The 72,089-nt window shown below is 35.4% G+C and overlaps 6 protein-coding genes across 6 annotated transcripts; all 6 read left to right on the forward strand.

The window, feature by feature from the left end:
• Positions 1-5,507: 5,507 nt before the first annotated feature.
• Positions 5,508-7,129, forward strand: LOC143587195 (uncharacterized). The gene is made up of 6 exons (XM_077068552.1): positions 5,508-5,633; positions 5,754-5,930; positions 6,254-6,370; positions 6,457-6,620; positions 6,729-6,775; positions 6,885-7,129. The coding sequence occupies exons 1-6, from the start codon at positions 5,508-5,510 to the stop codon at positions 7,127-7,129; spliced, it is 876 nt and encodes a 291-aa protein (XP_076924667.1).
• A 9,469-nt stretch (positions 7,130-16,598) lies between these two features.
• LOC143587196 (uncharacterized) lies at positions 16,599-18,208 on the forward strand. Its single transcript, XM_077068553.1, has 6 exons — positions 16,599-16,724; positions 16,816-16,992; positions 17,373-17,489; positions 17,590-17,769; positions 17,848-17,894; positions 17,977-18,208. Exons 1-6 carry the CDS (start codon positions 16,599-16,601, stop codon positions 18,206-18,208), a joined length of 879 nt encoding a protein of 292 aa, XP_076924668.1.
• A 5,300-nt stretch (positions 18,209-23,508) lies between these two features.
• LOC143587197 (uncharacterized) lies at positions 23,509-24,911 on the forward strand. Its single transcript, XM_077068554.1, has 6 exons — positions 23,509-23,637; positions 23,741-23,917; positions 24,113-24,229; positions 24,328-24,498; positions 24,575-24,621; positions 24,680-24,911. The coding sequence occupies exons 1-6, from the start codon at positions 23,509-23,511 to the stop codon at positions 24,909-24,911; spliced, it is 873 nt and encodes a 290-aa protein (XP_076924669.1).
• An 8,781-nt stretch (positions 24,912-33,692) lies between these two features.
• Positions 33,693-37,225, forward strand: LOC143587205 (serine/threonine-protein kinase Nek2-like). The gene is made up of 14 exons (XM_077068560.1): positions 33,693-33,807; positions 33,898-33,964; positions 34,152-34,217; positions 34,446-34,492; positions 34,568-34,613; positions 34,824-34,904; positions 35,018-35,060; positions 35,138-35,187; positions 35,277-35,358; positions 35,443-35,492; positions 35,745-35,818; positions 35,909-35,960; positions 36,166-36,591; positions 36,690-37,225. Exons 1-14 carry the CDS (start codon positions 33,722-33,724, stop codon positions 37,197-37,199), a joined length of 1,680 nt encoding a protein of 559 aa, XP_076924675.1. The 5' UTR covers positions 33,693-33,721; the 3' UTR covers positions 37,200-37,225.
• A 547-nt stretch (positions 37,226-37,772) lies between these two features.
• On the forward strand, positions 37,773-39,725 carry LOC143587206 (uncharacterized). Its single transcript, XM_077068561.1, has 2 exons — positions 37,773-38,083; positions 38,748-39,725. Exons 1-2 carry the CDS (start codon positions 37,808-37,810, stop codon positions 39,723-39,725), a joined length of 1,254 nt encoding a protein of 417 aa, XP_076924676.1. The 5' UTR covers positions 37,773-37,807.
• A 22,432-nt stretch (positions 39,726-62,157) lies between these two features.
• LOC143587207 (VAN3-binding protein-like) lies at positions 62,158-68,431 on the forward strand. Its single transcript, XM_077068562.1, has 6 exons — positions 62,158-62,508; positions 63,313-63,432; positions 67,028-67,457; positions 67,542-67,760; positions 67,858-67,965; positions 68,042-68,431. Exons 1-6 carry the CDS (start codon positions 62,158-62,160, stop codon positions 68,254-68,256), a joined length of 1,443 nt encoding a protein of 480 aa, XP_076924677.1. The 3' UTR covers positions 68,257-68,431.
• Positions 68,432-72,089: the final 3,658 nt, after the last annotated feature.

The raw sequence follows: 72,089 nt of genomic DNA on the forward strand, positions 1-72,089 counted from the left end.
AAGGTAATATTTTTGCTTACGGATGATAAAAAAAAAGGGAATATTTGTGAGCAATTAATTTTCTTTGGAGTGCAAGTTGTTTCCGAGCAAAAGGGTTTGGCTTTGGAAAGTAGTTCAGGGCTAATCCATTTGTATACGCTTTAACGGGTTGGACAAGTGGGTGCAATCCAAATTTCGATTTTATTCGGGTTAAACGAGTTATGTTTCGACCAAGGGTTTTGATATGTTGGATCAATTCGGGAACCTAAGAAGATCAAGAAGATTGATGTTCGCTCGACTAGATGACAAGAATCGCAGCCAACAAAGTGGATATGCGAGTTCAGATGACCGAGTGAGTGGTCGGAGACGGGGTCACGGAAGTTGTCGAATTCGGGAGAGCCGAAAGAACACAGTCATGGATCAAGAGAAGTTCCGAGGAGATCAAGACAAGGATGGTGAGGGCCAACATGATTGTGAAAGCCAAGAAGGTCAAGGTCGTGGGTCAAATCAAACAGGGCAAAAGAGACATGCATGGAGTTGAAGAACCACCTATTTCGAGTTGGAAATTAGGGGGGTGATTGTTGGAAGTAATTTTTATCTTAATAGGTCCGTCACGTGTAGGTGACCAGGTTGGACCTATTAGACCTATGGAATTAGGGTTTTATTATATATGGTAATGTCTTAGCTAGCAAGTTAGGTTAGTCTATATAAACCAAGTCATGGTTAGACATTATAGAATGTGGAGTGTGAGATACAACCGAGTTAGGGTTTATCTAGAGACACACGACCAGATGTAACCGAGTTAGGGTTCATCTAGATGCAACCAAGTTAGGGTTTGAAAGATTGTAATAAGTTTTTGAGTTATATTTTCTTATTAATATAAACGAGAGTTAGTCGTTTACTTCATGTTTGATTATCGATCTAGGACTTGAAAACACACATGTTCAATGATGTCTATATAGGTGTTGAGAATCACAAGATCTCAACAATACACTTATAAAAGAATATAAATCCCTTTGCCTTGCATTTGACCCGTTTACAAGTTCATCTTGCATACTTCATTTCTTTTACCACACTTCTTGATCACTAAAAATTAAATCACATGTTTATTGTTGGAACCTATTCTGGGTGAAGGGTAAGGTTCCTAACAATCCCGAAAATGGAGATCAAGAGCGAGTGATGGGTAACGTGTGAAGAGTTTATTTGTATTCAATTGTGAATGCCTTACAATGTTAATCTCCCCTTTATTTATAGGATAAGATATTTATACATATTATCTATTGGTTTATCTATTTCGGCTAGGTCCCTTGGTCCGGTCTTCTTTCCTTCGGGCCTTGCTGGTTCGAAGATCTTTACCTCCTGGTTCTTGTCTCCTATCCCGAATCATGTGTGCCTCGGGCTACTCGCTAGATCGGACGTGCCACATGAACTTTTCCCTCTGATGGTTGCGTAAAAGTTAGTTATTATTATATATTAATTAGTTATATTTAGGTAAATAAATGAATGAACGTTGGTACTTCAAGCATTGCTATGTGTTTTAAGGACATTGGAAGTTAAGGAGCTTAAACGAGCTAATTCAGAGCCATCCAAATGAAGATTAAGCAAGCCTCAAGATTATGGAAGCATGGGGAAATATGTATTGAGGGTTAAGAAGGATTCGGGAGAGGATTGGATGAGAAACATGAAGCCGAAGTGAAAACTGAACAACATGGGTTACAAGGAAAGTGTGTTTTAGTAAAACGGGCGTATCTTGGCCTAGAAAATGAGTTACAGAATCCATAATATATGAATTTCATGTTTCTCAATGAGAGGAATTCGAATATGAAGTCAGTTGCATCTTTGCGTATCGCGAAGATGCAGGACATGCAACTTCGCGATACGCGAAGACGCTCAATGTCGGCAAAAGTTAGTGTTTTAACTATATAAACGATTTTTCGACCCTATTTCGGATAACGACTTCCAGAGGCAGAAGAGCTGTGCTAAGACGATCTTCCATCATTCCAAGGCTTCCGGTTCATCTCGGGATTGGATGTTCATCAAGATAAGTGATATAATCGATATGTCGATGCTCGGCTAAGTTTCTTGTTCATTATAGGGTAGGTTTTTGTGTATTTTAACTTCTGACCAGATTCGTATGCTTAATGTTTATGAGCTTGATTGAGTTATTGCCTTAGTCTTGCTTAAATTGTGATTGATTATTTAAACAATTTGTGGTTGGGATTATTAATTAATGCATTATTTGTTTGGTTGTGTTCATCAACATTTAGGGTTTAAGCTCTTGTGTCATTGATTAGTTATCATCAAATATTGTTCTTTTAATTGGTTTTAACAAACATAAGTTGGTGATTAGGTAAACTGAGTTTCATTGTGCCATCAATTCAGTTAGGGTATCGTTTGACATCACAATCCAACTACTAGGTTTAGTAATTACTGTGTAATCAATATAATCCGAATCTGGGATTAAGTTGAATGTCACATTAACCGAACCTAGAATGAATGCTTTTATTAATATTATTTACAAATCGTTTTTAAGTAATTGTTAGTTTTAATCTTTTTCTAAAAACCGCTTGACATCGTCTGTTCGCCTTAGTTTAATAATTAATTAGTAATATTAAATTAGCATTTTTCTTGAGTTCCTGTGGAGACGACCTTACTTACCCGTACTAGTTATAGGTATTTAAGTTTTTAATTAAATTGTTTTTGAGTAGACCACGACAGCCTACGTCACCCTCGCAAATGGTTTCCCTCCAAACCGTCTTCTAGAATCTCTTGTGCTATTGGGCCTGTCTTCATTGGGCTTTGTTTGGATTATTGGGCTAGAGCCTGTCCATAAGCCCATCTCATGAGTAGGCTCTTCATTTATATACCAATTTGGTCTATTGGAACTAATTGTCCAAGTTCTACTTCGATGAATTAATTAATAAATTAATATTTTTATAGATTCGTTACTTGAACTCAACATTTTACACATGTACTATTTCACATTTTTTACCCACCCAACAACCATATTTTCGTTTATTATTTTTTGGAGAAACTATAGTTCATAAGGTTTTCAAACATATAAAGATCATCCTAAAAGACACTCTTTTTTTTATATGATTTTCATAAACAACCCAAAATCAGTGTAAAAGCTATGAAAATTCAGGTTTAGGTTCTTCTCCGTGACGACCCAAACCTTTACATATATACAACCCTTTTTCACGGCTCAAACGCACTTTAAACACGTATAGTATGTTAAAAACATTATGCTTAGCTGTTATGAAATAAAAGATATTTATAATATATTCAACAAATCATTTATTCACATGCTCAATACAAATACAAAAGCCCAACATTACTCAAGAACGCTAATTTTATGATTCGTTTATGACTAAACCCAACAACCAAATTGATGATTTATAATCTCATATATATATATTGGGGCGGTTAACATACGCTAATACCTTATTGTACATTAGGTACGCGATAATCCAAAACGTACAATTCAACACGATTTAATTATTAAATACATTAATACGATACTATACAGCAGTTATCAAAAGGGTAATTCCGTCTAGAACGTACAAGTATACTCCCCCAAATCTAGTCTTTCAATTCCCCAAATCGTTGTTCTTCAAAATTCCCCCAAATCCGGCAATCAAAACCTAAACCTCCGTTTCGAACGGCAATCAAAACCTACTAATCTGCATATCGATATCAAACTAATTGAGTTAATTATCTAACCCTAAAAATGTTCGTTACCTGCAAATAAAACAGACTAGAATGTATTAATAGAACGTTTTGATATAACCGTGTATTAAAACAGAACGTATTAAACCAAAAACGTATTAAAACGTTTTGATATAAATCAATTTTGATAAAACGTTTTGATATTATAATACATTCTGACGTTTAGATAACACGTTTTGATATATATATATATAATACGTTTTGATATTATAATACATTCTGACGTTTAGATAACACGTTTTGATATATATATATATAATACGTTTTAATATATTCAATTGGAGGAATCAATTGTGATATAACGAATTTTGATAAAACGTTTTATAAAATACGTTTAATATATTCAATTGGAGGAATATGTTTTAATATATATATATATATATATATATATATATATATATAATTCGTTTTAATATATATAGTCAATTTTCATAAAAACGTTTAAGGGTAGATGTTTGCTAAAACGTTTTGATATATTAAAACAATGAGCTGTAGATGTTTGACCATGCAATAATTCACTACCTTATTGTCATTTCTGATCAATAATTCATCTCAACTTCTTCCATTAACTCCTTATACTTACACTTCTACTTCTCAAACCCATATCAGAAGCCGATCAGTACATCCAATTGCTAATACGTTATCTTAATACGCTTTAAACCTTTAAACCTTTAAACGTTCAGCTAAAACGTTTTTAGCTTTAAACGTTCAATGTCAAAAATCCATCATCCAGAACTCAAAATTGATCAATTGAAGCTTCAAATTGATGATTAATTGAATCGATTTCAAATATTAACCGATCAATTGGCTTCAATTTCAAATCAACTAAACAAACCTGTGACGAGTTTTGCGTTTTTCCGATGAGTTCGTTGTCGACGACGATGGTCACGAAGAGTGTTAATGGCGCCGGCGAGCGGAGGTGAAGAAGGTGTGTTGATGTCGGCAACTGGTGGTGGACACGGAATGAGGGAGAGGGACGAGCATATGATTGTAATTGTGATATTGGGTTTTGAAAATCTAATTGTTAAAAGTGTCACGTACATAGTGTACGATAAAGGATTAACTTTCTACTTACAACTACTAGAAGATGATGATTATTCATAGCTTAATTAATTAAGAAGATATATATGAAGACTAACTAAAACCAGACTCTGGCTTTTTTAAGGGAACTGGCACACACTTTTTTTTTTTGTGAATAACTAATTATACACTTTGGGGATCGAACCAATGACATCCAATTTAACATCTAAACCACCTTACCATCTCACTAAAGTGAGAATGCCTAAACTAGCACACGTTTATTCATAAAAAATCAAATCAAGTATTATATTAAAGAGGATAACAAAAAACAAAAGAAACGGACATGTGTGTCTCTTGATTGGCTCTCAAATTAAAAGAGAGAAAATGACCAACGTGTCCATTTGATTGATCAAAATAAAAACATTCGATGAGATTTTTTCAGATATTCTGATGAAATTTATTTTTTAGCCTTCAAAAAGAAAAAGGCGGGTTCGTGTGTCAACCGGATGGGTTTTGAATCATCAACATTGTAAAATGGGCATTTTGGTCACATGCAGAATGCAGAACGTTGTTGGAAACTGTAAACTTTGAATGGCTTCTTTGTATTCCCACGTCATTGCAATTTTTTGAACTTGTGTATTTATTTCTTTCTTAGTCACACAAGTACTAAAGCACTTCAATCTCTTGTGTTACGCATTTTCCATAACTATATATGTTCTCTTTCAAATTAATCGTCATTGAATAAAGGGATTATTTCTTTAAGCACTCTAGGGGAGGCAATGGCTGATAAAAGTGCATTCGACGTTGAAAAGCCAAATCATGAGGACGATTCTACAATCAACAATACCATCACCACTGCGTTTGAACTCCTTGATACTTCTATCCAACATGGTTCAAATAACATGGTAAAACAATATATATTCTAGCTACATGATTAATAGCCACCATATTAACATGATATGTTTATGTTAGAATGTCAAAGTTAATATTATTTTATATAATATGAATATGAGTTATTTATGCAGAAAGCCATGGATTCATCATTGAATCTGGTCCTAAGTTTAATGGAAGAAGTGAGACTAAAAGAGAAATCTGTAGAAGAAGCAAAAGAGGAAGCAGCTGTGAGTGGTTTAGATATTCTTGCAAAGGCGGAGGCGCTAAAGCAGGAGCAGCAGCGCGTAAAGGAAACAAATAACATGGTTGTAAATTGTTCTCTTCAATATTTTTTTTATGATTTATTTTTTCATGGTTGTAAATTGGTCTAACTTTGGTTTAAATTGGAGGCCCTGTCCAAGTGGAAGCCGCGTTCTAGGTTTAGTTTACTCTCCTTAGAGCCAGCCGTGTCTTTTGCTCAGCTAATGATTATATGCTTAAATATCTTCTTGGCAAAAGAGTAAATTTTATGACTGCTGATGTTAATGTTATAAATTTGAAATGCTGTTTTATGAGTGCTTGGAAGGTTATATAGCACAGCATTTGTCTTTCTAATATATGTTGGTAGATTTACTTATTTTTAATTATGTAGCATGCTAGAGAAGTGTATGCACAGAAGGCAAGTTTAGCTAAGGATTTAAAAGAACTTCAACTTCGTTTATCAGGTGTGTTGCGTGAAGGAGATGGGTATCTTGGAGATTTTGATGAGGTTTAACTTTGTTAAGATTTATTCGTTAAGATGTGCTTTAAATTGTGCGTTGCGTTCTAATATCTCGCAAATTTATTTTTCGTTAGATGTGTAAGGTTCTGAAGATGAGATTGGCTAAAGCAGTAAATGCAAAGGAGTTAGCTGATAAAGAAAAGCAAGAAAAAGAGGCATTGGCTCTGGAAGCATTTGCCTTTGAAGAAAGCCAAATGTTAAAACTAGTAGAAGAGTCAGAGAGACTGAACATGAAGAAGTGAAGAATTCCAAGGTATTAATATAACAACATAAATTTGTATTAGTTTTATCAATTTTAGTCAGCATTGTTCTCTCTTTTTTTTTTTTTTTTTGTTTCTTGTTACAGTTGCAAGATCGCTTTAAAGAACGAGAATTTGCCACTAACATCTTACAGTAAGTTGTAGGATCCACATGAACTACACTATTATGGAATCTGAAACTTCATGTTTTACACATTATTACTTTTGTTTATGCCGTCGAGATATATTGGATAAATATCCAGATATCAGCTCGCTTAGAGAGAGTATTGATCAACCGGTCTTGCAGATATGTGAATTTAAATCGTTTAGCCAAACACCATCGTGCTTCACTTCTTCAAGTTCATGTTTAACAGGTTTATTAAAACCATTTCATGAGCTACAATTCAAGAGAGTTGAATCAGTTGTGACCCCACAGGAGACCACTGATGAAAATGCTAAGATTGTTCCTCCACAAAATGAGCAATTAGTAAAGACTCCAGTTCGTTAGCTGCATCCTTAACCAAGAAGCGCATGTTAAGACAAATAAATCAAAGAAAAGAATCAAGAATAGAGAGAGAAATTTAAATGAGATTTACTAATCTTTGTTATCATCCTTGTATTGTTTTGCGTTTTGTTTGTGCTATGGAGAGGAGATTTAGAAATGATTGGTGGCTTTTCAATTGGTCTTGCAAGAATTACATTTCTCCGTGTATAAACACATATCCTTAAGCACTAATTAAGATGATAGTTAGGTGAATGCTTAACCTTTTCTTTTAACAAGCATTACTTTGCACGAGTATTGTATGTATTCACATTAACTAATAATTTGGCAACATAAAAACATGTGTTTTTCATAAGGTTTTAATTTTGTGTGGGATATAAGTAGGAGCCTTCTAAGGATATTGTTTCTTAGCCAGACGGAACACACCTCAAGCACACATGCGCACATGGCAATGAGTAAAATGTGTTGTTCAGATAACACACTTTGCACTTTTAAAGTTGTGTTTATGTTTCTAATTATGGTTGACTTGACATAAATAGCTACTTGCCATGGAACTCATGAGCAACTTGTTGCTAATTAGGCGTTGCAACCTATAGGGTGCGAGTTGATATTAACCAGGGCCATCCTTGAGAATGATAAAAAGACTTTAGGCCTCATGTGAAAAATTTTGGGCCACATCATAATATATATTCATCAGTTATATATAAAAAACCATATATTATAAATTAAACAAAACAAAAATAGTGTATCAAAATGATCGAAGTTAATTTAGCGAATTTTGAGGCTCTCTTAGAGTTATGGGAATATAAAAATAAACAAATTATTAGAAATACAAATTGAAGGTAAAACCATTCGATACAAATACTTAACAAATTATCATCACGTATATCTTCCTTAACCTAACATTAAGTCCTAAACTATTTGATTTCCACAAAATCAATCCAATCGATTAATAATATCATGGTCGCAAGTTGTAGAACAGCCAGAAAACCGTCACAACGGAGTTCAATTGCTGCCGAAAAGACTCCGAATTTAGGTTTTAATTGGGTTTGGGCCTGCATATATGAAAAGTCTTAAAAACCTTTGAGCCCCTTTGCATTTTTGGGCCTCGTGCAACTGCACGGTTTGCACAGCCCAAAAACCGGGCCTTAATATTGACTAATGGGGAGTTTCTACTTTCTTGTGTTCTCATGGAGCAGTTGTTGCTCATGTTCCTATTACTGGGATGTTTGGTTCCTATTGACGATTTGTGTTACTACTGAACAATTGTTATTGCTAGGGTGTGCATGGGTCGGTTTCGTGATCAAACTAAACTAAAAATCGAAAATCCCATTTTAGAGTTTTGAAAGCGTTCAGTTTAAATGTTTCTGGTTTTCAGTTTGGGTTTGGTTTTTTTTTTTTTTTTTGTTTTACTTGTTGGGCTTGAAATTTGTGTTAAAAAGTTGGCCCAAATAATGAATTTGGACATAAACCTTTTTGTTAATTAAGAATTAATTGATTATTATATATTTGGATCCAAATCCCTTTTAATTTAATAAAGGAATCATTATCAAAATAGGCATGTTAACCCAATATTTTCACAAATATGCTTTGAAATTTTTTTCTTATCAAAATAGACATGGTCAATCACATCACTCTTGAGTCTTGACCATCGTTAGGCGCCAAAGAGGCAGGCACGATATAGCATGCGAAGCTAAAATGACAAACCTAATTATGACGTGTCATGATTATATAACGGTGCCTAAATGGCGTTGAATGGGCACTAATGTTGTGCATTTCTTTTTAGTAGTGGGAAAAACAACTTGTAAGGAATCTTGGGACGAATGGGAGAATCAAATGGACGATATAGTGGAATAAAAAAAAGAATAAAATGATCATTATCGTTCAATTGTCTTCTTTAGTTAGTCCATGATTATGGGTTATTGAACATTATTTTCCATCATTCGTCATCCCAACGTTACCTTAGCTTTTCCTCCAACATTCAACCCCACCACTCAACCTATGTTATGGGTCACTTTCCGGTCTTCACCATTCTCCAATTTCTATTTTTTTTATTTAATGTAATTTATGTCTATAATATATATAAATGAAACCCTAAAATCCTACGTGTCATGATTTGGTCGCTCCCTCCTTTTATGAAAGCCACCAGATTGTTTGATTTTTAAATGGAGGTCTCTTATTGATTTAACCCAAATTCATGGGTATGAGTTTTACCAAAACCAGATAGCTCTTAAACGGATTATAACATCTCATTAAATTAAAATTTAATCTTACCAATTATTTGATATGAAAATCCTATAAAATAGGGATATACTAAAATTTAATATCCAATTTAAAAAGAAAAAGATATTATTTATAATTAATAAACAATTTTATAGTAAAAAACATAAGCGGGTCATAGGTCACCAAATCCAGTTAGCTTTTAAACAGGTTATAACATATCATTTATTTATGAAACCCTTTCATCATAAAACCCTAAGTATATTATTAACTTTCTTACAATAAAGAAAATTAAAATCCAAAAAATAAATATTAAAAAAAGAAAAATGTAAAACAACCATTTTCTCAAGCCATCAGATTGCTTTATTTGTATATGAAGGCTTCTCACGCATTTGATCCGAATTCACGGTAAAGGTCTCACCAAACACAGATAACTTTTAAACGGGTTATAACATCTTATTATATTAAAAATTAATCTCATCAAATATTTGATATATCAAATATTTGATATGAAAGTCTTATAAAATAGGGATATACTAAAAATTAATATCCTATTTTATTTAAAAAATATATTATTTATAATTAAGAAACAATTTTATAATAAAGAAAAGAAACAAGTAATGGGTATCACCAAACCCAGATAGCTTTTAAACCGGATTATAACATATCATTTATTTGTGAAACCATTTTATCATCAAACCTCAAGTATATTAATTATTAACTTTCTTAAAATAAATAAAATTAATATATATATATATATATATATATATTAAAAACGAATAATGTAAAACAATCCTCGTAATACAGGGGATAAAATCTAGTATATAATATTTAAACATTGATATTAAAACAAACATTAAAATCCAAGAGTGTGGATATGGTACAAAATGAGATTATGCTAAAAAACGTGAGAACTAATCCTGAACGTCCGTTTTTAGTATAGATGGCTAGGATTTATTTGCTGGTCAAATTAGTAAACTAAAGGGTCTTAAATGAAGTCAACGGTATATTGGTACTTTGTGCTATTTAGTTATAAGCAACTCTCTTAAAAATCTCACCAAGCTCGTCCTACCTTAAATGAGTGGTTAGCAACATCAATGCATAATTAAATTCAAAATCATGATAAAATGTTTCAAAAAATAGTTCAACAGGTGGCTCGTAAAATAACATAAAAAAAACTTGTAAATTATAACAAATACTTAATTTATAACCTACATACAATTTATAAAATTGAACAACACAAATTATATTATAACAACACAAAGAAATGTATATTTATAAAATTAGAAATTATAACAACACATTTTATATTATAAAATAGAACAACACAATTTATATTATAGCAGCATAACTAGTATTAAAATAAAACAACATGATTTATATTATAAGAACAATTTATATTAAAATAGAACAACACGGTTTATATTATAACATAATTTATAATATAAAATAGAACAACACGGTTTATATTATAGTAACACAATTTATATTCTAAAATAGAACAACACGGTTTATGTTATAACAACATAATTTATATTTACAAAATATAACAACATAATTTGTATTGTAACAAGACAATTTATACTACAACAACACAATTTATATTTTATAAAATAGACAGTACGATTTATATTATAACAACACGTTTTATATTTTAACAACACAATTTAAAAATGAAGGTTAGACATCGGGTTATACTATACAACACATCGCAATTCAATAAAATAAAATTAAACAAAACCAAAAACATCGACTTGTTTAAAATGGCATAAAGCTCAATCATATAAGAAAATCATAAAAGGTGAAATCTTTAATAATGTTTATTATTGTTATGTTCATATTAAAATTTGCTCTACGAGTTTTACTAGTGCAGATAAGGAGATCATAAATCTCATTAAAAATAAAAATAACTCATTGCATAAATTCAGGAATTACCAAAACTAACAATTATCAAAAATACAAAAATGCTCTTTTTTGATTAATTTGATAGATACCTTATGACAACTTAGTATTGGTTCCTATTATTCTTAGAAAAAAATGGTTTTTTATTTGATCCTACCTCTAAAATCCAAACTTATATATTAAACATCTTAAATATATATAAACGAAACTTTTAAAAGTTCTTTGGTTGCTCCTCAACTCATCTCAAGCTACCAATTGGTTTATTTGTAAATTGAGGCTTCTCATGTATTTGGCCCGAATTCATGGGTATGGGTCATACCATACCCGGATAGCCCTTAAACGGGTTATAGCATCCCATTAAATTAAAAATTAATCTCACCAAATATTTGATATAAAAAAATCTTTAAAATAGGTATATACTAAAATTTAATATCTGATTGCTTTAAAAAAATAGTATTTATAATTAAAAGTAATTTTATAGTAAAAAAAAATAAGCGGGTCATGGGTCTCATCAAACCCAGATAACTTTTAAACAGGATTATAGCATCTCATTAATTTGTGAAACCATTTCATCATCAAACCCTAAGTATATTAATAACTTACATACAATAAATAAAATTAAAACCCAAAAAATATATAAATATTAGAAACGATTAACGTAAAACAACCCTTATCATACGAGGGATAAAAGTTGGTAATATTTATAAATTAAACTATTAAGGTCGTGTTTGTTTCATAGAATTCGTGGGAATTCAAAGGAATTGGAATTAAAATCTCATGATATGACGTGTTCGCTTCGTTGGAATTGAAATCTTAATTCGTAGGAATCCAAAATGGTTTGTTCGGTTGTCAAAGAATTGGAATTGGAATTGGAATTCAATTCCTTTGAATTCCTTTAAACAAAGGGATTATAAATCCTTACAAAATATGGAGATTTCAAGAATTTTCTTGATTTTTTTTTAACAAGGACAACGAATAAAACATTTTAGTTTTTGTTTGTTTTTTATTTATATTTTAAGTTATGAATTTTTTATTAGAAAAAATTACAATTTTTGTCCTTTTGAATTAGCTAAATTATGGAATGGGTCCTTTTCAGAAATGAGTTTCACTTTTTATCCTTTATTCGCATGTTTCGCTCGGTTTTTGTCCTTTACACTAACGGTCATCCAAAAACTCAGTTAAGTCTCACCATGTGTCATACAAGTGAGAGTATTTTGGTCATTTAATCTAACATATCTATTTATGTCTTTAATAAAAATAAAGTAAATTAAAAGAATTATATAATCAGCTCACCCACTACGCTTCCCGACCATCTTCGGTCGCTTATACACTAAAAAGCTTATAAAAATAAAGTATTTTGTAAGGCCCCGAACCCGGTGACCCTACTTTAGCGTCGGATTTACTCATAAACACAGTTCTTCAAATCAGAGTTTATTAAAACTTTTCGCGGAATATAAAACATCAATTATTTGTTACAAAACATTAAATCTTTTCTTTGATACCATAACACAAAACTTTATATTTAAAACATCTTTACTTCTTTCTTCAGATGCCAGCCGTTCAATCCATGCCGTGTGTCATCCTCATGCTAACTCTATAATCAGCTCACCTGCGTGCATACTAAAAGTCAGCTACGCTGAGTGAGTTCTAGTTAATCGAACGCCATACAATACATACACATACACACATATCCGTAGATACATATCCATACTTCACTAGTTACCCTTCTGTTCTACATACATACTTGCTACCATACATACATACATATCTACAATCACTAACCTCAGTCTACCGAGAGTACGTTCATAGTTCACCGTCTATACCTGTACTCAAGGTCGTGAACATGTACAAGGTTCGCAGTCCTTACCTATGTTCACCATTTATGGTACGTACAAGGATCGCGGTCCTTCCCTATACCATAGTACATCCACAACACGTATAAGGTTCGCAGTCCTTCCCTATGTTGCAACCTAATTCATAGCACGTACGAGGTTCGCAGTCCTCCCCTATGCTACAAAATCAGCACGTATAAGGTTCACAGTCCTTTCCTATGCTGAAATACATCCACAACACGTACAAGGTTCGCAGTCCTTCCCTATGTTGCAACCTAATTCATAGCACGTACGAGGTTCGCAGTCCTCCCCTATGCTACAAATACAGCACGTATAAGGTTCACAGTCATTTTCTATGCTGACGCCTATCTACATTACGTACAAGGTTCGCAGTCCTTATCTACGTTTACATATATCATCTACTTCACGTATAAGGCTCGCAGTCCTTAACTACGCCATCACCAGCCGAGTCTATGTCCGACAGAAGCTAGAGGGATTTGCCATCCTAACTTACTACGTCGAACGTAGAACTCACATGCCATTCGTGTACCTATATCCACATACTTACATTATAACATAAGAATACTCTAGGCATTCTTTACCTCATTCATTTAACAACCATACCCCTTGTCGTTACGTGCAATATCCGAAGATCGTTCACGCCCCGACAAGTATTCATTTGAAATATTCATACATCTTCGATATATAATATTCGTACATTTATTTTTAACCTGACAGTACGCGCAATATCCGAAGATCGTTCGCGTACCGACAAACAATCATTCATATCTATCACACATATCACATATGACATACACTTATCACTTAGGATAAATGTATTAACAACACATCGAGTATGCACACAGCCCCGAAAACATAACAAGGAATGGGGCTAGAAACTCACCTGAATTCTGCTTCTTTTTCTGATAGCTGTAAATCCCTTCTCTAACTGAGCTCGGCTGACTGTACAAGTTTCACGTATCAATACTCGTCTGATCTAATCTGGTGGCCTAGTATTAGCTTACTTAACTTATCGCTTTTTAATTTATTTTCTAATCAAACTTAGCTCTAGGCGAAGTTAACCTTAGGCGAACTTAGCTGTAGGCGAAGTTACCAGCTAGGAGAACTTAGCTTTACAGCGAAGTTGCCATCAGGCGAACTTGGCTTCAGGCGAAGTTGTCATCAGGCGAACTTAACTTTACAGCGAAGTTGCCATTAGGCGAACTTAGCTTGCAGGCGAAGTTCATCAGGCGAACTTAGCTTGCAGGCGAAGTTCATCGCGTTGAAGGCGAAGTTGCCCAGATGCAGGCGAAGTTACCCAGACAGCCGCTGTTCGGTTTCTTTTCAGCATTTTGAGCGATTTTAACACCCTTGCTATGGTTCAATATCACCCACTACGCTTCCCGACCATCTTCGGTCGCTTATACACTAAAAAGTTTGGATCTTTAAACCTTAAAGGCCAAGAATCATACCTTTTTGGGCTTGTTTGGATCTCGTTTACTTGCTTATCACCACTAATCGCTCTCTCTCTCTCACTCGGGTCTGCCGGATCTGCCCGGATCTGCCTTCGGTCCGGCGGCGGTATGTGTGGTGTGTGTTAGGGAGTTTGGTGAAAATGAAGATATTTTGGGATTTTGGGGGTATTTATATCCCTGAAATCCCATTATCATTTAACCCATCTCAATTAATCCAAATCCATAACCAACGTCCATTACCCGACACTAGCCCGGCCCATACCAACTCGTATTCTTTTATTTATTTCCTGATAAACCGAGTAAACTTTCCCTCTATTATTAAGTAATATAATTAATATTATTTTGAAATTTCGGGATGTTACATCTATTTATGTCATTTAATAAAAATAAAGTAAATTAAAAGAATTATATATATATATATATATATATATATATATATATATATATATATATATATATTATTTATGTATTGACTCTTGAGTAACCAGATCCACCACCATGACCAGTTATAACATACACCACAACCTCAGCCATCTACCGTCGCCACCTGCCAAAATCAACCACTAAACACCATCACTCAGCCATCAACCATCGCCACCTGCCAAAATCAACCACTAAACACCTCACTGCCTCCACTATTCCACCCTTAATCATCCCGGATCCATCGCCGTCGGCACCATAATCGAAGAACACACCATGGCATCTTTAGCCAAAACCAAAATCAGGAATTAAGCCCCGATCCAATTAAAGTAAATCGACGTCGTGCAGTCTGTGTCAGCTTTCGTGGATTGATTGTTTCTAGTCTCCGTTCCCAAATTGACAAAACCTAGGGTTTCTAATATCTAATATCAAAATTAATTCACGCATCTGAGAATTAGCTTAGCTTAGGGTTTCAATCCATGTCTCTTCCGATCACCATATTCCTCGTAATCTTCAAACAAATCAACATGGCCAACATTAACAATCACGATCACACGCTCACTCCGATGCCATAGCTTAGGGTGGGTTCGATTTAGGTCGGGTGGTTCAATTTCCATGGCTTGGATTTAAGCCCCGGTTAACTGAAAGAGGGTTGAGTGTTGCTCCTCTGTTGGTGGTGATGGCCGACGGCAACAGATGGTGGCCGGCGGTTCTATAAGTTGTGATGGTCTCTAGGGTTGAGTGGAGAAGGAAGATGAGGATGAAGAAAGATATTTTATTGATTTTATATATTGGGTTTTTTTAATAATAAAATTTATAGGTAAATTGACCAAAACATCCTCATGTGCACGACACATGAGGAAACTTAAGAGAGAATGTGGATGACCGTTAGCGTAAAGGACAAAAACCAAACGAAACGTGCGAATAAAGGATAAAAAGTGAAACTCATTTTTGAAAAGGATCCGTTCCGTATTTTAGCTAATTCGACAAAACAAAAAATGTAATTTTTTCTTTTTATTATTATTTTTAAATATTTTTTTGAGTGGCTTTTGATCTTAATAGAAAACCTTTAAAAAAATTAAAAAAATAATAATAAAAAATTCCTAACTCAAAATATATAAAAAAAAACAAAAAATCTAAAAACTAAAATGTTTCCGCCGTTATCCTCGTAAAAAAATGATTCAAATTCATTTGTGGTGATAGATTACAATTCATTACGGACATATTAAGAAAGAAATTGGATTTCAATTTATTCCAAATCCAAATTCTATGCAAATTCCAATTCTAATTCCATTATTGTGAAACGAACACACCCCTTGGTGCCTCCTTTTGCTTAATTTGCTCGTTTTGGTTTATGTCACCCAGCTGGCGGGTTGTATAGTGCCATGACACCCAATCATACGGATAAAGTAACACGTTGGTATGTTAAAGAAAATTTATCTTACTCTTGTTTAAAATTTAAATTACTGAATACTGATTAGACTAGAAGATTGCGTAATGTTTGTTGGAAACTATAAATTTTTGGAACTTCTATATTTCTTTCATTGTTACTCACACCGGCACTAGATCAATCAGTTCAATCGTTTTCTCGTACTAATCGAATATGCTTCTATAACTACGTATGCAATGAAGGATAACCATGATGTCGAGGTTGAAACACCAAATCATGAGGACGATTCTACAGTCAACAATCCCATCACCACTGCATTTGAAATTCTTGATACTTCTATCCAACATGGTTCACATAACATGGTAAAACAATATATATGCATCATTATCCATCTTCGCTATATTATGGATTGTAATATTTTATAAAAACTGAGGAATTCTATAATATTTGCAGAAAGCCATGGATTCATCGTTGAATCTGGTCATCGGTTTAATTGAAGAAGTGAGACTAAAGGAGAAATCGATAGAAGAAGCAAAAAAGGAAGCAGCTAAGAGTGGCTTAGATATTCTTGCAAAGGCGGAGGCGCTTAAGCAGGAGCAGCAGCGCGTAAAGAAAGCAAATGACATGGTTGTAATTTATTTTCTTCAATAGTTTTTTTCATGAGCTAATATAGTAATATGCTTGTTAAGAAATGTTTCATAAGACCAAGTTAGGGTTTATTAGGATTTTTGTTAGTCAAGTTGGGTTAATATTATAAATAAATGAACGAGTTATCGTTGTCGTTGGTTTCATAAGAGCGGGAGACGAAAGACACTAGTTATTGTAATAGGGATTTTTTAGTTATATTTCCTCTATAATATATTGAGAGCTAGGGTTTAATTTTGTGTGTGTTTTCGTTTCGTGTCTTATCACTTCATTCTTGAGTTATTGTGAGTGCTTAGAAGGATATATAACACATCATTTGTCTTTCTTATGTTGGTAGATTTACTTATTTTTTTTTAATTATGTAGCATGCTAGAGAAGTGTCTGCACAAAAGGCGGCTTTAGCTAAGGAATTAAAAGAACTTCAATACCGTTTGTCTGGTGTGTTGGATGTAGGAGATGAATGTCTTGAAGGTTTTGATGAGGTTTAACTTAAATGCTGACTGTTTGTGTTATGATATGCTTTGAAGTGTTGGGTTCTAATATCTAACAAGCCTTTTTTTTAATTTTTAATTTTTATATTAGATGTGTAAGGTATTGAAGGTGAGATTGACTAAAGCAGTAACAGAAAAGGAGTTAGCAGATCAAGAAAAGCTAAAAAAAGAGGCATTGGCTCATGAAGCACTTGCTTTTGAAGAAAGCCAAATGTTAAAACTGGTAGAAGAGTCAAATACACTAAAACAAGAAGCAGCAAACAATTTCAAGGTATTAATATAACAACATAAATGTGTAATGTTATCAATTTTAATCAATAATATTATCTTTCTCTCTATCTTGTTACAGTTGCAGGATCTCTTCAAAGAACGCGAATTTGTCGTTAATGTCTTACGGTAAGTTGCGTTGCATCCGCATGAACTACACTATCACACAATCTGAACTCCATGTTTTTCATAACATTACTTTTTTATGCAGAGTTGTATCGGATAAATATCCAGATATCAGCTCGCTTAGAGAGCGCATTGATCAACATGTGCTGCAGCCAGGTGGATTTATATCGGGTAGCAAAACACCATCATGCTTCACTTCTTCAAGTTCATCTTTAGCACGTTTCTTAACACCGTTTCATAAGCTAGAAAATGAGCCCCTAAAGGAGAGTACTGCTGACGAACATGCTCAGACCAATCCTCCAGAAATGAGCCCTTGATAAAGATTCCAAATTCGGATTCAGAGAAGCAGGAGGGAATCAAGTTTGAGCCATTTAAGTTCGAAAGTGAACCAGTGGCTTCTGGGGAAACTGATGCAGGTTTGGTAGCTGCATCATTAACCCAGAATCATGGTGTTAGAAAAAGAGGATCTTGGAAAAGATTCACAGGGAAAAAAGAATAAATTGGGTGAAATCTAGTGGTAACATTTAGTAATCTTCTCAGTATATACTGTTTTGATTTTTCTTTGTGTTTTGGAGTGGAGATAATAATTGGGTAAATGCTCAACCTTTTCTTTAAACAAACATTAGCTTGCATAAGCATGGTATGTCTTCAGATTAATTAATGGTTTGGCAAGCAAATATGTGTTTGTTTTTGATACGGTTGAATTTTGTAGTGGTGGATATATAAGTGGGATCCTTCTAAATATATTGTTTCCTTGGCAATAAGGAACACACTCTCACGCACACACATACACATGACGTTGAACGAAATGTGGTGTTTTAATAGCGTACTTTACACTTTGAGAGCTGCATTTATGTTTTTGAGGATGACTTGATATCAATAGCTACTAATTGCCACTAAAGATACGGGAACTCACTGACAAGTTGTTGCTAGTTAGTTGTAGGGAGTCCATACACCTTGGTCTCCCATTGAGCGGTTGTTTTTGCTCGGGTTTCTATTGCTGGGAGCAGGAGCCACTTGTTGCTATTGGTTGATTCTTATTGATGATTCGTGTTACTACTTAGCAAGTGTTATTGCTAGGGGTGTGCATGAATAGGTTTTGTAGTTTTTGAAAATCATTTGGTTTTTGGTTTAGTTCTTTTTTTTTTTTTCAGTCTACTTGTTAGGCTTGAAATTATTTTGCGAAAAAAAAAATTGGCCAAAGTAGTAAATTTGGACTTACATTTGTTTGTTAACTAAAGATTAATTGATTATTGTACATTTATACTAAAATATTTAGGTTACTATTTATTAAAGGGATAATCTAAATGGGCATGTTAACCCCCAATTTATTTTCTCAAAATAGGTTTTGAAAATTTCTTGGCATGACGAATCACATCTTAACGCATAAAGAGGCTGGGATATATTTGTTTTTTTTAACGACTTATTTCAACTCGACTCAATTTTGGCCGACCAGAACCTATTTTGACCATATCCAAATTGATAGCCTTTTTTTTAAACAACCCGTTTTGACCTTAACACATTTCACTTAGAACCCATGCTAACCTAAATTTGTTTTGCCTCGTGACCCGAACCCGTCTAACCTGCCCAGTTTGCAAGCCTTTTAGATTTTATAGTTGACTTCATTCGTATTATTTCTTATGTTTTCTTTTAAAAACATCGATTTAAGAGCATGTTTTATGTCCTGAAAAGTTGTCGTCCCCTCACTAAAAAAAACCACAACAACATTGTTGGCGAGTATAACTCATTTTGGTCATAATTAATAACCTCTTAGAGTTGTCTTGGATTTAAGTAAAATTTTAACGGGTCAAAACGAATCAAACTAAAAGAGGAAGAAAAGTTAGAATATGTCATGATGAGACCAAGAGAAAAACTAATGAAAATGGGTTGAAAAATGTTCAACCCAATGCCGGCACGCGTGTGACGCGTAATCGAACACCGGTACACATATAACCCGTAACTGGATGCAGTCATGCAGATATGTGTTTTTAGGGTAAATTACCAAAATGAACACGTTTGACCAATAAAATTTAAATATGGGCATGCCTATTTTAGCCTCTACAAGAACCTAATCACTGAGTTTTTGTCTAATAAACAAGCGACATGTCATAGAAACCGGCTAAGCCTTAACCGACACTTTATGCGCACTGAAATTGATAAATAGTTGATGGGACCCACTTTCAACCAATTAAAATTCGGCATGTGTCACACACGGCTAAACTTAGCCTACAACTCTGTGCTTTTAGTCGGGTTTGGAATATGTGTTTATTCACTTAGCTGGCTCTTTGTTTTCCCTCTTAGCATGCCCCAACTCAGCTCGCAAGCTAAAACTTCACTTAGCCATTTTTCGTTTTTTTTCCTTTTAGCCAGGTAAATTTAGCCGCTAAATTTAAATAGATTACAAACTTTACCTACCAAATTAAATACTTAGCCGTCTTTTTAGCAGTGTAAATTTAGTCCCCAAAATTAATATACCTAAATATTTAGTTGGCTAATTCTTTTTTTTCTCTTAGCCGTACTCAAAATTGTTCTCTCCTATCCGACATGTTTTAGTCGTCAAAACTAAATACTCAATTAAATATTGCTAAGGTAAAAGCATTTAGTTTTAACGGCTAAAACATGCCGACCAGGAGAAAAAAAAATATCTAACTGAGCAGGGTTCGACTGACTCGAGGCGTTCCCGTATCTGAAATTCGAGTGATTCCTTAGGCATGGGTGATAAGTGTTCGAATTGAACCATTGGCCCTTGGAATCCTCGTACGCGTAATTGACTTCCTCCTCGTCGGGATACTCGTCCTCATCAAACCCGGGGCAATCTTCAACCTTATGCCCCAACTCACCACAATCTGAACAAACTGGGAATTTCACCCCGACTTTACCAACCTCTTTCTTTTTCTCTTTTTGATAACCCGCGAGTTCTCGTTCTAACTCTGCAATTCTGTCTGACTCGCTCGAGGCTGATTTAGCCGATCGGGTGACCCCAAGTTTTCGTCTTCGGTCTGCAGCTGCCTCTGACTTGGAATCTTCACACATAAACTCCAAAAAATCCCAGTCATCTTCCTCAGGTTGATTCAACAACTGACTATTACAAGAGGCTTTCAAATGTTTTCTGTCCTCATATGTCAACCTGTCAACAAAACACTTAACCAATTCCCACAACTCGATCTGATGGTGCGGTCACTTCCTAATCATTTCCTTATAACGAGTAAAGGCCTCATGAAACAACTCATCCGGTAACTGTGAAAAGTGTCGAATCTCCATTCGACCCTCGATGGTTTTCGATTGTGAATAATACTCGTTAAGGAAAACCTTCTGCATCTCACCCCAGTTCTCAATACTTTGCATCGGTAACGACTTGAACCAGTGTTTGGCTTTGTCTTTTAATGAAAACTGGAACAACCGCAACCGAACCTCATCCTGATCGTATGTACCGTCACCGATAGACCCGTAAATAGCTGAAAAATCTGACAAGTATGAATACGGGTCTTCAGATCCCAGTCCGTGAAAGTGAGGTACTATGTTAATGTAGGACAGACGGAATTTAAATGTCGGTTGTCCCTGTATGTGAACCTACGGGACAATTGGTGAGGCACCATCTGAAATAGCTGGTCTGAACCGACTGTTAACACCTTGAACCAGAGGCCCATAATTCATTCGTCTGGCCCTCGGTTCCTCAAAATCTCCCCGGTTAACTTGAATCGGCTGTCTTCGTTCTTCCCGATATCTTCCAACACCATCTCTGTCTCGGTTTCTGTTCCTCCACCTGCCACCTCTCACCCTAACAGGTTCCTCAACCTCCTCATATGCGTTTCTCGGCTCAAACCCTTCATTCCTTCTAACCCTCCAATCATCCCCATTACTACCATCATTCCTTCTCGTTCCTCCTCATCTCCCTCTTCTTCGTCTTCAGTATGAATACTAACATGATCAAAATCCCGTATAATCGGCTGTCGGTGACGAGGGGTATTTTTCGGGGTTGATGGCCTGGGTCTGTCAAGGTTTCGGTTTTGGTTTCTGGATTGTCGGGCTGAATTTTGTGGTTGTGGATTGGTGTTTATCGGTGGTAACTGGTAATTGTTTGGTGGATTTTGGTTATTTGGTGGATTCTGTTCGGGTTGGAAAACATTGTTCTCGGGTGATGGGCTTTGGTTTTGATTCTGGTTCTGACCTTCCATTTCTGAATTTCTGATCTAAGCTCGGTTCTGCCGAGCTACTCGTTCAATCTCTAGCTTGTAAATCAGTGACGAATTTCTTCCTGAATAGCGGGTGTGCATAAACCTGTCACCTGCACAAATAACACACCCCGCGTAAAATGGGAAAATAAAACTAAACTAAAATTAAAAATAACAACTAAATTAAACAAAACAAAACAAAGAAATCAATTAATCACAAAAACATTAAGCGCACTAACTCCCCGGCAACGACGCCATTTTGATGCTAGAGTATCGCGATCTAGCATCGGCTTTAGGTTTCTCATCCAAACTCTTCCCGAATCCTTCTAACACTTTCTATGACTTCAATTTATGCTCCGGTCTTCCCGAGATATCATTCCATGCTCGTACAAAGTCTCCAATTTAGCATCTTTAACGATCAATGACCTAAAATACAAAAGCACGTATGAAATACCAAAGTTCTAACAATATACTAAACAGAACTACATAATTAACACACTAATATATAAAAAAAATACCCGAACATCATAAAAGTATTTAATTTTGACGACTAAATTTACACCTGCTAAAAAGACGACTAAGAGATAAAAGGATAAAATCCGGCTAAGTACTTAATTGGGTATGCAAATTTGGTAAAATATTTAATATTAGCGGCTAAACTAACCCAACTAAAAGGGAAAAAAGGGCCAAGTAAAGTTTTAGTCTACAAGCCAAGTTGGAGCCAGTTAAGAGGGAAATCAAAGAGCCGGCTAAATGAATAAACACTTATTTCAAAGTATGCTCTTGTCAAGGATGTCATTTAAAAATGTAGAGTTGTAGGTTAAGTTTCTTCATGTGTGACACGCGTTGAATTTTAATTGGTTGAAAGTGCGTATAAAGTGTCGGCTAAGTCTTAGCCGTCTTTATCAGCTTCTATGACGTGTCACTTGCTTATTAAGAAAAGCTCAATGATTAAGGTTTTGTGACTAAAATATGTATGCTTATATTTGAAAATTATTGATCAAACATGAAAGGAAAAAAAAATTAACCCATCAATGATAACTTTCTTTTAAAATGACTAATATAGACTCGGTCCATCCACTCAACCCATCCCATCCATCTAGCTCTAGCCAGTAGCCACCTCTATATTTCTTTCATTGTTACAACACCTGTAATTAACTCTTTGTTTCTTTTCCCATTGTCATTTTTCAATTTTTGTGAACTAATTTATGACTTCTATATTTCTTTCATTGTTACTCACACCGGTACTGAATGACTTCAATCGTTTTCTCCAAGTTCTTAATCGTTTGCAGCTGGTTCATCTTCGCTTCATCAGTTGCTCAGTTTTGCAGGTACGTATGCAGCTTCCACTAATCTAATCATTTTCTTTAACTATTTTTTTAGCTTTCCTAATTAATCTTATCTTCATTGAATAGATGGATTATTTCTCTAAGCACTCTAAGGCAATGACTGATGCAAATGCATTGAAGGCTGAAACGTCAAATCATGAGGACGATTCTGCATTAATCAACAATACGATCACCACTGCATTTCAACTTCTTGATACTTCTATTCAACATGGTTCAAATAACATGGTACATGATTAATGGTCACCATGCATATTAGCATGATATGTTTCTGTCAGAATATCAAAATTATTAATTGTTATATTTTATATAATATGAGTTATTTATGCAGAAAGCCATGGATTCATCATTGAATCTGGTTATCAGTTTAATGGAAGAAGTGAGACTAAAAGAGAAATCAGCTGAAGAAGCAAAAGAGGAAGCAGCTGTGAGTGGTTTAGATATTCTTGCAAAGGCGGAGGCGCTTAAGCGGGAGCAACAGCGCGTAAAGGAAACAAATGACATGGTTGTAAATTGTTTTTTCTTCATTATTTATCCTGCTTTTTAAGAAATGTTTTCTTGTAGTGACAAAAACAGTAAATGTTTATCAAAAGTGTGTTTATGAGCTTTTAGAAGGATATATATATATATATATATCACAACTTTTGTCTATGTTGGTGTCAGACATGCTAGGGAATTTACTTTTTTTTTTTAAATTATATAGCATGCTACAGAAGTGTACGCACAAAAGGTGGTTTTAGCTAAGGAATTAAAAGAATTTCAGCTTCGTTTGTCCGGTGTGTTGCGTGAAGGAGATGAATATCTTGGAGATTTTGATGAGGTTTAACTCTGTTAACCATTATATTTGTTAAAAAAATGCTTTGAATTTTGGGTTATAGCTAATATGTCTAGAAACTTTTTTTTTATTGGATGTGTAAGGTATTGAAGATGAGATTGATTATAGCAGTAACAGAAAAGGAATTAGCAGATAAAGAAAATCAAGAAAAAGAGAAATTGGCTCTTGAAGTCTTTGCTTTTGAAGAAAGTCAAATGTCAAAACTGGTAGAAGAGTCAGAGAGACTGAAACAAGAAGCAGTGAAGAATTCCAAGGTATTAATATAACAACATAAATCTGTAATGTTATCAATTAATCCAACAATATTATGTTTTTTCTATCTTGTTACAGTTGCAGGATCTTTTTAATGAACGAGAGTTTGTCGTTAATGTCTTACGGTAGGTTGAAGTATCCGTGTGACTCCGTGTTTTTTCATGATATTACTTTTTTATGCAGTGAAGATGTATTGGAAAAATATCTAGATATCAGCTCGCTTAGAGAGCGTATTGATCAACCCGTGCTGCAGCCTGGTGGATTTATATCAGCTAGCCGAACACCATCATGCTTCACGTCTTCAAGTTCATTTTTAACAGGATTTTTAACACCGATTGATGAGCTACAAAAAGAGCCCCTAAAGGAGACTGCTAATGAACATGCTAGATTAATCTTCCACAAAATGAGCTCTTAATAAAGATTCCAAATATGGATTCGGAGAAGAAGGATGGAATTAATAACGAGCCATATGAGTTCAAAGGTGCAGTACATGTTTCTTCTGACCAAACTGATGCGGTTTTGGTAGCTCACTAACTTGCATCATTGATACAGATTCATTTAGTAATCTTCTCAGTAAGGCTATCATGCATCTATATGTTGTTTTGAGTTTTGTTTGTGTTTTGGAAAGGATATTTAGAAATGGTCAGTGACCTTTTATAGGTCTTCCAAGCATTACTTTTACTATATGTAAAATCACTTACCATTAAGCACTGATTATGATGATCATTTGGTAAATGCTCGACCTTCTTTTTAAACAAACATTACTTAATGATTTGGCAAGCAAATAAGCATTTGGTTTTTTCATATGGTTGAATTTTGTAGTGGTATATAATAAGTGGGTGCCTGACTGCCTTCTAGCGATACACTTTCCTTAGCCATAAGGAGCACACCCTCACGGACACGTGCACATGATGATGTGTGAAATATGGTGTTTTGTTAGCGCATTTTACACTTAACTGAAAGCCACATTTATGTTTATGAGGCTGACTTGACATCAATAGCTACTTGCCACAAAAGATGTGGGAACTCACTAAGGGACTGTTTGGTAAATGCTGAGTCATTAAGTGCTGAATCAGTAAGAGGTTTAAATGATTAAGAGACTCTAAATCAATAAGGACTAAACCAGTAAGTGTTGTTTGGTTGTATCTCTGAAGGAAAAATACCCAAAATAACCCCTTTTAGAGAGAGAAAGCCCAAAATAGCCCTTTTTTCCTCAAAATTTTTTAGAATTTGACTTTCCAGACGCATTGGGAAAAGATGATAATATAGAGGGAGCAGGCCAAATAATTAAGAAAAGTTAGGGAGGAGACTTGATTTAGGAAAATAATACAGGGAAAGTCCAAATAATTTTGAAATCTTGAAGTAAAAGTTCAAATTTCTACTAAACTTTTTTTCTCAAAAAACCGTCTTGAGTGACTGTTTTTTATATTTCCTACCTTTTCCGTCCATATTTTTAAATTCTAGAAAAAAGAGATTTTCAAATCTCGTTTTGAGAGACGAGATTCTACCATATAAGGAATGACCACAATCAAAGGACTCAATCACCTTCATAATTAGAATGTGTATTTTAATTCAATACATTCACACTCTTACCTAACTTAGAAGCTTGTATTACTCCAAGATTTACTCCTTCCATATTGTAATTAGTCTTTATAAAGGCATGTAACCATTTGTAATTGATATCAAGAATTATTATATTACACCACCTTTATATGGTAATCAGAGCTACAAAGCTCCTCTGAGCATTTACGATCCAAACCACCTTCCCTTCATTTTTTTTTCTTCTTTCTCTGTTTTCCATCATGAATACCACCATAGTTGAAGTCACCACCCACACACATTTTCCTACCAAGCTCACAACCAATAACTTTCCATCTTGGAGAAAACAAGTCATGGCTACTCTAATCGGGCTTGATCTGGATCAATATGTCGACGGCATTACCAAACCACCACCCCGCATTCTTGAAGGCCAGCCCAATCCGGCCTATCGCTCATGGTACCAACAAGACCAAATTCTTCTCGGAGCTCTCCTCGGAAGTTGCTCCAACACTATTCAACCAATTGTCTCCTCGGCCGAAACATCCCGTCAACTGTTTCAACGCTTGACCGAAAGCTATGTTAGCGTTTCCAAATCCAGAATCATCTCATTGAAATCAAAACTTGCCAGAACCACCAAGGGTACGAAATCAATGGCTGAATTCCTCCATGAGATAAAAGCAATTGCTGATGACTTAGCCTTGGCTCAAGAACCGATTAAAGAAGAGGACCTAATCGTCCACATTCTCACCCAATTAGGTGACGATTACAAGTATGTCTCTGTTGCTCTACAATTTCGTGATAACCAGCTTACATTCTCTGACATGTTCAATAAGCTGGTGGACTACGAGCGATCGCTACAAGAAACACAAACTCCATCCCTAATTGCTACCGTAAATAACACGCAAATACAAGGGGGGCGATTCTCACGGAATGGATATGAGGGCCGAAATCATAATAGGCCCAACCATAACAGGCCCAAATTTCCGAATCAAAACAGTGGGTCTCAAAACAGTTCACGTGCTAACCGTAATTCTCTTTTTTGCCAATTTTGTAATATTCCAAGTCATGACACCAAAGATTGCAGGAAGTTAGCACGCTTTTTATAAGAAAACAACATTGCTATATCCTCAATGCCATCAAATAACCCGGTGGTGAACTTATCGATGGCAAGCTCGTCAGTACCCACCCCACCATGGATGCTTGATAGTGGGGCATCTCATCATGTGACATCCGACCGATCATCCTTGCACACCCTGTCAGAATATGGCGGGCCCGATGAGATTGTGTTAGGAAACGGTAAAAGTCTTCCCATTTCTCATACCAGTCACACATCTCTTCCCACCTCTTCTCGTTCTTTAAACTTACAAAACGTTTTTCTCGTTCCTCACTTACGTAATAATCTTATATCCGTTGCTAAACTTTGTAAATCTAACCATGTTTTGGTTGAATTTTTTCCTTATCATTTTACTGTTAAGGATCTTCGCACGGGGGCGCATCTAATGCGGGGAGTGAACGTTAATGACGTATACTATGTTGCAATCAACTCACTTCGTCGTCTTTCCCAAATCAACTTTACCACTAGATCTAAAGAGCCGATTCTCGCATGGCATCCCAAGCTTGGACACCCGTCAATCAAAGTTTTGAAGTTTTTACTTAAGGATTTAGGACTCGATTATAACAAAATGTCCAATACTTTATTTCATTGTGATGCGTGCTCAATAAATAAAAGTCATAAACAACCTTTTGGTGAAAATTCTTTTAAAGTGTCTAAACCATTAGAACTCGTTTATTCGGATGTTTGGGGGCCCGTTAAAACATCAAACGATGGATATACTTACTATGTCATTTTTGTTGACTTTTACTCAAAATACACATGGTTCTATCCAATGAAAAGAAAGTCCGATGTCTCCATTTTATTTCCATAGTGTAAAAAGTTGGTTGAAAAATTCTTTAACACTCCCCTCGTCTCACTTTTCTCCGACAACGGGGGCGAATATATCGGTCTTATTCCATACCTTCAACAAAATGGAATCTCATTTTACCACTCCCCCACACACCCCGGAGCAAAATGGTGTCGCCGAACGACGCCATAGACATATTGTTGAAACCGGTTTATCGCTCCTACATCACGCTAACTTACCACTCACCTTTTGGACTCATGCGTTTCAGACTGCGGTCCATCTCATAAATCGTCTTCCGACACAAATCTTAACTTCAAATCACCTTTTGACCGGTTATACAAAATGACGCCAAGTTACACAAAACTAAAACCTTTTGGTTGCTTGTGTTTCCCATGGCTACATCCGTACGCCTCATCAAAACTTCACCCGTGATCCGTCAAATGCATCTTCCTCGGATACTCCTCCTCAAAAGCCGCATATAAATGCTACGATCCCGTGTCTCACCGACTCTATCACTCTCGACACGTTGAATTTGTGGAGCATATCTTTCCCCTCAAAGTGGACAATACATCCATTTCTTCCCTACCCACTGCCGATGACTTTGTGTCCACATCTAGTGTGCAACCTATCCCACCTTCCAATACTCATAACCCTTCCACCCATGCACACGTAAAACCTACATCTCTCACAACTCCCATGCAACCCCACCCAATACTCACTCCTCCACCCATACCCCCAATTAATACTAACATGCATCAACACCCAAACCTCACTTCTCCAATCACATCACAATCCATTTCTACAAACTCTTCTGACCCGCCTTCACCGAACAGTTCCACAACTTCTAATCACTCTTCACCATTGTCCCCTAACCCCTCTCCAACCCAACATACTACTACAACCACACCCGAAATAACAACACCTTCCACTACCTCTAACCCAACCGCTCGACCACAACGAACACGAAAACCAAATAAAAAATACTTCAATTAAAATCTTGTCAACACAACCATCCTCCACCCCCTGCCGCCCACTATTGAACCCACAACTCATTCTCAAGCTTCCCAAGATCCTAAGTGGTGACATGCTATGGATCTCGAGTTTAATGCCCTACTCAAAAATCAAACGTGGGAGCTTGTACCCTCCACCTCTCACACACCAATTGGTTGCAAATGGGTCTTTCAATCAAACGTAATCCCAATGGCTCCATTGAAAAATATAAGGCCCGTCTTGTGGAAAAATAGTATCTCCAACAATATGGACAGATTACTTTGATACATTCAGTCTCGTCACAAAACCCATCACCATTCGCACAATTCTTTCGGTAGCTCTTTCCAAAAATTGGTTGCTATGGCAACTCGATGTTAACAACGCATTTCTTCACGGTACCCTTCACGAGGATGTCTTTATGACTCAACCGCCAGGTTATGTCAATTCTCAATTCCCTAATCATGTCTGCAAACTCAAAAAGGCATTATATGGTCTGAAACAAGCTCCTCGAGCTTGGTACATTGAGCTCACTAAATTCCTCCTCAGTTTTGGATTCACCAAGTCCTTAGCTGATGCTTCCTTATTCATTTACCAACAAAAAAATGTGACTTGTTACTTTATGGTCTATGTTGATGATATTGTTCTCACAGGCAATAATACCCAATTTCTTGAAAACTTCATCAATGCCTTAAGTGACAAGTTCTCTGTCAAAGATCTTGGTATGCTTCATCACTTTCTAGGTGTTGAAGTAATACCAACCACAACCGGACTCTTCTTGTCTCAACACCATCACATACAAGACATTCTAAATCAATTTCACATGGACGGCGCAAAGGACGTGGTTACTCCACTTTGTGCCACCGATCCTCTGTCTCCTACCGACCCATCTCCATCGGTAGATGCCACTCCTTACCGCAAACTAGTCGGCTCACTACAATATCTTGCCTTCACTCGTCCAGATATTTCGTTCGCTATTAACAAACTCTCCCAATTCATGCATGCTCCAAGACAAGCCCATTGGCAAGCTCTTAAACGGGTCCTTTGCTACCTCAAAGGAACCATTCATCATGGTCTTTTCCTAAACCGCAACTCTCCTCTCACTCTGTCGGCCTTTTCAGACTCTGACTAGGGTGGCGTTAATGATGCCGGTCGGTCCACTGCTACTTACATACTTTATCTTGGCACCAACATCGTCTCATGGAAATCCACACGACAAAAATCAGTCTCTCGGTCCTCTACGGAAGCCGAGTACAAGGCATTGGCAAATGCTTCGGCATAAATCACGTGGCTCAAGAACTTACTTAAAGAACTTGGCGATCCTATACAACAGGTGCCAACGTTATTTTGTGACAATACAGGTGCCACACATTTATGTGCTAATCCAGTTTACCATTCACGCATGAAACATGTTGCTTTTGACTATCACTTCGTAAGGGAACAACTTTCTGCTGGTCATCTACGTGTTCTTCACATCAGTTCTCAAGATCAACTAGCCGACATGCTCACTAAGCCGTTGTCAAGAGCACCGTTTCTTCGTAACCGCTCCAAGATTGGCGTATCCGATGGATCCTCCATCTTGCGGGGCGTATAAGGAATGACCACAATCAAGGGACTCAATCACCTTCATAATTAGAATGTGTATTTTAATTCAATATATTCAAACTCTTACCTAACTTAGAGGCTGGTATTACTCCGAGATTTACTCCTTCCATATTGTAATTAGTCTTTATAAAGGCATGTAACCATTTGTAATTGATATCAAGAATTATTATATTACACCACCTTTATATACCACCACCACCACCACCCACCGTTCGCCTTCTATCACCAACACTACCGCGACAATCCACCACCACCAACCACCCCCACCACCCCCACCACCCACCCACTGTCCGCCACTACCATCGATCACCACCCACCACCATCCATCACAACCACGCATTGTCCTCCTCCACCATCGTCTACCATTCGATGGGAAAGATGAAGATGAAGAAGGTGAAGATGAACAATATGTTGATGATGATGATGATGAAGACGAAGATGATGGAGAAGACGGTGGTGGTGGAGGACGATGGGTGGTGGTGATGGATGGTGGTGGCGTACGATGGTGGTGGGTGCTGATCGATGGTAGTGGCGGACGGTGGGTGGGTAGTGCGGTGGGTGGTGGGGGTGGATGGTGGTGGTGGCGAACGGTGGGTGGTGGTGGTGGATGGTGGCGGTAGTGGTGGTGGTAAAAGGCGAACGGTGGGTATGAAACATAAAAAAACAGTCTCTTAAGACGGTTTTTTAAGAAAAAAAGTTATAGTAGAAATTTGAACTTTTACTCCAAGATTTCAAAATTATTTGGACTTTCCCTTCATTATTTTTCCAAATATGGTCTCCTCCCTAACTTTGCTTAGTTATTTGGTCTGCTTCCTCTATATTATTATCTTTTCCCAATGCGTCTGGAGAGTCCAAATTCTAAAAAAATTCCGAGAAAAAAAGGGCTATTTTGGGCTTTCTCTCTAGAAAGGACTATTTTGGGAATTTTCCCTACCTCTAAATGACTATACAAAATGACTATTTTACCCCTCTCGGCTTTTAATAACTATACAGAATGATCAAACTTTCAGTATAACCAACCTAAATAAATCTTAAAACAAACTTTTATTATAGCCAACAAAAAAAACATTTTAAAAATAGTTTATCCAAGTATCACATTAATGTCCATTTCTTAACGGGTCAGAGAAAGAAAAGGATGAATAGATATCAAAGAAAGTATAAAAAACAATAATTTGTCATTTATCCAACAACGTATTAATATACTTTACCCAGTTAGTCGCAACATATTGGGTACGAGTTTATAATGAGTTGTAGGGAGTTCCTACTCCTTAGGTTCCCATCTTGCAATTGCTCTTGTTTGGGTTCCTATTGTTGGGTAGCATTGGCCACTTGTTATTGTTAAGTTGTTATTGATGATTCGTGTACTACTGAGTAGTCGCTACCGATAGGGGTTTGTATAGGTTGGTTTTAAAAAATGTCTGGTATTGATTTGTTTAGTTTTTGGTTTGGGTTTGATTTTTTTTTCCCAGTAGCCTTGAAATTTGTGTGAAAAAAATGGTTAAAATTATGATTTTGAACCTTAATCATTTTTTTAATTAGTGATTAATTGATTATTATATATATGGACTAAAATATCCGGGTTACACTATATATTAAAGGAATAATCACCAGTTAACCTCCAACACCACATCGCAGTCATACCCACTAATGTCACTAGCCGTATATCGCGCGAACCTATTTTGTTTTTTTGAAAGATTTATTATCATATTGACCATATCCAAATTGATCTTTTTTTAACATAACACATTTCACTCATAAAACTCATATTAACCTAACCTATTTGCCTAGTGACCCGAACCCGCATAACCCGCCCAATTCACCAGACTTATTAGATTTTCAATTTTACATAGCAGACTTGCCGGATTAGTCCTTCTATTTTAGTTTAGGCATTATTTTTTATGTATTATATTCATTCTTTATGTGTTTTTTATAAATCATCCAATTAAACTTTCAACAAGTACCATCATCGATATATTTCAATACGTTCTACTAAAATATTAATCTATCTAAAAAACATTAAAATATAGAAATTTATTTATTGGGGTAACACCAGAATCCCGTTAGAAACCTGCCGTCACGAAAAGTTGTTCATCCAACATTGTGGGCACGTATCCAACATTTTAAATTCACGTATTCCTACTACTTTTCTTTTCAGTTTTCAATTCATTTGCCGCCCCGTCTCGTCTCCTCCGTCAATGACTTATTAATCAAAACAAACCACTTTCTTCTTCCTTCTTCATTCTTCTCTGTCAAAATATTATTTCTTAATTCACACACTTTCATTACAAATTCCACACTACTCATGACTCTTTCATCTTCCACATATAATTCAGGTATTACTATTATCATCAAACACCTTCTCTGCAATTACTTTTCGTCTCTTCTTCAATGTAAGTTAATTCATCGAATTAATTTTTTGTGAATTTACGTCAACTTTTATGATTACGCTTTAGGTTTTCATCAATTAATGCTCTGTTTTGTTCGTTGCGTATATGAAACTCATTTGATACGTAAAGTATCTTCGGTTAGGTTCTTTTATTTATATTGATTAAAGTGTGTGAGAATAGGAATATGAAGAATGAACGTGTTATAATAATTAATTTAAGCTGTTATATTCGAAATGTTTGGCATGTATAATAGTCGAGCTTCTCCGCGTGATTTTTTTACTTTTTGTGTGTTAAATGTAAGTTAATTGATGGAATATCCTCTTCTATTTTGTCAATTTATGTCAATCGAGCTTTAGGTTTTCATTAATTGATGCTCTGTTTTGTTCGTTACCGATCGCGTATATGAAACTAATTTGATACGTAAAGTATCTGTATCTTCGGTTTCGCACTTTTAGATTTTTTTATTTTATTAATTAAATTGTGAGATTGAGGAATGTGAAGAATGAACTTATTATTAATTTAAGCTGTTATATTCGAAATGTCTGGCGTGCTGTTGAGAAGCAACTGTTAGGAATGATGGATGAAAGATAAGTGTTGTTTACTTACCTCTTTGATTGGATATGTGGTTGGTGCTGATTAAGATTTTGTAACAACAGATGTCATTTTCCGTTAGAAGGTGTGTTCATTTATTGCTAGTAGGATGTCACCAATTTGAATTTGTATTTTGTGTAATGTGCAACATTATATAACATGACTATGGTTTTGTTGTAGTGGTTGTTAGTTGAGAGACGTTTGGATTTCGTCGAATGGATAATTATGAAGTGTTGGAGCAGATCGGGAAAGGATCCTTTGCTTCTGCTCTACTTGTGAAGCATAAACGCGAAAAGAAAAAGTAAGGTTTTTTCTGGGAGTTTTTGACTGTGAATGGAAGATGCTTGGTGTATTAGGTTTATTTGATTGATGGAAATCTTTATTGTTTCAGGTATGTTTTGAAGAAAATCCGGCTGGCCCGACAGTCTGATAGGACCCGCAGATCTGCCCTACAGGAGGTTGTTTTTATTCCCTCTTTTATATTGAATAATCGTACAAACATGAAGAGAATCAATGTCTTGGTTTTATTATTGATTAGAAGGTGTAAAAGTGTATTATTGACCTTTTGTAAAGTAGCATTTTGTGAAGATCTAACATCTCAATTCAAATCAAGTATGGAAACTTATTTGGTTCTTTATTGTGCAGATGGAGCTTATTTCCAAAGTGCAAAATCCTTTTATAGTAGAATACAAAGATTCATGGGTAGAAAAGGTCGGTGTGCACTGTTGGTTCTAGTGATGCCAGTTGCATTATATAGGCTTCATAAATAGTGCAACCTTTTACTACATGTGATTTGATGAAGTTGTTTTGATTATTTCTTAAATATATAAAATGCACTGACCATTTCTGTAAGGATGATGATGGTTTAAAACTATAAATGCATATAACATGAAAAATCTTCTAAAATGAAATCTGAACTTCTGGATATCTTTCTTTCAGGGTTGCTATGTGTGTATTATTATTGCTCATTGTGAAGGAGGAGATATGTAAGCAATATTCTTTATTAATATAATATTTTATTTTATGGTGGTTGTGAGGTTTTCAACTATTTATTCTTGTAGGGCTGAAGCAATCAAAAGAGCCAATGGAGTTCATTTTTCAGAAGAGGTTAATCTAATTTCTGTAACTTTGGCCTCTCTTTTAATTAGGATCAACAATCCCACTTTCTCTCATACATTGATACATACATTACAAACATGATAATTTTAGCATGAAACGAAAAATCAAAGTATCAAACACATGGGATTACTTGCGTGTTAAACATAGTCTATTACAAACTCATATATAAAGTTGATGCCATCTTGTTTAAATGTGCAGAAACTGTGTCAATGGCTTGTTCAACTCCTGACAGCTCTTGATTACTTGCATGCTAATCATATTCTTCATCGAGATGTTAAGGTTGACTTCTTGACCATATTTTTCTGTAAATATTTCCACATAATAATGTCACATCTCTCTGTGCTATCTGAAAATTGGAAAAGTTAGACTTAATAATTCTGTTTTCACTTCAGTGTTCGAATATATTCCTAACAAGAGATCAAGAGATCCGACTTGGTAGTACTCAGTTATCTTGTACATAAAAGGATGAAATCACGCAGATGTTTCAATATTAGTTTTTTTGTTGTTTCCAGGTGATTTTGGTCTTGCTAAAATGTTGACTTCTGATGATCTCGCATCCTCTGTAAGTATATTGCTTCAACAACTGATTTTAATGATATTTTGACTACAATCAAACTTTCTGATCACAAGTGTTTCAAATTTCAATTTTAGGTTGTGGGAACTCCTAGTTACATGTGCCCTGAGCTTCTTGCAGATATACCTTATGGTTCTAAGTCAGATATTTGGTCTTTAGGTATGTTTTGCATCTAATAATTAATCTTTATTTTGTTTTTAGTCGCTTTTCTGGCTAAAATATGCTTACATGCTACTTGTCCAGGATGCTGCATATATGAAATGATGGCTTTCAAGCCTGCCTTTAAAGCTTTTGTAAGTTGATTTTTTGCTCCCTTCATTCCATCAAATTACACTGTTTGACTTGCATAAAAGTTTGACTATTAAGTATTAACCGAATGTGTTAATACCCTTTAGTGATTAACAAAAACGAGAACCTTTGTTAAGATCTATATTGATAAACAATTAAGCATACAATAGTGCTGCAAGAAATGTAAAATCAAGAATATGCTATTTATACATGTGTTTTTAACTAATTGTTTACTTTAAAATTTCATTTCCGAGCAGGATATGCAAGCTTTAATCAACAAAATAAATAAATCTGTAGTCGCTCCACTTCCAACCATGTATTCTGGTGCATTGTAAGTGTTTTAATTTCTTTTGAGCTTTTAACAAGTTTATCTTACATAGGTTTATTTGACCAATATATCTTCCTTTTTTGTACCTTCTAGTCGAGGGCTTGTTAAAAGCATGCTTCGGAAAAACCCAGAAACAAGACCAAGTGTATGCAAACTTGTTCTTTCTGCCCTTTTCCTTTACCTTCTAGTCTTGGGCCTTGGCTTGTAACGTGCTGGTTGTCAATTAGTCAAAATGGACTCTGGTCAAAATGAACTCGGGTCAAAACGAGTTGGATTAATATTGACACCTCTTACCATTATCCAATTTTTGACTTTATTATAATCTGATTTTATTTTTCGCTTAATTCCAGGCTGCAGATTTGCTCAAGCATTCACATCTTCAACCGTACATACATAATCTCCATCTAAACTTCAACAACCCAAAACGCCATGCATATCCAGTCCGGTGGTCTGATTACAACTATGAAAAGGAAGCAACATTTATCGAACCCGAACCGGAAACTGAACCTGAACTTCAAAGGGTTCATTTTCACAGAAACCAGAAGCAATCATTTAGCAGCGATCGTGCTTTAAATCCTAGTATATCTAAACACGATCAAGTTTCTTTGTGGTCAGAGAAAGTGCAGGATCTGTCAAGAACCTTGACTAGAAAGCTATCCACTGACAGTATTGAAGGAGAGAAATCAATGGCTACTAAGACACCGGTTGCTACGAAAACACCAAAATTCACTCCAGTAAAAAAATCAACTCCCAGGAGACAAACTGATTCACCAAAGGTACATTTAAACATGGTTTTGTATGTTCTAAATATGCTGTTCCCAATTTTGCTCTCCATGTTAAAAACACACTAAGGGCATATGCATCTTTTTCTCAGCTTCCAGTATCACAAACTTCTGCTAGCAGAACCTCAAGAGTCAACCGTATGGCTCTTTCTAGTATCGAGTCTCCAGATGTATCAGTCAACGATCCACTTATTGACAAAATGACAGAAATCCCTTTAGCCTCTACAGAAAAACACTTAATACTACCAGTCTCTAAAACTTCATCAATATCACCTCAATGCAGTTCTGATCAGTCAATCAAAATGGACCATCGCACCAGAGTCAAGTTCATTGACCAAACCCACACTGAAACTGCTCAGGTTGCTTCAAACCACCCGCATTTTGATTCACGGGCCCTGCACCGAAGGTTTGACACGTCATCATACCAGCAACGGGCAGAGGCTTTAGAAGGGTTGTTGGAGTTTAGTGCACAGCTAATGCAGCAAAAAAGGATTGAAGAATTAGCAGTTCTGCTGAAACCGTTCGGGCCCGAGAAAGTGTCTCCCAGAGAAACTGCTATCTGGTTGTCAAAAAGTTTCAAGGCAATTACTGGGGACTTTTAGTCTATTTGGACTCTGCAATGTAAAGTGCATAACTGTATATGTGAAATGCTTGCTCATGGAATATGAAAATATAAGTTTTGTTTCAAGTTTTAACATGATTTTGATTAGTGAATCACATGAAATGATTTGGGAATCATCATGTGAAGTTTATAGCTTATAAGTTATAATAACAAAATTAATGTTCACCACAATGTGAAACCAGTGTAAAAACCCAATTGTTCTTGAAACAAAACAAGTTGGAATTAGCTACATAACCGGTCTAATTGAGTCTATTTAAAGTTTTAAACGGCCTCTACTTGAACCAACGTACCGGACCAAGTGGTTGGACTAGATTTCAATATTCATCATTTTAAAATCACATTTATTTTTTTATTTCAGACTTCATATTTTGTTAACATTACAAATCCATTGCAAAACAAAGACTAGTTTCATATTTTATTTTAAATGGGTCACATTTACGTTTCTATTTTTAAAATTAATTATGACGTCATCCGTGTATCTAATCTAAATTGGTTTGACCAGTTGACCGATAAGACACCCGATTCGGTTATCAAAGCATTTAAAAATAACTTACATCACTTGCGCGCCAAAAACAAAACCAGTTGACCATGACTGAAGAAGTTGAAACCCTAGAACTCTACAATCTTCACTACTCTGATCTCATGGCATTGTCTTCTTCAGCTCACCAATTACCAACACCATACGAAAACAATGAACATTTGGAATCAGTTATGAGCACAATCATGAAAAACCTAGGGCCGTCCGGTCCAGGTCTTCTCGCCATTACCGGAGCCCCTAATGCTTCCGATCTCCGGCGGAAACTGCTTTCGATGGCTCGGAAACTCGCTCTTCTTAACAACGAAGATCGAAAACGCGTACTCAAGGTAAAGGATATGTGGATTAAAAGTAAATGTTTGTTTCCGGTAATGCAGCTTAGGTGTTTGATGAAATGCCTGAACCAAATGAAGTAGTTTATGAGTTTTAACTTTATGTTTAATTAATTGAGCTAGTTAATTTTGAATACAACTTGATATGAGTTGAGCTTTTTTGAGCTCGAGCTGATCCTGAGCATCAAATAAAACTCCCTTAGTTATCGAGCCTAAGCTCGAGCCTTGTATGAGAAGCTCGTTTAGGCTCGTCAAGCCTTAATGAGCCTTGTGTATATTAAACATTGACCTGTTTTGGACTTCTATGTATTAATTTTACATTGCACACCCGAGCTCAAGCTGAGCTTTGGCTCATTTTAGGTACTACACGAGCTCGTGCCAACCTTAAGCTTGTTTAAGGTTTTCTCAAAATATATATAATAATTAAAAATGTATATAAAATAATTATTAAATAGTAAACAAGCCGAGCCAGAACTTGAAAAATGACTTGCGTGCCGAGCTCAAGGTTTAGAAAAAAAGGCCAAAAACGAACCGAGCTCGAGCCTAGTCAAGCTCGGGCTCGATTACACCCCTAAGAATGATAATTTGCTGATTGTAAACGGCGTATCAGGATCTGTGCCAATAATAAAATTTGTAACAACGTTTGGTGCCATATTTGCAGGATCATGGGTTAGGGAGTGATGTTCCACTTAAGAACACTGACAGAACAGTCTCCCCATTCATAATGCAATTAAAATACAACCTGAATCCAGATGCTATTAACGTTTGTAACACGAATCATTCCGTGACCGAAGGTTTCAATTCAGATATGGAGATTCCATGTGAATTCAAGAATCTTGGGAACATGTTCAAAGATCTCGGGAATTGCGTGATTGAGTTAGGCCTTCGACTGGCAAGGGTGTGTGACAAGATCATTGGTGGGCATGAACTAGAGCAAAGCCTACTAGAATCATGCTCAGCTAAAGGGCGTCTTATACACTACCATTCGGTTCTAGATAACCTTATTCTGCAAGCTTCTAACAAGACTCGTTCTAAAACCAAGAAAACTGAAACAACTTCTAGTAGTCACTCTGATTTATGGCAGCAGTGGCATTATGATTATGGGGTGTTCACTGTTTTGACAGCTCCAATGTTCATGTTTGCTCCTGAAAATAATAGTTCTTCTCAATCATGTGATGGAATAGAGTGTCCTTCCCCTAGTGGACATACTTATTTGCAAATATTTGATCCCAGTAAGAACAGTGTTGTAATGGTAAAGGCGTCTTCTGAGAGTTTTATTGTTCAGGTAGGGGAATCAGGTGACATATTATCAAAGGGGAAACTTCGTGCAAGTCTTCACTCGGTTTGTAGACCTAAAAGTTTGGAAAATGTGAGCAGGGAAACATTTGTTGTGTTCTTGCAGCCCGCATGGAGCAAAACACTCTATCTCTATGATTTTTCAGTTGAAAGTTCAAGTACAAATGGTGAAGATTCAAAAATATGTGATGAGGAACATCATGGTCAAAAACCAAGTTCAGATATTGGTAAATTAGTCCCACCTCTTTGTGATCGCTTGAAAAATGGGATGACTTTTGCAGAATTCTCAAGAGAAACAACAAAGCAATATTATGGAAGCAGTGGATTGCAGTCAAAGAGATAAAATGCTGACCTTGTATGTTGTTGAAAATGACGATTTGGATGAATGATCCAAGTAGATGTATCTTCTTTATTCATCAAAGAAATAGTATCACTGATTAAAGCTAGAAAAGTGGTTTGATTCGGTTATTTATACTCAACATATGATTTGTTTCATGTGTTATCAAGCAATGGAGTATCTGAAATCAGAAATCTTCTACATAGTTCTTTTCCAGGTTTGTGATCTTTTGGTATACTTCTATAAAATATTTTTTATGAAATTTTAACTTCTTTTGCAAGACTTTTATGATATATTTGTCGTGAAATTTGATACTTGCCATATGATAGGGTGTAAACAAGCTAATTTGATACTTGCCATATGATAGGGTGTAAACGAGCCAAGCTCATTTCATTTAAGAAAGCTCTAGCTCATCTTGTTTTGAGCTTTGTCTAAAACTCGAGCTTGGTTCGTGAGTAATTATTCAAGATCGAGCTCAGTTTGTTTATTATTTATTAAATTTTTAATTCATATGATCATTTACTTATATTTATAATTATAATATCATGTATAGTAAAATAAGTATCATTTAGTTATTTATATCATAATTTATATATAATAATATTTATTACGCAATTATATATGTGCTATATTTATATAAATAATGGGCTCGTTTAGGCTCAGTCAAGCTCGATAAGTGACGTCCGGCTTGAGCTCGTTTATTAAATGAGCTTAAATCTTGGCTCAAGCCCATTTAAGCTTGGCTTGATTCGAGTTTTAGTGAACCAATCTCAAGTGACTCGCGAGCGACTTGGGTCATTTATACCCCCCTACTGATAGCTAGTTTTATCATTGTGACTTTGAAGACTATATAGTTCTTTAAAGATAATATTATAGAAATGCATGTTTTGTGGAGATTTTGAAAGTTAAAAGAGATCATTTGTAATTTTATATATTGTTGTTCATGTGAGGGTCTAAGCAAAAGACCCCTGTATCAAAAAAATACTTGGGGACTGGAATAGAGGATTTAAAACGTGTGCCGGCGGATTCTATAATGGATTAGAATGATTTTGTCCCACCCAATATGTTCATTTTTAGCTTTATAAATATTTATTGTGTTACATATTAACTAAAAAACCTATACTTTTAAAAAAATTACCAGCAAATTTGTTTGGATATATAGAACTATGCTGTTAAATGTAACTAATCTCATTGAATAAATCATTTTAGAGTAATTACTCATTACAGTGTTTTTGTCACATTATATAATTCTAGTATGGCATAAATAAAGCACTCCCAAACACCCAATTAATTGCAGTTGCTTTCAATCTAAGGCTGAGGGGTGTGGGGGGCGCGAGAGGGGGCGCGAGTGGGGGCGCCAGCCAATAATATTGTGACGTGTGGCAGAGAGAGAAACTTGATAAGATGGGTGTTGGTTGTGGTGCTCGCGCCCCGGGACATGGTGTGGAGGGGCGCGAGAGGGGGCGCGAGCGGTTTTTTTTTTATTTTTTTATAAATGTATTAAAAAAACGTATTATTAAAAAAACAAGAAATTATTTAAAAAAACACACATTTTTTTGAAAATTCATAATAAAAAAAAACATACTAAAAATTAAACAAACAATAATATTTAATAATAAAACTAATCTAATACAAGATCATCTGGTCGCCTCGCCCACAAATGTTCAACCAACTCATGTCGAAGATCCCCGTGTATCTCACGGCTCTTGATATTTGCTATGTTATGAAGTTTTTGTTGATCACTGATTGTGGACGGTTGTGGCGGAATGTCACCTTGGTAGTTTTGGCATATAGCTTTGCCCTCGTCTTCTAACGTCATGTTGTGTAGGATAAGACACGTGTAGACGACGTCCATTATCCTCTCCCGAGTCCAATAACGTATCGGGTTCGCCAGAACATAATATTGTTTTTTTATAGCTCCAAAAGCTCTTTCAATATCTTTTCTAGCAGACTCTTGCTTCTTCGTAAAATACTTCCGTTTGTCGGCGATTGGATCTGTAAAAGCTTGAACTAACACAGCCCATTCGTTGTAAATACCATCGACCAGATAGTACCCGTACTTGAAGAGTTCTTCATTTGCAATAAAAGATTGAGGTGGTTCAACCCCGTCGATAAGGTCGTTGATCAAATGTGACTGATCGATAACATTAAGGTCGTTATTTGACCCAGCAACACCAAAAAAAGCATGCCAAAACCAAAGATCCTGTGACACCGCCGCCTCAAGTATGAGGGTCGGCCCTTCATGATCACCACGGTGGAACTAACCTCGCCAGGCCGTTGGACACATAGCCCATCCAACATGCGTACAATCGATGCTACCTAGCATCCCAGGAAAACCATGTTTTTCTGCGTGCACCTCATATATGCGTTGGATGTCATACGTTGTAGGTTTACGCAGATATCTCCGAGCATAAGTCGATATGACTCCTACGTACAATATATATTACAAAATGTAATAAATATTTAATAAAAAGTAAAATTAATGTTTTTTACCTTGGCATAAAAAATGAAGGGATTCACTTGCAACCCTTTTCGACATCTGTAAATACTCATCCAAAGCATCCGACGAGATGCCGTACGCTAATTGACGGATAGCAGCCGTGCATTTTTGAAGAGGGGTAAAACCGGGAAGACCCCTAGCATCCTCCCTTTGTTGAAAAAAGGGATACCGTGCCTCTAAATCACTCGCTATACGCGTGAACAATTGCCTGCTCATTCGAAAACGAGTTCGAAAATCCGACTCCGCGTATACCGGTTGAGGGCTAAAATAATGCCTCATCAAAGTATCGTTAGCCCCCGATCGATCACGATCATGAGGTGGTGCTCTAACCCTCGGGAGTCGGGGTTGATGGGCTTGATTTTGCAAGAGATTGACCACGGTTGCGGTCAAAACTCCCCCTACATGAAGAAGCAAATCATCCTCTTCGGAGGAGTCGGAATCAGACGAGTACGACGACATTATTTTTAAAAAAAAAATTGGTTTTGGGATATTATATATGAGTTTGGAGATTGAAGTTGTGTTTGATATGGTTAAAATGGGTTGATTGAAGTTGGAGATTGAAGTTGTGTTTGAAGTTGTGTTTAAAATGGTATGTGATATTGGTATGTGATATTGGTTTTATAGAGAAAAAAAATTTTTTTTTTAATAAACAAAGAGCCCAACGGCTCTATTTACGCAACCCGAGACCCCTTCACGCCTATTCCCAGCCGCTACCCCTCTTGCGCCTGCCTCTTTTTCCGCGCTCGCGCCCCTCTCGCGCCTCGGTGGTGTGGTGCTCGCGCCCCGGGGCGCGAGCGGATGGGCTCACGCGCCCCCTGTCGCGCTCCACACCCCTCAGCCTAATTGAATGTTATTGATTTGATAGACATATCATCTTATGGTCCTATGGATATGCTTAAAATCATTAACCAATGTGAGTATTAAATTGACTCCATGATAAGACATAAGTGCTTAGCATATTCCTATTAATTGTAAATATCAGCTATAATGTGCTTTGAATAGTGAAACCTAATCTGAAAAGGACCAGAGTTATTGCTGGTGAGCCCCCAATTGAGGTTGAGACTTGATATTTTCACTTTCAACACCAGTGATTGTGAAGGAAGCCTAATGGAAATCCACACATCTTGTAGGCCGTTCAATCAAATATTAAAAATCAAAATGAGTATGATTGGGTGTATTTATTTTCTCCAATTACAAATCAATTTGGGTGGGGCTATGCTGATGACCTGATGGAGAGGTGTATTCAGTATGGGTTTCGGGTTCCTCGGATTAAGTTTTTCGGTCATAATGAAAACCAAACCGTATTTTTGTTTCACCGAATTTTACCAAGGGTAGTTTACAATATCGCAAATTGATCTTGACATCAGCTTGTGTAACTAGTGAAAATTTAATGGGTTATAGAAGTAGGAAAAACCGGGTATGTAGTTTGGTTTGATTTAAATGATTTTTGTTCAGTTAGGTTTTGGTTTAATTGGTTTATAACCGAATATTAAACACCCTAACATGATGTGGCGTTTGATGAGAAAGAAGTTGCAAATAGGAGTGTAAAAGTGTTCATCAGTTCTGTCTCAGTTTGGAATATTTTCCCGTTGAAATTGAACAAAATTCAAAGTTGGCGAAATTTAACTAGAAAAACAGATTTTTCTTCATTTAGGATTTGGGTTGAAACCAGATAACCGGAGTTATCTCGATATGAGTGTTCATAGGTCTGGATTTTGGTTTCATGATTCGGTTTCCTCGGGTTTGTAACAGAGTTAAATGTTTAATAGGCTGCATAACAAGGAACATCCATAGCCCAACATATGTAATTCGGTTTCCTGGGATTTTACCAAATTGGGTTTTACAATACCAAAAACCAACTCTCTAATACATGTTTTAAGAAATTGTTGTAAAAGATGTAATTCAGATGAGTTTTAATTTTTAGAAGGTTTCGGTTCAATATTTTTTTTTTGGAAATCAATGGTCGCAAAATGAAGGATGTGGAAGTTGCATACTCGCATCTTTGGAGGGGTGCATGGGATACAGAACCGATAAACCCGGTGCTATGGTCCGAATGGGTTGTTCTCGTGGGCCCTAGTCACATTCTTTCTTAAATATTATTTTATTTTTTTATGTTTTAATTGTGATAAATGCTTTTGTTTCGGGAAAATACTTTTTTTTTCTTTTTGTATTTTACGTTTTTAGTTAAAATAATAATTCAATATTGGAAAATGTACTTTTGTTGGAAAAAAGTTTAAATTCGATTTTCATGAATTTTTAATTATTTTGTTAAATGTTTTAATATTAATAAGCTGCTAGAACTAGTTAGTTATATATGATAGTTAGAATTTGAATCAGATATATAAGATATTAACAAGCTGGTGGGAGAGAGAGGGGGGGGGGGGGTGTTCCACACCGGTTAGATTTGTCATGTCACCACTTAGCCGCAAACTTCTAGCTCCTACTCACTCACAATATCTCGGCTTCAGCTTCTTCGAGGGTTTGGGTTTCTCTCTTGAGCTCTCCCTCCCTAGCTTCACTGACCACATGGGGCGGTGTTTCCCGTCAGCAACCTTGCCAGCCACATCATCCAAGCCGTCTCATACCCACACCTTTATATTCTAATAATTTCCAGCTGATTAATGAAGGGGGGTGTTTGGGATTCCTTATAACTTTTTATTAAGTTATTAAGTTATAAACGTGTAACTTATGGAACTTTTTCTCTCACAATATAAGCAATCCCAAACACCTTATTAATTTTCAAAAAGTTAATAAGTTATAAGTTGATGAAAATAAGCAATCCCAAACACCCCCGAAATAAACTCTCTTAAAGAAATAGGGGTTTTTGACAAATACGAGTTTAATGAAGAAGCTAGGAAATGACTATCTTAGCCTCGCTTTGTTTTTATTTACTTGTTAAGACATTTATCCTTGTATACTTCTAACTCCGTATATTCCAAAATTTCGATTTACTCAAGTGGCCACCACCAATGACCAACCAGAATGTCTTATCCAGCACCGTCACATGGCTAATATAGCCAGCACACCGTCCATCAATGTCAAAATAATCCACAATCTTAACAATGAGGGGCTCACGGGCATTTTTCTTCTTCACATCCGAACACGCATTCTCTCGTCCCCGCTCACAGATATCCTTTCCTACACGAAGGCCCGTCTGAAGACGGATTTTGTATTGGAAAATCATGATGTTCGACGTTTTCTGTACATGTCGAGGCCCAGTATGCACATGGATGCTTGATTGTTAATGGTTTCATAAAATATGTACGAAAGTTGGCTGGGATAAACTAAACATTGAATATTTTAATTTTTTATTAATTGATAACACACGCAAAAGAAATGAAACAATCAGTTCAAATAACACACGCACACCAAAAAAAGAAAAGAAAGAAAGAAAAACTAGTGCGCAACAGTTAGGATTTGGATCGAGTCTAAACGGCCACGGGATGTAGCCTAGGGTTGTAACTTGTAATGCAAAAATAGTTAGGATCTAAATCGAGTTTAAATGGGATGTAGCCTAGGGTTGTAACTTGTAAATGGATTAACATGTCTAACTTATTTTGGATTTATAAGCGGTATACTAACGCATGTGAGAAATTTATCTACTTACAAACGTAACAAACCTAGTGTAGTTTGTTAAAAACATATTACAATGTGTAAAACACACACATAACTACGTATATATATTTAAAATCAGACTAATTACTAACATATGTAGCTCCAAGAATCAAATAGAAAACAAATGAGAAATAGGATTTGTCTTGAGCTATATTATAAGCTAGCATAGTTTCTTTAAACCAGATTTCACAACTATATGTCTATTACATGAGTAGTTTTGATAACGTTAATTACATAATTATCTTAATAAAAATTTTACATGGTAACCCTCAAGTTTCATTAATTACACAGTTAACTTAATACACATATTTACATATGGTAGCTTTAAGCTTTCATGTAATTACATGATTAACCCCACAGCTTTTTAAGATGATAATCCTTGAGCTCCACTAATTAAACAAACAATCCTGTAAACTTTTAATATGGTAACCCTTAAGTTTCATTAAATTACATACACAACCCCCAAGTTTTTAATATGGTATAAACCAATACCTTAACGAACCAATATTGACCGAGTTCCCTTCTTTAGATTTGAGATATGATTAGATAATGTTAAAACTTTGTTTGGAAGTAAGAAATGATTTACGTTTGTCGTAGCCAAGTTTAAAGCAGCTAATTGCTTGCTAAATGAGCAAGAGAGCACAATCCGATCTTGTTTCATGATAAGGAAACAAAATATGTACAGATTTACTCCATTGTTTGATTATCAAGTGAACTTATTATTCTTTCTCTCTTTCTAAGATGAATTTTATATTATAACTAGGTTTATTGGATTTTAATAATCCCTATTAACTGGTATTGACCGATAATAATCCCTATTCATTTTATCACCATTGGTGGTCCCAAATTTAAGAAAGTTGGCCCCCAATGGTCCGCCGTTAAAAATGACTTAATGACGTTCTACCTTTTTCTGAATTTCAAACTAATGTTTTAGGGCTTTTGATCGGAAAGAGGATACGAGTCGATTGATGTAAATTTTCGTTTGAAACGGTGCTCCAAAACGACGAAACAATGCTTCAATTCGGGTGTTTGAACTTACAATTAACAAAAATCAAGTCGTCAGGATCACCGTTTCGAGCTAAGTTTTACATCAATCGACTCGTATCCTCCTTCCCGTCAAAAGCCCTAAAACATTAGTTTGAAATTAGGAAAAAAGTATAACGCCATTAAGTCATTTTAACGGCGGACAATTGGGCCAACTTTTTTTAAATTTGGGACCACCAGTGATGATAAAATGAATAGAGACTATTATCGGTCAATACCGATTAATAGAAATTATTAAAATCCAATAAACCTTATAACTAAAACCAATATTGTTTAAAACGATTTCTTTTAATTGCGAATAAAATAATTTTAATTCATAAGCAATAAAGTTGATTCATGCCGGTCAAAGAAACCTATGTTTACTTTAAAGGTCTTACAAACATGGTAAGCAACTAAGCACAACTATTGCATCATGATGGGAGATTGGGAAGTGCCCTAAAAACTAGGTGTTATGATTAATTTCAAGTTCCAATAACAACCAAGCTTATCCAAGTTGAAACCAAAGTCAATTGGTTTAATGATAGATTGGTATTAGGGTGATCGAGATTACGTATTCAGATCCCATTATTAAAAAGATGTATGACCTTTTCGTTCTAACGGTAAAAGGAGTTATCCTACCGTCCCGCTCATCTTTTCTCGAGACCTAGATGGACAGGGTGGTGTTCCTCCTCCTTCCCGAATAAAAAGCCAACCTTCATCCCGATTTTCCCTACTGTTGCTTCATTTTCTTCTTTAATTGGCACGGGCATCGGCAATGGCTGGTAATCACCGATTCGGTGAGATTTTCGGTGGGGCCAGTGTTCCCGCGGGTCTCGAGCCCACTTCTTGCTCCCTAAGAAAGTGTCGGGAGCTCTACATCATTATTATCACATATTTTCTAATATTTAACCATATGAAATCAACTAGAATGGTTAACTAATCAATTACCATAATTAGCCGTCAACCGTTTTGAGCGTCAAACTGACACTGTTTCACGAGTCATTGTGTCGTCCCAATTACTAAAACATTGAAATTAACAGTCCACACCTGATACATACATACAAGTTTTTCATTTTATGAAGTATCAATTATTTTTCATGTAAAAAATCAAAACATTTAGATATTCAAGTAATAACACTGTTTAAAAACATAACTACAATTTTAATAATATTAATTATTCAAACATTACTAGACTACATAGAACATGTTTCACCACTGAAAGAAAAACTTAGGCTACCAATTTGACCAAACACTTAATATCACAAACGGAATAAAGGTAATCAAGCATATATATGATATCTATCTTTTTTCCTTTGGATCGCCGGAAGTGATGGCCCACCGCCGATCACTTTTATATATTATTCTTTATTATGATTTATAGAAAGGCGTGAAAGCTGTTTGAATGTTCCTTTTTGTCATCAGATCCAACTTAACTTAACTAAACGACGATCACAATGCACAGGCATAGGCACGCCTTGTAGTTTTGGGTTTTTCATCGTACAAACTACATTTACAATGAGACATGCTTAGCAAATTCGAAGAATGCCCGACCATTGGAATGATTGGTCGGCCAGTGATGTTGCCAACACTCTGCCACGGTGGGAATCTTGTTCTCCGTCCGTCCTAGACCACCCTGATCATCGGTGTTGCATCGTTTTCACGTACGAATTCATGGGACCGGTTTTTGCAGACTCGGAGGATAACTTAATAGTAATATATACTACCAATTGTCATGCATGCTTTAGAAAGTTGTACACGCTGCATTAATCTACTTGTACAATTTATAATCATACGTAAAAATTTTTACTTATTTTGTTATTATTAAAGGAAGTTATTTAATTAGATTACATGCATGGTTTAGCGAAAAAAGTGAAAAACGTTTGGTTACGTTAGTGCCACTGGGCTCTCGTTAATTTTTTCTGTAAAAAATGATTAATGTTTTAACTAACAACACAATTATTCTTTTTTATATAAAATTGTGTGGTAGTTTAATTAGTTGGAAAAGGCCATGGCCCAACACAAATAGCCCTCCTGTCCGTTATCCCTTGGCGCCCGACGGTTGGCCTAAGAGTGTAACGCCACTATGAAATGGTTTCACCGGCGTTTAAGCAATGAAGTGGGGCGCGAACTCACTACACCTAGTCTTATATGCATGTTGTAATGAGATGGATGATGATTGACGTGTATTATTTATATTATATTATATTAATTAATTTCCAATCATGGAAGTACAAATAACTAATTAAAAAGATGTTTTACATAGAAAAGCTTAGTGGTGTGCATCGGAGTGTCAGATACAAAGTTTTGATTTTGGAAAAATTCTTAAAATAGTCCTTTTTAGTGAGAGAATTCCAAAATAGCCATTTTTTCTTCAAAATCTTTTATAATTTGAACTGGCAAGACGCATTGAGAAAAGATAAAAATAAAGACGAGATTTCAAAAGAAAATCAGGTAAAAGACGAGATTTGGGGAAATAATGTCGGTAAAGTCCAAATTATTTGTAATTTTGGAGCAAAAGTTCAAATTTTTTAGAAACTTTTTTACTCAAAAACCGTCTTGAAACACTGTTTTTTATGTATCCTATCTTTTCCGTCCAAAATTTCAAATTCTTGGAAAATTATATTTTTGACAATTATACCCCTTAAACCACCTTGAACCACCACCATCACCGACGCCATCGGCCCCACCTCATCACCACCACCGTCACTACCACCATAGCCGCCTCCACCACCACCTTGAACCATCACCACCTCCATCACAATTATTATTATTATTATTATTATTTTTATTATTATTACCACAGCTTTCATCCACCATGTCGCCGGCTAAACACTTCACGGCTCCGGCGAAGAAGCCGACGGTTGCACAGACATGTAATCAGCTGAGCTTGTAATCAGCCGACGGTGAGACGGCCACGTCATTGTCGTGGTTCTCAAGCGTCATCTCTGGCGGCCGTCACCGGAGGAAACAAACTGACGTCATCGGTCGAGGAATGTCGCCGGTAAGGAACGCTGACGTCATCTTCGTGGATGAAACTGAGTCAACAGAGTCATGGAAGAACACGCCGCGGAGGACGCCGGCGGTCCGGCGTGGCGGCAGTGGCGGACACGTGAGGAATAATAATAATATGTTCGGTTTAACGTTTTGTTTGAGTCCGTTGGTTCGTCCAAGCCCTAACAAGCTCAGATGATTACATGTCTGTGCAAACGTCGGCTTCTTCGCCGGAGCCGTGAAGTGTTTAGCCGGCGACATGGTGGATGAAAGCTGTGGTAATAATAATAATAATAATAATAATAATAATAATAATAATAATAATAATAATAATAATTGTGATGGAGGTGTTGATGGTTCAAGGTGGTGGTGGAGGCGGCTATGGTGGTAGTGACGGTGGTGGTGATGAGGTGGGGCCGATGGCATCGGTGATGGTGGTGGTTCAAGGTGGTGATGGTGGTTAAGGGGTATAATTGTCAAAAATATAATTTTCCAAGAATTTGAAATTTTGGACGGAAAAGATAGGAGTCGAACATGTGCACGTATCACCGCGTCTTTCATGTTGTTGACTCAAATCATGATAATAACTTACAATAAAACGGAGATACAACGAGATGTTAAAAACACTTGTCCACGTATCACCGTGGCTTTTATGTTTTCAACACCAAGAATAAGGAGGCGACCGGAACGCTCGCATACGACAACTTAAAGTGTCGGCTCATATAACTCGAGTTGCTTGACCTAGAAACCAACACTAAACCCAATCATCCCAGGTAAGTAAATCACCTTCGATTCTTGGAATCTTTTTGTCAAATGATCGAATCAAGTGTTTCGTTCCCTACGGTCGTCACAAAACAAATTATAGAACCTAGCTTTAAGGAGATTGTAAACAACGAGATCCAAGTTAAGCTTGTGATCCATAAAACACAATATAAAAACTAATGTTTTGTTTTAAGGTAAAAATACCTTAGAATACTATTGAAAGTGTGTGTATGTGTACATTTATGATGAGATAGATTTTTAAACAAGTTTATAAATAATTAATAAATGCAATAAACAATCAAGTAGGGTAAACACGTATAAGCACACGTATAGGGACCCTAGAGCATAAACTATACTAGGCTGTTACGTCTAACCACCTATCCTATAGTCGATGGCTCTGATACCAATCTGTCACACCCCGACCAATGAAGGCGGAAACGTCGAGGCGCGACATGATTGCTCATTGCACAATGACACTATAAAGTTAGAATATTTAAACAACTCATTTAAATCCATATCATCATAAATAACACAACAATTGTTCATACAAAATGCCAAATATATAGATAAACAAATAACTTGTTCTTTTATTTTCTAATATCCTAAAGCCAAGATAATAAGTTTCGTCAAGTAATCCAATCAAGCTAACATCAAACCTGTAACATTGCATAAAATAGAGTTTGTCAACACGAAGGTTGGTGAGCAATTTTCATAGTTTTGGACAATAAGTATATAGTATGAAATCCACAACTAGTATATGAAAATAATAAATAATAGCAACAATTTAGATAAATGAAACCGTCAATAAGAATACATTGACGACAATAATGAAATCGTCAATAAGAATACATTGACGACACCTTTCTATATGGGGATACCATATATACTCGGAATTAACGTATGATCATACTTTGATGAGGCTACCCGCCTTAGCATTCAAGAATTGCACATTATCATGTAAAGCATATAACACCAAATCGAGCATTTATTTAAGTAAACATATACAATACGTGTTGTGGTTTAAGACTCAAGTATAAATCATTTGAATTTGAATAAGTATGCAATGCCACCCCCAAAACGAAAGATGGAAAACGGGGGATGAAAAAGTACTCACATTAACAAGTAACTTGAAAGATAGTGTCGTGAATAATCGGAGAGATCGGTTTAACGAGCAAGACCTATATTAAACGGGTCTTGTGTTAGTAGGTAGTTTTGGAAGGGTTTAAAATAAAATACATGACAAATAAAGTAAATAAATAAAGTTTAGGATTTAAAATGTAAATATTTGAGAAATTAAAAAAAAAACGAGTTTTGTAAAATAAGTTTACTCGAAACCGGGTCTCGGTATTCTATTCATTGGTTTTTTTTCTTTTTTTTTTACTCAACCTATGTTAAGTAATAATGTGGGTTAAAATGCGATATTGCAAAACCTTTGGTTATAAGAATACCAAAACGAGGTTTAAACGAGTGTTCGGGTTTGTCGGTTCGAGACTTGATAATTGACCAAGCTCACAGTTAACTTCCCAAAATAATAAATGTTATGAGATAACTCAATAAAATCAAAATAGACTTAACCAAGTATGTAGTTCTATTGTGAAGAACCTTAACGTTCGTTAAGCGAGTATACGACCTTATCGGTTCGAACTTGTTATAAGATCAAGTTGGTTACCGACATGCCAAGTATGTTTAGAAATTAACTAAAATTGATTTAAAATATAATCTTGAAGAAAAATATGAGTTTTGGTGGCTAAAAACACACTTGTGTGTCTTAAGCGAGTGAACTCGGTTTAGTTCGGTTTTTGGTTCGGTCCTTGACTCGGAATAAGACCGAGGATGGTTACCACATACCCAATTACCATGGAACTTGTAAAATAACTTATAAATAATAATACTCAAGTTTTACATTCAAAAAGTTAACAATAAAGCTTTTAAACAAAAGTTCGGTTTTTTTGGTTCGGTCCTTGACTCGGAATAAGACCGAGGATGGTTACCACATACCCAATTACCATGGAACTTGTAAAATAACTTATAAATAATCATACTCAAGTTTTACATTCAAAAAGTTAACAATAATGCTTTTAAACAAAAGTTCGGTTTTTGGTTCGGTTCTCAACTCGGGATGAAACCGAGGCTAGTCACCACATACCCAATACCATGGAACTTGACAAATATGAAAAATAAACTAAAATATGTAGAATTTAAGCAAGTATAACAAGTTATATGGTTAGATTTGTTAAATATATAAACAAGGACTACAAAGTCCTCCATGTAACCTTGCCTTACTAGTCCGACATTTCAACCGGCCGAGACCGGAGAAATGAAAGACCGAAGGTAAACAAGGAGTGTATATTATATATATGTTGTAACATCAAGCTTTAAGTATTGAGAAGTTAGTTAAAATGAAAGATTAGCTTATAAAGAACAACCTTAGAATTCAATAATTTGAGAGAGAAATGAAGAAATGAGCAAACACAAATGAAGATGGGTGTGTATATATAGGGTAAGTTGAATGGGTCTTTCATAAAGGGTGTTTCATGAAAATGGGTTGGTTATAGACCCAATAAAGCACAAACTACAAATGGGTCCTTCAAGTCTCTATTTTGGTAGTTTTAGTCCCTGGAGTTCGTTTTGAGCGTTTTCGGGGAATTTTAAGAACCGAAAAGGGTGTTTTTTTTATCCAACAACTATAAAACAAATATTTAACATACAATTCATCATTTTGATAATATCGAAAAGGTTCGGGATACAAAACGGGTCGGGTTTACATTAAGAATACAAGTATAAAATAACCCGAAATTGACAAATGTCACACATATCATCAAACACGCCTCTGGTAGTCTACGGGACTGATCAGAGAAATGATATTATGTATATGATTAATTGTACATGTACTTAGGGTAATTGTAACCCAATTGAGTTGGGTGACTAATGAGTATTGTCACAAAGGTATTGTTATTGTTTACACACTGGTATTATTGAGTCAGCGTCATTCACCGGCTGTGTGCTGACGTATTTTCCCCCCACATTTCAAGGAACTGTAAAGAATAGAACTGACAGGCAAGACTGATAGAAGATTGGAGACATAATCATTAGAGGTGATCTGATGATTCAGATATTTTATTTAAAATACTGTAAAGAATAATATTCGAAAAGGACAGGTATTTAAGATTATCAAACAAGTATATAACTTCTGAGTTTTCAATATAATGTTTTTTTCTTAAAAGACTTCCGCTAATATTTTATTATACAATATTCAATGGGTATTCTGACCTGACATTTTATAAATAAATATTATATTTTAAAAGACTTCCGCTAATAACCCACAACTCTGATATATTTTCAAAACCAGATACCAACTAACGGGTGTCGCACCCAGGACCTAAGTCGGGATGTGACAACAAATATGAAACCTTTCAATTAAAACCGAATTTAATTGTTAGACTGTTGACTAATCACCACTGAAATTCAACAATAAGCTATAAGAAGGTGAAATAAGGAATATCAAACAACCCTAAAGTGGGAAGTATGTGAAATTTTAATGTGTATAGAGACGAGAAAAAAAGAAGAAAATGACGACAAAAATATATAATTGTTTTAAGAATTTGTCTTAATTTGATTTAGGAGTAAAAATTAATTATTAATTATTCCTCAGGTGTGTTATATGAAAAAACGAAAAAGAAAAATCATACATTTTGGGGGGTTGATACCTAGTTTTTAAATCTAAAACTTCAAACATACTGAGTTCTTTAAATTTTGTTCTCAAAAAACATAAAAAAGAGTATACACATGCATGTCCTTAGTATAAGAAATAGTATTGCACCACATTCAATACACATTACCAAACTAGTATTCATTAGACATTTAAACCGTATTGTTGAATGTAACACTATAGGTTCTAACAATTTGATTGAAGTAGTTGATTCATTACATTACATCGAATAATTAGCAGCCTGTCAAATAAACATGATTGCACTCGCCTTAGTATCATATTAAAATGTCTAATAAAGTAGCCATTATAGGTTGAAGTCTATCATTGTTGTTCTTAGAGTAGTATCTAGTGGTCTAAATGTTTGATAAAGTCGTTATTGGTTAAAGTCTTATTAGCGTTGTTCTCAAATCAGAATAGATCAGCTGGTTAGATCAAGAAATGTATACACCACAAATCTGGTTGAGTATACCACTTTCATTTGGATAAGTTGTTTATGGGTGCCAACTAATTGAATCAACGAACATGATAGGTAGTTGACCAGATTTACACTTTATTTCCCAAAATCTCATCTACTGTTTGTCTCTCATCCTCATCTTTGTAATTATACTAAACAAACGAAATTTCTCTCATGTTCAATTAATAATGCTATTTTTATATATTTATCATTACAGTTTCTCTTTACACTGCTCACAAACAAATATTAAGAAAATAAATATGGACAAACAAATTTTCCTCAAATTTACAAAAAAAATCAACTTTTCTATTTCTTTTACTCACAACCACTCTTAACCATATCTTATCATCTACAAAACCTTTCACAAAAATTCAGGAGATGGGTTGGAAATACTCTTAGTCCAAATATTTTGCTACCATTGCAAACCCATATAAAAATATGTTAACCTACAGCCAATGGAAAAATACGATACCTAGTTCGCTACTGATTCGATTAAAACATTGTATAATAAAAGAAACCAAGGGTATATTAATTATTTAGTTGTTGTCTTAATTTTTTTCTCTGACCGCTTAGTTGTTTGGAAATTTGAATGAAATATTTGTCCTGCAGGAAATGTGTTGTTTTTAATGATTCACTTTGGATTAGGAATTCCAAATGGGACACCAAGAATAAAAATAAAAGAGTGTTGCGAAATATACCACATCTCCCCTCTACTTTTATTAAATATACACTCTTCAAGTTTTTCCATTAATATGATTTATATCTTTTTGTTTACGTTTTGCCATTTTGTTATATTTTAATTATATTTATTAACATTGGCTTTAAAAGGTTTCTTTTCATACCTTTTTATTGAAAGGTTTTTTTATATATACTATAAATCATTTTTGTAATTATTTTAAAACAACCCAAAAACATTTTTTTTTTCTTTAAATTTTTTTATAAAGTGTTTTTTTTTAATAACTATAGGGATAGTTTACACTAAAAAAAAGTCATATTAGATTTTAACAAATAAAAAGAATTCAAGTTGTTTTAATTTTCTTAGGTCCTACTAATCTCATGCATAGGGATGGCAAAAATCCCCGAATCCGACGGGGAAACCCGAAAACCGGCTTATTTCGGGTCGGGTCGGGTTTTGTTTTTTCGGTTTCGGGTCGGGTTTCGGAGAATGTTTCGGGGATTGTTTCGGGTTCGGGTTCGGGTTCGGGTTTGGGTTCAGGTACCCCCGCCCCGATATAATATATATAAATATAAATATAAATAATATATATATATATATATATATATATATATATATATATATATATTAAAAACCTACATCCAGTTTCAATTTCATATCTGCATATTGCCCCGCCGCCCCCGATTGTGTGATTCACACTTCTCTCCGGCCGACGCGGCCGTGAATCCAGCTCTCCGGCAATCCAGCTCTCCGGCCCACTTCTCTCCGGCCGACGCGGCCGTGAATCCAGCTCTCCGGCCGACTTCTCTCCGGCCGACGCGGCCGTGAATCCAGCTCTGATATGTGATGCAGAAGTTTATTTCGATAAATGTTCAGTTATGTGATGAACCAATTTCGGGTCGGGTCGGATCGGTTTCGGGTTTTCGGGTTCGGGGACGAGGCGGGTCGGGGGGGTACAAAAAACCAAACGGGGAATCCCCGAATTAAACCCGACGGGTAATGGGGCGGGTACGGGGATGGTTTTTGGTTTCGGGTTCGGGTTCGGGTTAAGCAAAACCCGCCCCGTTGCCATTCCTACTCATGCACATCAACCTAAAGAAAAATATTCAAATTGTTTTGATTTTTTTATTGGGTTTGAGAAGAAACGTATGATAAGAACAAAATATATAATACTTTTTTTATCATTTCTATAAAGTTATTATACCATTACTCTTTAAGAATGTCTTATAAAAAATGAAAAAACTATCTAGAGAAATATAAACAAAATGATTTTAAACTTTCTAGAGAAAGTATTTTTAAGCTTCTTTTACTATTAATTTTTTTACTTAGTTTTAAAAACATTTTTTTAATTTTAATAAATTAGAAAATTTAATTTTTTTAATTTAACATTTTAAGAGGGAGTGAGTACGTTTAGCCTAACCCTAAATGACTGAAGCGATCACTAACAAATCACTAACAAATCAAAGGATGTGTGGGCATCTCTCATGCTCTATCCATATTTATAAATTTGCACTAAAAATAGTATATATTTTATTTTATAATTATCTCAATTAACATTAAATAAATTCTTTTCCTCCTAAAGATGGAACGGAGATAATCGGATGGACCAGTCATCCAAATTATTTGTTCAAAAAAATCATTTTTAAATTTGAATATACTTTTAATCCTTTTTTTTTCCGGTAACGCGTATCCCGATTGCTTCAAAATTCATTTTCTATATCCTGCTTTTATCCTAAGTACACTTTTATAATCAGAAATCACTTAGTACTTTATTTAATTGATAAAAGCTGTATGGAGTATCTATTTAAGGATCATTATTATTATTACCTACTGAAAAGACCACAATACTCTTTTGGAAAGCGATCGCTCGTCATAGGGCCATGTTATTTATTAAGACAAAGATAGATGATAACCAATGCCAAAAACTGTGACACACAAAAATTACATAGTATGGCATATTAAAAGAATTTAACAAGATATATTATTACCTTTATTGTAGTTAGATGTGATATAACTTTAAGATGTGAAGAGGAATCAAAATCAGTAAATCATTAACTTTTTACTCTAGCATTTTACTAAAACAGCAACTCCACATTGCTAATACTGACCACAGGGCCGGCTTTGAGCATTTACGGGCTAGACAATCGTGCAAGGCCCATCGAGGTTTGAGGCCCATAAGTTTTTAATGTCTTTGAATATATTTTATATATTATGTTTTTAACTTTTTTAATATATCTTGAGACCCATTTTTATATCTCATGCAAGGCTTACAAAGACCATCGAACTCTTGGACACGGCCCTGACTGACCATGAGACTTGATCACTTGAATTCTCATCATTAATTTAAAGAAGATTGTTTTATCAGTGTTTTGTTGTATAGAAACAAAAACTAAAGTCGGCATGTTACTATTTATAATTCTATTTATAAATATCTTAATTTTGTCATTTTAATTACATTATGGCTGGGTTTACTTAATCTCATGGAGAATAATGAAGTTTGTTCAAGCAATAAAGCTTCAAATCTAAAATCCTAACCGGGATAGTTTTGAGTAGTCAATCATATTGGTGATTTTAATGTCATCAGATCATTTGGGTTATCGAGATTACTTGCAGACCAAATAAAAATTTTACAATATACATCAATACAATACCTCTTTACACCAAAACACACTCTTTACACAGACAATGTCTCGGGAATCGTGCCCACGTTCCGAGCATTGAAGTTCCAACGGTTTAAGCCCAGTACATGACGTGTAGTATAGGTGATGCTCGATTGATCTTAAGTTGTAAACTCCAAGTACCCGTGTAAGGTATGAGTTCAGCTTAAGTTATATATTTTATATGCCTTAGATCCTAGTTGGGAATATAGCTCAAACTTTGCAGAGTTTTAAATGCCTATTTAACTTTTCATAAAGGTTTATATAAATGTTTTTTTTTTATTTAGAAACGTTAAGATTTTATATATAATGGTTAGAGGCAAATCTGACGCTTCTTCTTGAAGAAGAAACGCAGACATAATTATAAATAGACGTTTCTTCGTGAATAAGGAACGCAACTTGATTTTGATAAAGACTAATGGTCTAAATGTTTTACAAATGCAAATGCTTTATCAAGGTTAAAACTATAAACAGACTAAAGGTCTGAAGCTACATCCTGTGATCTAGATATTTATACAAAGTTATTTTCGTAACTACAGGTTTGAGGTAACATGCATAATCGGTATAGAAAACCAATCATAAATAAAGGTGAATAAATCCAACTCTTTTAAAGTATTAAAATGAGTCATAAAATAATTACATGGGACAAGTATTTCTAAAACTTTATAAAAAAGGTAATCATTGGTCATCAAGCTATCATATATGGTTGTATGGATTCGTACATATGTGGTTAGACAGTGGACACACCACACCATACTAGCTATACCTTCGCTATGACGAGTCGGGTCTAAGTAATACCCGAGAGGGGATTGTCTTGTGTATATTGTTAGTTGCTAAGTCCTCAACACTGCGGCGTTGCTAAGTGGTATCAAGTTTAACTTGAGCTTATAAAAGTATTTCATACTTACTTATTTCCTCTGCCATGATGGGTCATGTCATAAAATACATGTTGGGAATAACTAAGGTGGTAAAATGTTTTAGCGTCAACATATTCACCTACAATAGTTGCTAAAATATTTTATAACCCTTATATAGGAAATGAATAGATGGTGGATAGCCATTAGACTATCTATTTGCTCAAATCTTTTGATTGATGTAAAAAGATGTAAAATATGGTTTCTGAAGTTAAATACTTTTGTAATACTGATTGTTTGAAATAGTATTTAATGAAAAGACTTCCGCTTTTACACCATATATTTTGATATATTTACAAAATATGTATCGACTTGTGGTTATATGCTCAAGCCCTAAGGTGGGGTGTGACACCTTTAGTGAGTTTGAGGCAACGCCCTGACATGCTTTAGTGATTGACCCCTTGTGGGGCCCAAGAGACAATGCTATTTGTTGTGGTCACGCCGCCGCCTTATCATTGAAAACACATCATATCGATTTATTCTTTCAACAAGCCAGCTTCGAGTAGTTCATAAGCGGCTAGTCTTGTTTCATTCACACCTCGTATGTTTACCCCAAAATGAGATTTCATGTTTTACTCAAATAATATATAAAAGCAAACATTTATAAAGCTAATTGAGTAAGTTAAAATGTAGAGAAATAGTTTTTTAAATAATAGATTTAGATAGAATAATGTATTAATAAAAGAGAAAAGAAAACAATTTACAAACGGTGATTTAGGCACCCAATAAATGTAGACAACGACCAAATTACTTATGCAAGAAGAAACATTTGTTATTTCAAAGTTTTGGTCTCTCTACTTTGATCAAGACATTACCGCATCGGTATCTATAATCTCTTAATGTTAAAAGCTCAAACCAAATTTAGTTTTTGGATCTATCCCAACGTATTTAGTTTGAACAACCAAAATGAGACATAGGGATTGCGTCGGATAACCTAGTCTGACCTTGAATTAACTGTGGAAGTTTGCGCGTTAGCATGGCGACCGTTTGACTACAAAACACATTTTGACCTTTCGTTATCTTCTTTTCTTTAATATTATTGTTAGCATAATATATAGTTACCGTGTATATAGTTTTACATCTTTTATGTTATTTGCACATTTTTAATACTTTTGTTTTATGTTGTTTAGCTTCTATAAGAAGCACTTTATAACTCTGATAATATGCTCTTTTATGTTTATATTTGGTTTTGGAGCCGATGACCTCTCGATATGCAATCTCTTTATTCTTTTGGACATGGTATGCTTTGCCTACATATTACATTTTGCTTGAGTGAAATTTAGTTGATATTATTATATAGCATAAAGAAGAACTTGGTGATGCTCTTCAACGATTGGTCCATTTGGCAAAATTTGATTTGGTCAAGTAATTCATTTTTTTGTTTGTTTTTTGTTTTTAAAGTGATAATTAAAATGGTTATACGCGTTGACTAACCGCTATCACGTAGGGACCAACAACACTTGGGTTTTACAAACGACCGGGTGAGTTTTACCGACATTTTTATATTAGTTCCATTCTTGTAATGGACGTAACTGAACCCGAGTTAATTCGCCTCGACACACCGCCACACGATTGAGACCGATATTGTTTAGGATTTACCAACGCCCGGGATGATTGGTCCACTTGGCAGCGTGTGATTGGGCCAAGTAATTTACTTCTTTTTGTTTTCTTTAAATTAATAATTAAGAGGTTATTTGTGTCGACTCCCGTTTCATATCCGAGATCGATAACGCTCATGTTTTACAAACAAATGGGTTTACCAATCATGTTGTTTTAGTTTTGGTACCGTACGAACGTGGCGGAAACCGACCGAATATCCATAGACTCATCGCCTCAATGCCCGGGAATAACAACAGTCGCGCTCTATCAACGTTCGAGTTTTACCGACCGACGCCACCCATTGGTCCACCTTCATTTTTATGTTTTTTTGTTCAATATTTGGTTTTCGTCCCAGTAAAATAACACACGTAACCGAAACCAACCGAATTCGCATCGACTTACCGCTTGTTCGCTTGGGACCGACAATGCTTGGGTTTTGCCTCCACCCAGGTTTGATTGACTTGCCCCGACGTAATATACTAGTTACTAACAAGAAGAATGTATGTAGAGTCAAATAAAAATACTAATAAAAAAGAAAATACAAGGAAATAAATAATAATCATAAGGAATGACACGTGTATTTACTCCACAAAACACATTGAAAATGGAAGGACCATCCCATTAAGGCTGAGGGGTGTGGGGGGCTCTAACGGGGGCGCGAGTGGAGGATCCAGCCAATAATATTGTGACGAGTGGCAGAGAGAGAAACTGGATAAGGGGGGTGTTGGAGCCCCCGCTGGAGCCTCTGGCCCTGGTGTGGAGGGGCTCCAGCGGATTTTTTTTTTATTTTTTTATAAATATATTCAAAAAACGTATTATTAAAAAAACTCATAAAAAAACTCCTAACTCACAAAGTTAGGAGACGGTTGTATGTTGGATGGTTGAAAGCCGGATGTTTCTTGCGGCCCCGAATAAAACATCGGTTGGTCTGGTGACGACCATAAATCGTCGTCAATATAATCTGAATCTATGTTTGGGTACCAATTTCCAGACATTTTTGGGTATTATATAGGAGTTTGGGATATTATATAAGGGTTTGTAAGGTGAAATTGTGTTTTGATATGGTTGAAATGGGAGTAATTTGGGGTATTATATAGAGGTTTTAAGGGTTTTTTTTTTTAAAAAATCGGAGCTCCAACGGCTCTTTTGGACGGGCCCAACGGCTCTTTCTCTCTCTTCTCCCGCGACCACACTCACGCCTGCCTGGGGGCTCGCGCTCACGCCCCGCTTGCGCCCAGGTTCGCGCCCCGGTGGTGTGGGGTTTGCGCCTGGGGGCGCGAGCGGAGGGGCTCTCGCGCCCAGGTTTGCGCCCCACACCCCTCAGCCTAACTAATGAAAACGAACCACAGAAAGACAGTGAACGCTCATTTCCCAAACTATTTGAACAAAGCATTTACCGGGTAACACACCACTCGACCCGACCCGTTTAACCCCACACACCTCTATATAATATTAAAACGCCAAGAGCGCAAAAAACGCCCAAAATCAGATACTAACAAAACCAAAACACCTTCATCAACTTTGCTTTAAATTAAAAAATGGAAGCCGTCTGGCAAGAACAACAACACAATCACGGTGGCGGCAGTTTCCAGCTGCCGGAGAGTCCACGGAAGCCCATGGAGTTTTTATCCAGGTCATGGAGTGCGGCTGCTCTTCAGGTCTCTAAGACGCTGCATTCTCCGTTGTCTCCGGTGATTCCGAGATCTGATTTTGGTGGTGATACCGGTGAGATTAGTTCGGTTGCTGCGACGGGTATTAACCGGTTCTCTGGTGTTGAGACGGTGGAGGAGTCCGCTGCGGCGGCTTCTGGATTGCTTTCGGGAACTACGTTCTCGTTTGCGTCGTCTGCTACATCGCAGCTTGTGCTTGAACGAATCATGTCACAGTCGGTGAGTTTGCTCACTGGAAATTGTGATATAGAATTGAATAAAACTGCATTGTTGTTAGTATCATCATTAACTTTGTTATTATTATATTTTTTGTTGAATACTACGGAAAATTATGGATTAACTTTGTTGATTATCATACTTTCGAGTAACTAATTTGTTATTTTCCATGGAATTCACAAATAAACCAGCCACGGCCGGAATATTACGATATTCCAGCCTTGGCTGGGTGTAGAACGAGAAGACTAGGTTCAAATTCTGACATGAGATATATTTTAATAACCCAGCCAAGGCTGAATAGAGTTTATTTCGCTATTCAGCCTTGGCTGGGTGTAGAGTTTCTTAACGCGAAAACCAAATTCAAATCCAGACATGAGATATATTATAATAACCCAGCCAAGGCTGGAATATTACGCTATTCAGCGTTGGCTGAGTGTAGAGTCTGTTAATGAGAAAACCATATTCAAATCCTGACATGGGGTATATTATTGGTGTAGTTTAGGAGTACGAGTAGGTGCTGTTCCAAATATTTTCATCAAATTTTCGTAGTTTGCGACTTTGTAATGATTTTTAATGTTCATGCTTGTAACATTTAACTAAAAAAATGGAAATATTAGGATATTATGGAAAGGTGTTTAAGATCAGCTTGCTTAGACTTTACTGTCTATAATTGATATTAATTAGTAATTATTTATGAACTTTAACTATGATAGATATTGGGATAATGATAATGATAGGTTTAGTTTTGATATTATTAATGAGTTGTTGGAACACTAATTTAATGAATGGGGTCTGTATGGATTACAGGATATCTCGCCGTTAGCATCAGGGAGGCTGTCACACAGTAGTGGACCATTAAATGCTCTCACTGAAGAAACCGACAGTCCTCCGATCTCACCTTCCGATGACTACGACGACGTCGTTAAGGTAAATCCCCCTAATTTCCTTCGGATCACTAAAATAACATTAAAAAGTACCGAAAATATCAATTCTGAATCAGGACCCTCTTCAATAATCATTAAAATCGTTAAAAGTTTTTGGGCCGAAGACAAAAGGATTTTTTTTATTAGGTTATGATTTTAGTTGTTTAAAACTTTCTTTTATAATTATAAAAGTGAACTTAAATGAGTTAAATAATTGAGTTTAAACATTAAGTATACATATTTCTAAAAAAAAAATTATATAATTTTTTAAAAAAAGTCCGGACCTACCAGGGTGATCGGTCGCCTTCCCTCACCCTCAAAGCCAACAATATACTGAATTTATGTAAATGTTAAAAATACCGTATTGTATCGGTACGATACCCAGACTTGTTACCAAATAATATTATCTCCTAACGGTATCCGTACCGGTACTGAATTTCTGAAAAAATGGGTAGTGAACATCGTACCAAGCTTAAATGTTCATCCACGTCAAAAAGGAAGTGTGTACTAGTATGAAATAATATCTATACGAATGACCACTTGTTTTATTTATTAATCGTTTGCTTTACTCTTTTTAAATGGAATACTTGTCTGGTTAGCTTTTATAGCTTTTTGACTGAAATCAACGATTTAATTAAAATATAGTAAAGAGTGAAATGGAAGGCGAGGTAATAATTGTGATTTGATGGCTACTTTGGAGTGGAGGCGTATAGTGACGTGAGCGCCCACACTCTCTCTGTAAATGTATAGTATAGGAACCTCCGATTGCCGGCAATGACTTAACTTTCTTTTATCTCGACAAGACGTTGGCTCAGTTTTTCCTTTTGACTTCATTTTACATACGGGATTTAGGGAGGCTGTTTTTACAATAATCAATATTAATTTTATTTATTCTTTATTTGATGATTAAATGTTAATTAAGTCTTACTCATGAACATAACATAAGGTGATCTTGGGTTTGCCTGCCCAGGACGTTAATGTTTATTTGACGAAGGTTAACGAGTGGGACACATCGATCCCTCATGAGTTAAGAGGCGTTAAAGATATGATGGGTTAAAGTGTCAAACGGGCTTTAAAATCCTCAACATTCATACACAATAATTTACTAATTGTTTTAAAATTAAATTGACCGAGGGAGGTTAAGCATGGTTAAACCATTTCGCGAGCTTCTTACTTGTAAGAGAACTAACTTAATTTTTGTTGGATGGATTAGGATTATAGATATATAAAATAAATTTTACAGTTAATTTATTTAGGATGAGGGAAATATATGATTGATGAGTGAGTTTCTGTCGAGTAAAACGACAATATTGATGAGTGTAAAAGTTCGACATTGCAGATGAGATACCGATATCGAAACGAGTGAAAACATATACCGAATATTGTGGTGAATTTTTCAGTTTGGTATCGGTTGGGCTGCACTGCACCAGTTCCAAAACTAAATGATACCAATCTCAAGAACATGAAAAACGAATTCCGGTAACGGTAAAGGTAACGATTGTGTTCGGTTTCTGTACAGTACCGGTATCCGGTATTTTTTTTTAAAAAGCTCATATATTTTGTGGATAAAAATAACCTCTTTATTAAATATATATATTGATTTAAAAGAAAGTTTCACACTAGTAAAACTTGTAAACAATGCATGGAAACTTGTAGGCGGAATTAGCTATTTGTGACTTTATTGGAAAGAAATAGCATAACTTCTTTTGATGCACAATAGAATTAAATGAAAATACAGAAGATCTGCGAATCTTGGTTAATAAAGTCAGGAAAAGACATAAGTAGTGTTTAGACAACTGTAAGGGTCAAGTTTTGGACTGTAGAGTGTTTTTGGTGTTTCCTTTCATTTCTTTTTCAGGTTTTTTTCTTTTCTTTTCTTTTCTTGCTCTGTAAATAATGATAAATGCAAGTACCCTTCTACATAATGACTTCACGTGCCTGTTCTACAATGGATACTTCTATGCCAAAATAATTTCTTATATTGAAATAGTATGTTTGGTTATATACAGGGGAAATCATGAAAATAGGTTACTATTGTACTTTAAAACTTTATTTAAATGATGTGATATAACTTTATCCTTATTTTCTTTTTAAAAATTAAAAGTATAACAATATACTATTTATGTTTTTTATGATAAAAAATATTATTATAAATACAACCTGATTGTTTAGTAATGTTTAACCGGCCCTGCTTGTGAACTTACATTACGACCGGTTTGGGACAGTCCGTTTTGAAAAAAAAAACATTTGATTTTGATATTTTTTACATCTTTAGAAACTTTTATCTTTTTACCCTTAAAAGCAGAAAATAACCAATTTAAGATCAATATATATCTTCTCATCAACCCAAATTTGATGCTTTTGAATTATCTTCCAAAGAAAGGAAGCTACTATATACTGTACACTTGTTACCAATTCTACTGTTTTGGATTTGGTAAATTCTTTTACTCATTAAAAGAATATTTTTCAAAACTGTTACCTACATTTTTTGGGGGGATGGTGTCTTGTTTTATTTACCCCGTGTCAGTCTCTGACCATTTTCTTACACACTTTTATCTCTGTTTTCGGACACTCTGGTTTCTCCACTCTTGAGTGCTTACTATATCCATCTCATTTAATTACTCATTGCATTTTTTTTTCACATTAAACTGGTCAAACATGTGTGGTTTTAGTTTTATAAACATTTAAAATATCGAAACACGACTAAGATGTATCTCGTACTTCCAACTTATTAAATCAAGAAGATTATATTGTCAATTTAATAGTGTAATGTTTGCCATTCAAAAAATAAAATAAAATAAAATAGTGTAATCTTTTTTTTTTTTTTTTGTAACACTATTATAGTGTCAGCTTGACTTATATGTGTGACAATTTGGTGGCTTCCTACACCTGCCACACATATAATTCAGACGAGAGGCATAAACGTCCATATTACATATCATGTTACGTAATCGTGTACTAGGTTATATAATCACGTACTGTATATTTTGTAATAACCAGGGGCGGTAATTGTGACCTATTGGGTTGAATAGGTTATAATAAAATGTATATATTGGGTCAGAATTGGTCAAACAAAAAAAAAAGAAAATGATTGAAATGGGTTTACATTTCTTGAGGTTTTTTTAGTGGAACGAGAAAAACGGAGGAATTACTTTTTTAGTTTTTTATTTATATTTCGAATTATGATTTTTTAATTATTTTTTTTTGAATTTTTTTAATGAAAGGTTTCTGAAATCTCAACCCATTTTGACCTATTTCAAAAACCCTTTCAAAAAAAATAATTGAAAATTCATAACTTGAAATATAAATCAAAAAGTAAAAAAAACTAAAAAGTTTCCTTCGCTATTCTCGTACCATTAAAAAAGAGAGAGAAACTTAAGAAATGTCAACCCGTTTCAATCCTTTTCTTTTTATAGTTTGACCTACTCTTTTTTTTAGTTTGACCAATTATAACCTATTATATATATTTTATTACAACTCATTCAACCCAATGGGTCACATTTGTCACCCCTAGTAATAACGCATTACGGACCATAATCTATGGTCATAAAATGTCAATCAGTTTAAATTTATGATAATTGATTTGCAATGTATTGCAGTATCTTCGAGCCAACAACACTCTACAACCCCTGTTTGCCAATGCACGCGGTGGTTACGGGACAGGCGGCAGCAGCACCCCTGCTGGGAAAACCGTGGGACGGTGGTTGAAAGACAGGAGAGAGAAGAAAAAAGAAGAGACTAGGGCCCACAACGCCCAACTCCACGCTGCAGTTTCTGTTGCTGGTGTGGCAGCAGCTGTTGCCACTATTGCAGCCGCCACTGCAGCAGCATCTGCATCCAGAAAAGATGAGCAGGCAGCCAAAACAGACATGGCTGTTGCCTCTGCTGCTACGTTAGTGGCGGCTCAATGTGTCGAGGCTGCAGAAGCAATGGGAGCTGAACGTGAACACCTTGTTGCTGCTGTTAATTCTGCTGTTAATGTTAAGTCCCATGGAGATATACTCACTCTCACTGCAGTGGCTGCCACTGGTAAACTATTCATAAGTCCTTTTTGTCCCAAATATTAAAAACAAAGATTATAAATTAGTGTGTTAACTTATGCTTGTTATATAGCTTTACGTGGGGCGGCTACTTTGAAGGCAAGAGCATTGAAAGAAGTATGGAATATAGCTGCAGTTATACCAGTTGACAGAGGAATCAAAGTAAACAAAAACCATGGAACTAGCAGCAGTGGTTACTGTGAGGAGCTTCTACCTGAAGAAAACTTTCTCGGTATTTGTAATCAAGAACTTCTAGCTCGAGGTAGCGAGCTTCTAAAGCGCACCCGCAATGGTAAATAATAAATATCAAACTTCAGTTCTTCAACATCTTCTACTCAGAAACAATTGAAGGCGAGTATAAACTTGACATGCTTGTGAACTTAATGTAGGTGATCTTCACTGGAAAATTGTATCTGTTTATATCCATCGGTCGGGTGAAGTGATGCTAAAGATGAAAAGCAAACATGTTGGCTCTACAATCACTAAAAAGAATAAAAGTAAGTGATTTTAGCTTTTAACGTTTAATGTTTAACCGATCACGTGAGTTAGTGTCTAACGAATTGGATGTTTCAGATGTGGTTTTGGAGGTTTGCAAAAACATGCCAGCGTGGCCAGGGCGACACTTGTTTGATGGCGGTGAGCAGCGGAGGTACTTTGGGCTGCGGACGGCTATTCGTGGAGTTGTGGAATTTGAGTGTAGGAACCAAAGAGAATATGATATGTGGACTCAGGGTGTTTCGAGGCTTTTGTCAATTGTGGCTGAAAAGAAACTTAGTCGGAAAGCATAAGGTTTAAGTATTGTAAAGGACTACTGTGGTTTGGCTTAGTTGCATCGCGGGTTTAGGGAGTTGATAATTATATGGTTATAGGGGATGTGTAATGACTTTAATGATATAAGTTTGTTTATTAGTTAGTAACAGTTGCATTTCATCATGTATTAATAGTTTTGAGGATAATTACCCCTTTAAACATCACTTGTTAACAGCTCAACCATTTTGCAAAGCCAAAGCAAAGCGAAGTTTTTTTTGAATTTCGTTGTTATTAGCACTACTTTATTTAAACTAAAACGTTGATAGTCTAGGACTTGATGGTTTTAAAATGATATAACAAATCACTTTGTAAGATTTGCATTAATCTAAACAAACAAATGTTTACAACTATATATATAGGTATGTTGTACTTCCTAAGCTTTTATAAACATTTATGAAACTAGGCCTGATAAAAATATATGGCACCAAGTACACCTACATAGGCAATTGTAGTTGTATCTTAAATATCAAGTAAATCATGGTATGTGCCAACAAAAAGACAGATAACACATTATGACAATATGAAACTCTTGTATAAAGTTGTGTTCAAAGAATTTATGGCCTCATTTAACTTTATTTATTGCAAACTTCGTAAATTTATTTGTCATTGACAACTCCTATGGACCCATTTGTATGCGCATTTAAGTTTTAGGTGGTTTTGACCATAGCAATTGCAAGATCCGACGATCTCGGGAAATCAGCATTACTCCAGCATTCACAAACTAGGTATTGATTCGTGCGTTTGGGATTAAGAACCAAACCGTTTGGAACGTTTTAGAGAGAGCCACCAATAAAAAAAGTTTTTGCTGAAGTTCGTATTAGAGCTCAAACTTGAAACAAAATTAAAACTAAATAAACAAACATTCAAAATTTTAAACTAATCAAACCACAAGTACCACAACATAATGAGTAATGAGATCACAATTCGTAACATTGAATATGACAAAGCACTATATTAGGCCTAACAATCAGGTTACCTCAAAATTCAACTAGACAAAGCAGTCGTTTAAGATAGAAACTATTAGGTCCTGTTCGTTTCAAGGATTTGGAATGAATTCTAAGGAATGAGATTTTAAATTCCATGAATTGATATGTTCGTTTCATTAAATGAAAGAATGAGAATGGAAACTAAATCCCATCAAATCCCATATTTCATAGGATTTAAAATCCCACCTATTTTATAAGAATTGTTATGGAAAATAAAAGATTGTTTTATTAACCCTAATCTAGGGGTGGCAAATGGGTTGGGTCGAAACGGGTCATGGGTCGGAACGGGTTAGGGTCGGAATGGGTCAACTAAAAAAGGGTTGTTTTGGTTCGGTCGGAACGGGTTTGGGTCAAAAGGTTCGGGTCAGAACGGGTTTCGGGTCGTTTTTTTTTTTGAAAAACGAGGGCAACGAAGGAAATGTTTTAGTTTTTTTACATTTTTCGTTTTTGATTTATATTTTGAGTTATGATTTTTTTATTAATTTTTTTGAATTTTTTTGAGGGGTTTTTATTGTTAATAAAAACCCCTAAAAAAATTCAAAAAAGTTAATAAAAAAATCATAACTCAAAATATAAATCAAAAACGAAAAATGTAAAAAAACTAAAACGTTTCCTTCGTTGTCCTCGTTTTTCAAAAAAAAAAAAAAACCGAGAATGACGAAGATTCCAATTCCAATACATATTAACCAACCAAACACATGAAAGGGATTCTCAAACATTCCATTCCATTCCATTCCAATTCCAATTCCAATTCCAAATCCTTTAAAAAAAGTCTATAAAACGAACGGACCCTTAAGTGAAGAATATTTGAGAGTTAGTGTTGTAAGGATTAGTAGTTGGTTGAATTGTTAAGTTAACCAGTTAGTTGACAAGTTACATCTAATCGCTTAGCAAACTCTATAAACAAGGATGATGTTTTTCATTTAAAAGTGAAGCACAAGATATAGAGATTCTTGAATTGTTAGTTGTAGCAGCTACAATTATATAACAAGCAAACTATTCTTTATTATATAGAAAGATGCCACTGAGGCTCTGAGTAGAGGTGCACAAATCGGGTTTTTTTAAATACCCGGTTTCGGGTATGAACGGTTATTGGTAATACTCGGGTTGGGTTTGGATCCGGTTATTTTCGGGTATAAATTGGGGTTTTTAACAAGGTTGTACTTTTTAGGGGTGTATTTTGGGTCTTTTTAAGGTATTTTTCAGCTAATTTCGAGTATAGATTGGGTATTTGATAAAGCCGGTTTCGGGTATTGGAAAACCCGGTTCCGGGTATGGAACCGGTTCCGGTTTTCGGGTATTACCGGGTACAAATCGGGTCCAGTTCCTAGTACGGGTTTTGGTACTAAAATGCATACCTTATATGTACCCTACAGATGGGGTCGGGTACGAATTCGGATATTAAAAACCCGGGTATAAAAAACCAGTTCCGGTTTTTTTTGTTTTGGGTACGCTTCCAGGTTCGGTTTTTTTTTCACCTCTTTGAGGGTATGAAGTTCATAGGTAGAGAAATTGAGAAGATTAAAGAGGCCCAAACATATATTGGCCTTTCAAAACTAAAGAAGGCCCAAACATGAACTTTTTGAGATAATAGTGAATTTTTAATTGAAACAAAAATTACAGTAGTTAGTTTGATCTCGGTCTACAAGACTGCAACCACTTTCATATTTTATTAGGGTCCGGCTATGTTTGATTCGCGTACGCTTCTTACTCAATAACCGAATCTCTCTATCTCTCGAATTTTATAGTTATTGTGTTATTTAACCATTTACAAATTGTATACAAAAGACGTGTCATCATATTCACACGTGTTATGATCATAAGCAAAATTTTCACTTTCCTTTTTACGAGAACGTATTTATAGAATTTGTTTTAGGCTCAAAAAAGAGTGGGCCAGTCATGATAGTCATATATGCTATACAAGAGAACGAATTTTTGCAGACTCGCCAAAACCACAATCTAGTAACAACTAACAAGGAGCTAATAATATAACTCTCTTTGAAAATCAACCCAGAAAAATTAAATATATTTTTTATATTTAGATCTTAAGAGAATATTGGATTGAATATTTTGACTCAAAGACCAAGTCTCTCGACTTTGTATACCAAGTTACCGACTAGACTAGAATGTTGAGATAAACTTTCAAAATTGTGTTTTAAGCTCCCCACTTATTTGTCGTAAATCAAAATTAAAACGAGTCTTCTTTAAAAAAAGGAATAAAAGAAAAAACCTTTTCTAAGTGATGATATTTTATTGTTTGAACTCATGATCACACTTCAATCTCAAACAAATCAATTGTTGTCAACTTTTGGAAAATGCTAATTTTTGCTAGATCCTTTTTATGTTACACAGTTGAATAGAAGAAAAGTATACATATAAAACCAAATTCCCTGTGGAGTGTCAAACTATAACTTCTTACTATCTCTAGCTATTCACACTTCAAATCTAATAAAAAACAAAACATGTGAGAAACTATCACCCACAAGGCCACAATTCACTTTAAATTTAACAAAAGACAACATGTGGATCTTACTTTAGGCATTTGTCAAACTACAATTTCTCATAATCTCTAGCACTTACACTTACTTTGCATTTTACCTAAAATCTTCTCCCCAAAACCTTTAAAAAAAATAAAGGCCCTATACGTATAGGGCTTAAATCGATCAGCTTGTAACCCCACCATAGTCGTGTTTATCAGATCTTCAAAAACAAAAACATTTACTCATTAGCATGTTTTTGGTTGAATTTAGTACGAATGAAACCAACAGACACCTACTTGACCCAAACAAACAAAAGTTTTATTCACAACTACCAGATTTCAATAA

This window comes from Bidens hawaiensis, unplaced genomic scaffold (assembly GCF_021521415.1).
Source record: "Bidens hawaiensis isolate Kalapana, Puna unplaced genomic scaffold, B.hawaiensis_p1.1 tig00035222_1, whole genome shotgun sequence".
Classification (NCBI taxonomy): Eukaryota; Viridiplantae; Streptophyta; class Magnoliopsida; order Asterales; family Asteraceae; genus Bidens; species Bidens hawaiensis.

Bases quoted from the DNA above. Each gene is read 5' to 3' on its own strand.
- LOC143587205 (XM_077068560.1), top strand. From the start codon at position 33,722: ATGGATAATTATGAAGTGTTGGAGCAGATCGGGAAAGGATCCTTTGCT. The intron at 34,218-34,445 runs GTCGGTGTGCAC...TCTTTCTTTCAG, and splicing joins AAGATTCATGGGTAGAAAAG to GGTTGCTATGTGTGTATTAT. The intron at 36,592-36,689 runs GTACATTTAAAC...TCTTTTTCTCAG, and splicing joins GACAAACTGATTCACCAAAG to CTTCCAGTATCACAAACTTC.
- LOC143587197 (XM_077068554.1), top strand. From the start codon at position 23,509: ATGACTGATGCAAATGCATTGAAGGCTGAAACGTCAAATCATGAGGAC. The intron at 23,918-24,112 runs GTAAATTGTTTT...TAAATTATATAG, and splicing joins AGGAAACAAATGACATGGTT to CATGCTACAGAAGTGTACGC. The intron at 24,622-24,679 runs GTAGGTTGAAGT...TTTTTTATGCAG, and splicing joins TTTGTCGTTAATGTCTTACG to TGAAGATGTATTGGAAAAAT.
- LOC143587196 (XM_077068553.1), top strand. From the start codon at position 16,599: ATGAAGGATAACCATGATGTCGAGGTTGAAACACCAAATCATGAGGAC. The intron at 16,725-16,815 runs GTAAAACAATAT...TAATATTTGCAG, and splicing joins AACATGGTTCACATAACATG to AAAGCCATGGATTCATCGTT. The intron at 17,490-17,589 runs GTTTAACTTAAA...TTTTTATATTAG, and splicing joins GTCTTGAAGGTTTTGATGAG to ATGTGTAAGGTATTGAAGGT.
- LOC143587207 (XM_077068562.1), top strand. From the start codon at position 62,158: ATGGAAGCCGTCTGGCAAGAACAACAACACAATCACGGTGGCGGCAGT. The intron at 62,509-63,312 runs GTGAGTTTGCTC...TATGGATTACAG, and splicing joins AACGAATCATGTCACAGTCG to GATATCTCGCCGTTAGCATC. The intron at 67,966-68,041 runs GTAAGTGATTTT...TGGATGTTTCAG, and splicing joins AATCACTAAAAAGAATAAAA to ATGTGGTTTTGGAGGTTTGC.
- LOC143587206 (XM_077068561.1), top strand. From the start codon at position 37,808: ATGACTGAAGAAGTTGAAACCCTAGAACTCTACAATCTTCACTACTCT. The intron at 38,084-38,747 runs GTAAAGGATATG...CCATATTTGCAG, and splicing joins ATCGAAAACGCGTACTCAAG to GATCATGGGTTAGGGAGTGA.
- LOC143587195 (XM_077068552.1), top strand. From the start codon at position 5,508: ATGGCTGATAAAAGTGCATTCGACGTTGAAAAGCCAAATCATGAGGAC. The intron at 5,634-5,753 runs GTAAAACAATAT...TTATTTATGCAG, and splicing joins AACATGGTTCAAATAACATG to AAAGCCATGGATTCATCATT. The intron at 6,621-6,728 runs GTGAAGAATTCC...TTCTTGTTACAG, and splicing joins GAGAGACTGAACATGAAGAA to TTGCAAGATCGCTTTAAAGA.